At 44.7% G+C, this 71,831-nt stretch overlaps 2 protein-coding genes and 5 non-coding genes across 7 annotated transcripts; 6 read left to right on the forward strand and 1 right to left on the reverse strand.

Annotated features, from left to right (window-relative positions):
- The first annotated feature begins 658 nt into the window (after positions 1–658).
- On the forward strand, positions 659–740 carry trnas-gcu (transfer RNA serine (anticodon GCU)). Its single transcript has one exon. It is a non-coding gene; the product is annotated as a tRNA-Ser (tRNA).
- Positions 741–25,544: 24,804 nt separating this feature from the next.
- On the forward strand, positions 25,545–25,626 carry trnas-gcu (transfer RNA serine (anticodon GCU)). The gene has a single exon. It is a non-coding gene; the product is annotated as a tRNA-Ser (tRNA).
- A 558-nt stretch (positions 25,627–26,184) lies between these two features.
- Positions 26,185–26,256, forward strand: trnaw-cca (transfer RNA tryptophan (anticodon CCA)). Its single transcript has one exon. It is a non-coding gene; the product is annotated as a tRNA-Trp (tRNA).
- Positions 26,257–35,683: 9,427 nt separating this feature from the next.
- Positions 35,684–35,766, forward strand: trnal-uag (transfer RNA leucine (anticodon UAG)). Its single transcript has one exon. It is a non-coding gene; the product is annotated as a tRNA-Leu (tRNA).
- A 16,733-nt stretch (positions 35,767–52,499) lies between these two features.
- Positions 52,500–52,954, forward strand: LOC144670449 (histone H2B type 1-M-like). The gene has a single exon (XM_078532943.1). The coding sequence runs from the start codon at positions 52,500–52,502 to the stop codon at positions 52,875–52,877; it is 378 nt and encodes a 125-aa protein (XP_078389069.1). The 3' UTR covers positions 52,878–52,954.
- Positions 52,955–59,113: 6,159 nt separating this feature from the next.
- LOC144670396 (histone H1.5-like) lies at positions 59,114–59,782 on the reverse strand. Its single transcript, XM_078532880.1, has one exon. It carries the CDS (start codon positions 59,780–59,782, stop codon positions 59,114–59,116), a length of 669 nt encoding a protein of 222 aa, XP_078389006.1.
- A 5,567-nt stretch (positions 59,783–65,349) lies between these two features.
- Positions 65,350–65,421, forward strand: trnam-cau (transfer RNA methionine (anticodon CAU)). The gene has a single exon. It is a non-coding gene; the product is annotated as a tRNA-Met (tRNA).
- Positions 65,422–71,831: the final 6,410 nt, after the last annotated feature.

A 71,831-nucleotide genomic window follows, 5' to 3' on the forward strand; every position in this document is an offset into this window, starting at 1 on the left:
AAGGATATGTTGAATGCGTTTATTGTCGCAGCTGGCTCGTTGGTCTAGGGGTATGATTCTCGCTTTGGTAATTTGTGGTGAATTAATATGCTAGAGGTCCCGGGTTCAATTCCCGGACGAGCCCACCCGGCATTTTAATACATTAATTCGTGTGCTCGAGGCGGTGCCAGTTGGGGAAATCAGGATCAGGTTTGAACATCCGGGAAATCATTGCGGAGAATAAATCACAACCCAGAAAATGAACGCAAAGTTTCTCCTAATGCATCGAATACGGCAACTCTCTCCTTGTGGGTTCAGTTCAGTCGGAGGCTGATTGCAGCTAGTTACAGTCTTGAGCGAAAAACCACATTTCAGTTGTGTTCCGGTACTTGCAGTGAGCCGGAAGGAGTTTCTTTATTCTTCCAGAGGAATGTATGTTTCGGTCTTTCCGCGGTGGGTTTTCACACTGTCTAGAAACATGTTGGGTATCATGTTGAAGTGATTCACATTAGTCGATTTACAACAGTTCCTACCTGATGTGATGCAAATGTATTTTATTGACAAATTACATGAGACACCTGGATGGTTATTCAGGACCTGAAACAGGCAGGATCATTTAGTTCAACTGTTCATGAAAGCAAAACAGTACAGGCGGAGGTTTAACACGGAGACCGCATGTGACGAGGTGGCCGAGAGGTTAAGGCGATGGGCTGCTAATCCATTGAGCTTTGCACGCGCGGGTTCGAATCCCACCTTCGTCGTCAGTTTATTAACTGGTTCTTCGTGAATGCGGTCCTTTTTTCAGAAGACATGACTGAAATCACTGATGTAATCGTTCCGAGACTAGGTTTCCAGAGGTGGTGGCGTCGCGATAATGTCGCTAATCACTCCATGATTATCTGAATTTAAGGCTGATCACCCACTGTGCTTCCCACGCGTGAGTTTAAATCCTGTTTTTGTATGGGACTGCATTATGCAGAAAGGAAATCTGAAATTACCATCAGACCCAAGTTATGACGTTTCCTGTAATACCGTGAATATCAATGTTTCAGGGTCGAACTGGTTAAAAATTTTACGATGATTAAATAACATTCTAGCTTCGTTTTTTAGTCTAGCGGGCAGTGTGCAAACCATTTAGCCTGTACTGGGGTGTTAACAAGAAGCATTGGGAATCGAAATTCCTGCTACAATCTCTGTCCCTGCCGTGAGAAAAAGTCGGTCTCTTTCAACTGTGGGTGTTATCTCTCATTGTCTGTGACATTTCTTCAATTAACAATCTACTTCAGCCTCTCCTTGGAGTGAAATGTCTTCTGTCGTCTTTCCTTTGCTGTGAATGATGATTCAGTCAGTTGTTCTCTTGCTCTTGACAATCAGGAGGTTGTGAGTTCAAAACTCACTCCAGAATCCTGAGCACAAATTCAGACTGACTCTCCAGTGCAGTAATCAGTGAATGCTTCACTGTTAGTGGTGCCAGCTTTTAGATGATATGGTAAATTGAGGTGCTCTCTTCCTTCTCAGCTGCAGTATACCAAGCAAGATTTCGGAGAGGGGCGGGGGAGTTATCCCATGGTGTCGGAGCCCACATTCATCCCTCAATTAAAATCACTTTATAACAGATTTATTGTCTTTATATGTTGCTGCTCCTGGAAGCCGGCTGTGAGCATATTTTTAAACAAATTGTTCAAAAACATGGTGATTGAAACCCTGTCAGGAAAAATCAAATTCCTATTGAAAACTCTGCTGAGTGAACTTCATTGGACAGCAGAGAAATCAGGTGAGGAATTCGAGTAAATCGACACCAGAGGAAAAGTCAACGTCAAAACTGGATCAACTCTTGTGAAGATCAATGAGTAAAAGCTGAGAACTCCGCGCATCATCATTTCATTGACCAGAGACACTCACGGAAGTGTTTTGTAAAAAGTGTCTCTAATGCAAACCTGAAGGAACGAAACCTTCCCAGTTCATGGTGATATTGGGGATGGAATTCCATTTTTTAAATAAATGATTAAGAATGAACGATCATGTCTGTCAAAATAATGATTATCTGTGTCTTTGACGTGATGATGTCTCCGCTATGCTGATAATCTTGTCCTTCTCATGGTCCATATCTCAGGGAGGACGCTGCTGTCCAAATAAGCACCTGAATTACTGCAGGGTGTCCTGTAGATCCGACATAATGAAGCTAATATGTATAAACTTCACTATATCGGGTGCAGATAAGATATTGGTTTTCTTTTTAGTTACTCAGATAATCATAGAGTGATAGAGAGCAAGGGAAGGCCGTTCGGACCATGGCCTGAAATGGGCTGAGAGAAAGGGGAAATCCTCAGCTGGTTTATTTTTGCAGCACTTCTGCTGCGTCCGTGTGTGAAATAAAACGATTTGAGAGATTGGTTACAGATTGAAGTGTTTACTGGAAGCAAGAAGCTGATGTAAATTTACTATGAAGCAAATTCAGAGGTGATTTTGTATCGCAGACAAATGTTATTTTATAGTGTTAATGAGAATTTAAATAAACTGAGTATGGTTTCAATCCATCAATCACTGGGTTAGGAGGCCAGCACGCTTCTGCCCGCCAGTCTCCTCCGAAGCAACATTTTTCTACTGCCTATTACCGTTGTTTGGTAGCCAAACACCTATTCACTTCCTCATTACTTTTTAAACAGGAGCACAACTATTGGGAAGCTCACCCAAGCTCCGCAAATCCACTTACGCTACCACAAATGTACCAGACAGAGAAAGGCACACAGGAAAGTAAAAGAGACTATCAGGAGAAACACAATCACTGACACTAAAAGGTGCCGAGCAAACCAGCAAGATATTACGATGGAGAAACTGATCATTTATGGAAAGGTATTTCCTGCTGCATAAAGATAGGGCCTGTTTTAAATGTAATTCCTATTGTGTAACTGCGCTCTCTGCTGTACAACTCTTCCCTCTGTGGTGAAACTGCGATTCTGCCGTTGAAACATCCTCACTGTCGTTGTGTAAAATGCTTCCCTGTTGTGCAAATGTGCTCCCAGCTGCGTAAATATGATCCGTTGTGTGCAAACATTTTCTTTGTTCGATAAAGATATTTCCTCTAGTGTAACGATGTTCTCTGTTCTGTGAGGAGGTTTTCTGTGGGAAAATATGTTCTTCCTGGTGTCATGTTCTTCCTTGTCAAATGCTGCCTTGATATCAAGGGCAGTCAGTGTCACCTCGCCCGTTGAGTTCAGCAGTTTTGCCCATGTTTGGGCCAAGGCTGCAGTGCAGTCAGGAGCTGAATGGTCCCGGTGGATCCCAAATTAATCGTCAATGAACAGGTAATTGCTGAGTAACTGCTGCTGGATACCACTGTCGAAAACCACATCCGTCATTTCTTTATTTTTATAGGGAGAACAATAATGGGGCGGTACCTCGCCTGGATGCATTTGCCCTGCTTATTTTTTGTGGACATGACATACCTGTTGGCATTGCCAGCGACTCCCACATCTCATGGGGGGAAAAAAATGTTCCGCGTCTTATGCAAAGCTCTCGTTAAACCGGAATGGGATTACGGCCATCAAGCCTCGACTGTGGCTGTTAAACCTTGGGAGAACATGTGATCGTGGGATACATGAGGCATCTATCAAACTCTGCTACTATACCTGAATGAGATTTGTTCTGTATCTGTCAATCACAGGTAGTGCTTGCGAGTGCAAGATTTATTCTATATCTCAGTCTGTCGAACGGTTTGTGAGATGGGATTCGTTCTTTATCGGTCAATGTCTAGTACTGCATGTGAGGGTGGGGTTAATTCTGGCTTTCCCTTGTCTTCACCCTCCTCCCTACCATCCTCCACAATGAACGGATCATCGCTTGTCATTTCTTTACAAGGCAGCCAGTTGTTGTGACCTGAATATTCAGCCAGAAAATGTGGTGGAAGCAGATTCGATATAAACTACAAAAGCGAAACGAAAAATACATGATGGAAAAATATTTTAGGGCTATTGGAAAGGACAGGGGAGTGGGGTTGATTTGCTACAAAAGAGCTTGCTCAGAAACGATTAATACAAACGCATACTCTTGTTTTGCAATTTATTAGGAAATGGCGGACAGCCCTTCCCAGAATGCTCGGGGTGATTTATAACGGCCTATTTCTAACATATAGGCACTGCTCAGGTGCAATATGTCGTCCACCGGAAATCCTGCCGCGACGAGCATGCGCGCCACAGCTCCCGGAACGTGAGGGTGGCCAAGCGCTGTCTCAGTAACGCCGAGTCTCAGCGGCTCTCAAAGTCCGAATCAGAGCCACCGGGTCCGGCAGACGTGCGGAGAGGGACCCGGGGGACGGCACCATGAAGCCGATGGTGCAGCGCCTCCCCCATCCCAGCCGCCGCTTCCAGGTTTCTTCTCCCGTTTGCACCGAGTCTTTGATGCGATAACAGAGAGGGTTGGGGAGGGTGATGCTGTTCATGTGGTTTACATGGATTTCCAAAAGGCATTTGATAAAGTCTCACACAACAGACTTGTGAACAAAGTTACAGCTCATGGAATAAAAGGGACAGAGCAACATGGATATGGGATTGGTTGAGTGACAGGAAACAGAGGGTAGTGGTGAATGGTTGTTTTTCAGACTGGAGGAATGTTTATAATGGGAGGAATGTTGATAGTGGAGCTCCCCAGGGGTCGGTGTTAGGACCCCTGCTCTTCCTGATATATGCTAATGTTGGTGCACGGGGCACCATTTCAAAATTTGCGGATGACGTAAAAATTGGTGGTATTGTGTACTGTGAGGAGGAAAGTGTTAAAACTTCGAAAGGACAAAGGCAAGTTAGTGGGATTGGCTTACAAGTGGGAGTGGTAAAAGGTCTACCTCGGAATTTCACAGGACCAGCTCTGGGGAGCGTGCACACTCAATGTCTTGGGAAGTCAGTACATTGAATAGAGCGGTTTCTGAGATGCAGGGAATTGTGGGAAGTGCAACCACCATGAGCAGATGTTTGTAAGTGTTTTTTTCCAGGCTGACTGTCAGTGACCTGAAATGTGATCTCTGCTTCTCTCTCCACAGATGCTGCCTGACGTGCCATGTATTTTGAGCATTTTCTCTCCTCATTTCAGATTCCTAGTATCCACCTGATTTTGCACGTGAATTATTGCTGGTCTTGCTCACAAAACCGAGGCCAGAAACACAAACTGACAAATGCAGATCCCTTTTGCTTCAGGGTGGATGTTGGACGTGGAAATCGTTCCTCACTTTCTTTGAAGGGATGTTCTTGTTGGCTGACTTTGAATTGCGGAGCAGAGAGAGGAGACATTGATGGGTTTAACCACGAGCACTTTTAAGAACAGTAGGGCCCAACCATTTCTGATAAAAGGTCATTAACCGTTTCTTGTATAGTAACAGAGACTGACAGGAAGTGAATTTCACATTTACATACATGAACAAAGAGTGACAGAGTTAGTTCCACCCACACTGAATGTAAAAGAGATTGATAGAGAGTTAATTCATTGAATCATACATTGATTATGGCACGGTGGAAGGCCATTCAACACATTATGACTATGCTGGCCATCTGAAGGAGCAATTCACCTCATGTCACTTCACTGTCTGTTCCCCATAGACCTGCACTTTGTTCCTTTTTGGATAATAATCCAATTCTTTCTCGAATGCTTCGATTGAACCTGCCTCCCCCACATTCTCAGTCATATTCCCCAGCTACTCGCTGCATGACAAGGTTTTACCTCATGTTACCATTGCTTATTTTGCCAATTACCTTCAATCTGTGCCCTCTGGTCCAATTTCTTTCTAACAATGTGAGGAAAAAAGCCTTCCTGTCTACTCTGTCACACTCACAGTAACAGAAACTGACAGAAAATTAATTCCACATACATAGAGTAATGCAGCTTATTAGAGTTTTGATTCGAACTCATGTACGGTAATGGAGTCAGACAAAGAGTTAATTTCACATCACATCCAATACCAGACTTTGGCTGGAAGGTAGAATCATAGAACCATAGAAAAGTTACAGCACAGAAGGAGGCCATTCGTCCCATCTTGTCCATGCCAGCCCGAGGACACCCGGTGCCCTTTCTAATCCCACCTTCCTGCACCTGGCCCATAGCCCTGTAGCTTACAGCAATTTAGGTGCAGATCCAGGCACTTTTTAAAAGAGTTTAAAGTTTCTGCCTCTACCACCAACTTGAGCAGCGAATTCCAGGCACCCACTACCCTCTGCGTAAAAAAGTTTTTCCTCATGTCCCCCCTACACCTTCTGCCACTTATCTTGAATCTGCCTGCCCTTGTTCTAGAATTCTCCACCAAGGGAAACAATTTTATCCTGTCCACTCCATCTATTCCCCTCATAATGTTGTACACCTCAATCAAGTCACCTCTCAGCCTTCTTTGTTCGAAGGAAAATTACCCCAACCTATCCAATCTCTCCTCGTAGCTACACTTTTCTAACCCTGGCAACATTTTTCTAAACCTCCCCTGCATTCTCTCCAGAGTTATTACGTCCTTCCTGTAATGTGGTGACCAGAACTGCACACAATACTCCAGTTGTGGCCTCACCAGGTAATTCCACAATCACACATAGCGACCAAGTTTGACTGAAATTTAATTTCACACTCACTCACAGTAACTGAGACTGACACAGAGTGAAGAGCACACTCACTGCATGACTAAGACTGACAGGCATGGAATTAATTCCACATCTATGTACAGTAACAGAGCTTGACATGTAAGGTATGAATTCCACACCCATAGACAGTACCAGAGACTAAGCAAAAGAGAGTTAATTCCTCACTCACATACAGCAGAGACAGAGAGTTAATGCCACACTCATATACAGTAACACAGATTGACAGATGATTAATGTGGAATTAACTTTTTTGAAGTAACAGAGCCTGAAAGAGAATTACTTCCATAGGCCTATACAGTAACAGAGACTGACAGACGCAGAATTAATTCCACACTCCAATACAGTAACTGACAAACTTAATTTTATTCACCGAAAGTAACAGGTTATCATGCAAAGAGTTAATTTCACACTCTTGTACAGCAACCAAAATGGTCGGGATAGAAAGCTAAATCAGCACTTGCACACATAACAGAGATTCACACTCATATGCAATAAGAGAGATTTGCAGAGAATTAATTGCACACTCTAAGTAACAGAGGCTGACAAGTTGTTTGTTTATTCCTCACTCACATAGAGTAACATAGACTAATATGAGAGTGTGGAATAACTGTCTTAATTACTCTCAGCCTCTGTTATTGTAGGTTAATTCCTCACTAAAACATTAGTGGAAATTGACAGGTCCTTAATTCCACTCACAGATATCCTAACAAAGACCGTGAAAGAGAATTCCACACTTACAGTAACTAAGACTGACCGATAGAGAGTTAATTCCGCACTCACATACAGTAACCGAGACTGAGCCATGGAGACTTTGATCCACACTCACCTACAATAACAGAGACTGACTGATTGTAGTTAATTCCACACTCACATTCAGTAACAGAGACTGACCAATAGAGAGTTAATCCCGCATTCACATACAGTAACAGGGACTGATATAAAGATTTAATTCCACATTCTCATACAGTAACAGAGACTGACCGACAGAGAGTTAATCCCTCATTCACATACATTGACAGGGACTGATATAAAAATTTATTTCCACATTCTCACACTGTGACAGAGACTGACTGAGATTTAAATTTCACACTCACATTCAGTAAGTGATGGACAGAGAATGAATTCCACACTCACATGTAGATCAGACTGAGGTAGTTCCACACTGAAATAGAGCAAAAGAGATGAACAGACAGGTCAATCCCACAATGACAAATTAAAAATACAAGAAAGAGAAGCAGGAGAAGGCCATTCAGCCCATCGGGCCAGCTTCGTCATTCAATACAACCATGGTTGATCTGATTGTGGCCTCAACTCCACTTTCCCGTCCATCCTATAACCCTTGACTCTCCTCTAGATCAAAAATATGTCCACTCCACTTGAATATATTCAATGACCTGACCCACCCTCCACTGCGCTCTAGGGTTCTGAATTACAAAGAAAATAAATTCCTTCTCATCCCCACCTTCAATGGGAGATGTTCATTTTCAAACTGTGCCCTCTGGTTCTAGTTTCCCCATAAATGAAAACATTCCCCTCAACATCTACCCTCAGAATCTTATATATTTCAACGAGATCACCTCTCCTTCTTCGAAACTCCAATGGTGATTGGCGCAACCTGCTTAAACATTCCTCATAAGACAACTTCTTCATGTCAGGAATCAGTCTAGTCAAACTTTTCTGAACTGTCGTCAATGCAAGTATATCCCTCCTTAAATAAGGAGACCAAAACTTTACACAGCGCTCCACATGTCGTCTCACCAATGACCTGTTGTCATAGCAAGACTTCCCTACTTTTATCTTCCACCCCGCCTTGTAATAAAGGCCAACATTCCATTTACCTTCCTAATTACTTGCTGCAGCTGCACATTAACTTCTTGTGATTCATGTACAAAGACACCCAGATCCCTCTGTACTGCAACATTGTGTATTCTCTCTCCACGGTATCACAGTATTTTTACAGTGCAGAAGAAAACCATTCGGCTCCTCAAGTCTGCAGTGGGTCTCTGAAAGAGCATTCCATCTAGTCCCACTTTCCTGCCTTATCCCTGTATCCTTGCACATTTTTCTTTTCAGGCAGCAGTCCAATTCGCTTTAGAATACCGCGATAAAACCTGCCTCCACCACACTTTCAGGAAGTTTGTTCCAGTCTCCAACCACCCTCTGGGTGAAAAAAAAATCTTCTCATCACATTTTCTCCTTTTGCCAATTATTTGGAATCTGTGCCCTCTAGTTCCTGATGTTCTCTTGAGTGGTAACAATTTATCTCTATTTGCCCCATCCATACCCCTCAGGATCTTGAACACCTCTCAGCCTTCTTTTCTCCAGGGCAAAGAGTCCCAACCTCTCCAATCTGTCCTCATAGATACAGTTCTTTACCGCTCTAATCATTCTTGTGAATCGCCTCTGTACTCTCTCCAATACCTTCACATCCTTCCTCAAGTGTGGTGCCCAGAACTGGAGTCAGTGCTCCAGATGAGGCCTAACAAGTGTTTTATACAATTTCAACATAACCTCCTTACTCTTATACTCAATGACCCTGTAATTAAAGCCTATGATACTATATGCTTTATTAACTGCTCTTCAACATGCCCTGCCATGTTCAATGACCTATGTCCGTATGCACAGAAGTCTTTCTGTTCCTGCACCTCCTTTAGAGGTTCTCCCTTTGTTTTATACTATCTCAGCAGATTGTTCCTGCCAAAATGAATCACCTCACACTTTTCTGCATTGAAATTCATCTGCCACTTGTCTGCCCATTTCCCCAACATGTCTATGTCCTTTTTAAGTTCACAGTTGACAATATTTCTAATCTTTGTATCGTATGCAAATTTTGAAATCATACCCAGCACACCCACAGTCTCGGTCATTAATATATATCTTTTAAACAATGTTTTGTTTTTCTATTCTTCCCATCAAAGTGGAAAACTCACATTTTCCCCACATTGTATTCCAAATGTTTGCCACTCACTTAACCTATCTATATCCTCTTGCAGACTCTTTGTGTCCACCTCACCACTTGCTTTTCCACCTATCTGTGTGTTGTCTGAAAATTTGTTGATGGTCTGTTCCTTCATCTGAGTCATTAATATAGATTGTGAAAAGCTGAGAACCCAGCACTGATCCCTGTGGCACTCTACTAGTTGCAGTTTGCTTACCTGAAAGTGACCCACTTGCAAACAAGAACAGAGACTGACGGACAGAGTGTTAATTACACATTATTATAGATTGACAGAGAGTGAATTCCGCACTCATACAGTAACAGAGACTAACAGTGTGTTTTTGCCATACTGAAATACATTATTGGAGACTGCAGGGTATAAAGTTAATTCACACTCACAAATTAACGGAGACGATGGAGAGAGAATTAATTCTACTTTCAGTTACACCATAGAGAAGGAGAATGATTAATGCTGACATCATATGCAGTAACAAAGACTCAGTTGATTACACTCTCACATGCAATAACAGCGATGAACAAAGGATTAATGCCCCACTCACATACACTAACAGAGAACACCAGATACAGAATTAATCCCGCCCTCTCTCACACTAACGAAGATGGATTGAGATGTAATTCTGCACTGAAACACAGGAGCACAGATCGACTAACAAAGAGTTAGCTGTGCACTCAAACACAGTAACAGAGATTGAGGGAGAGTTAATTCCACACTCACATGCAGTAATAAAGGCTGGCAGATACAAAATTAATTCCATTCTCAAATAGACTAATGGAGACAGATAGGTAGAAAGTTACCATGATTCTGCCCTGAAACACAGTAACAGAGACTGCCAGATAGAGAGTTAATCATGCACTCACGTACAGATTGACAGATACCAGGGATTAGTTAATTCAACATCCCCATACAGTAACAGAGATGGACAGGGAGAGAGTACGTTCCACACTCTCGTACAATAACAGTGACCTGGTTCTCACTTGAATAATTCATCTGTCGTGTGTCACACGGCCTCTTTATTGTTTCATCATATTTTCTATCTTCCTCATCATCCAAGGAGCCCAGGCTTTGGTTTCCCTCCCTTCTCCCTTATTGGAATGTACCTAGTCTGTACCTGAAACATCTCCTCCTGAAAGATTACCCATTGCTCTGTTACAGTTTTTCCTTTCAGTCTCTGCTTCCATTTCACCCTGGCTAAATCCCCTCTCCTCCCATTGAAGTTAGCCCTCTACCAATCACTCTTAACCAAGGGTTCACCCACAGACACTTCGTTCACGTGGCCAACCTTGGCCCACCTCCTTCCCCAGCACCAGATCCAGCAATGCCTCCTTCCTAACTGGACTGAGAACATTCTGGTCCAGGAAGTGCCTCTGAACACATTTCAGAAATCCCCAGATATCATCACTCTATCGTTCTTATACATCTGTGATTTCTCTGCAGATTTGCTTCTCTATCCCTCTCACTACACCTCCCTTTTTTTCCTTACCTCTCTTTCCTGAACACTTTTTACACTGAATATGAACCCGACCCTCACCATTTTTAAACCATGTTTTAATCATTGCCACTACATCATTTTCCCACATGGCTATTTGTGCTTTGAGATCACCAACGTTATTCACCACGCATTATGCGATTACAAACATCCAATCTAAACAGTCCCTTGTATCCCTCTTAGATTCTTCTTCATCTACTCCTATCTTATATGCTTCGACTTCCTTCTCTAGTTATTCCTCTTTTCTACTTCTATATACTGATTCCCAGCCCCTGTGAGCTTAGTCCAAACTCTCCCCAACCACACGAGTGACCCTCCCCACATGGACTTTGGTCCCAGTCTTGTAAAGGTGCAAACTGTTCCTTTTAAATAGGTGCTTCCTCTTCCAGAATTGACCCCAATGTCCCACGAATCTGAACCCCTCCCACCTCCTGCACTGGCCTCAAGCCACATATTGACATTTACATTTACATATTTACATTTCTACTCCCACTAGCACATGCCACAGTAGTAGTAATCCAGAGATTACTGCCTTTTAGGTCCTACTTTTTAACAACCTCCCTAGCTGCTGAAATTCTGACTGAGGGACCTCAATACCTGTCCTCCCTGTGTCATTGATACTGACGTGTACCACATCCTCTGGCTCACTCCCTTCCCCCTGCAGAATATTCTGCACCTTCTCCGTGATGTCCTTTACCCTGGCACCAAGGAGACAGCACACCATGTGGGACTCACAATGACGGATACAGAAATGCCTGTCTGTCCCCCTGACTATGGGATCTGCTCTAACAACTGCATTTCTACTCTTCACTTTTCCCTCCTGTGCAGATTCTTGCCCATTGACTGCAGTTCTTCAGGGTGTCACCATTCCCAGCAGTCTCCCGTGCAGAATACCGGTTTGACAGTGGCACACACCCCGCAGACTCCTGCATTTCCAGCCTGTTCCTACTCTTCTAAATGGCCACCCATCTTCAATCCTGAACACCCTCTTTCACTTTGGGGTGTTCACCACCTGGAATGTACGATCCAGGAAACTCTCATCCTCCCTGATTCTCTGCAGTGACTTCAGCTGCCCCTCAAGCTCAGAAATCCTGAGCTCGAACTCAAGCAGCTGGAGACACTTGTATACAATTGGCCCCAAGACACATGAAGTGGCCTGAGGTTCCCACATGGGGCAGGAACTGCAAACAACAGGTCACAGCTGCCCATCCATGATCTAAAACAAACCTCTATTCCCTCTTTTAGAATCCAGTTTGTACCTTGTTTAAATTATTAATTTTATTTAATGCCTCTCGACCTGCTCTGCATTAATAGTCTTATTATGCTTATACTTACTGTTGTACTTACCCTGATTGAAACGTTTAATTTTCCAGCTCCTTGTTTAAATCAGTGCCCTAATTTAGAGAAATCGGCACAAACCAACCATTTCCCTTCTTTCCCCTGATATCATGCTTTGACTATTTATTATAAACATGGCCAGTTTGCTCCAATCCCTCCCTCACAGCTCTTTATCCCCCCCACCGCTCTCACTCTTCTCTCCTTCTCTCTCTCATTGCTGCTCTCGGGCTGCTCTGCCGCTGCTCTTTATCCACCCTCCAGCCTAACTCAACTTTCTCTCTCACTCACCCTCAGCTCCTCCACAGTCCCAAGTTTCTAACTATTTAGGAAATTCTCGGATCTTTGCTCCAAGATGGATGATCTCACACTTCCCCATGTTGAACATCTTCAGCCAGTTTTGTTCACTCACGGAATCTGTCAATGACCCTTTGAAACTTGCTGCTCCCACCTACACTACTAACCATGTCACCTAACCTAGTGTCATCAGCAATCTTGGATATAGGCACCTCCTCGGCACCATTTCCAGTACAATCACTTCCTTCCTATAGTGTGATAACCAGAACTGTACACAGGACTGCAATTGTTGCCTAACTAGCATTTTATACAGCTGCAACCTCCCTGCTCATATATTCTATGCCTCGGCTAATAAAGGCAAGTATCCTATATGCCTTCTTACCTACCGGTGCTGCTCCCTTCAGGGATCGATGGACATTTAAACCAAGGTCCCCCTGATCCTCTATGAAATTCGGTGATCAGCCCATAACAACCTGCCCCCATCATTCCACTTATTGCTTCTTTTATTTCTGCTAACCCTACTTCTTTATCACAAAGGGTTGCCTCTTCCCCTTTAACCCCTCTTCAATAAAAATGCTCACTTTCTCCACCGACAATTTGCAAATGTGTTCTTTTGCATATAACCCTTGTTAAAGAAGAGGTACCAGAAGGACTGCCTGTGCTTAATGTTGCTAAGGCTCTAGGACTTTATAAGATGTAGCTGAAGATTCTGCGGGATGTAATAGTGGAAATTGTGAAGGTACTGGCCAGAATCTTCTGAATTCTATTTCTTTCTGTAATGGACAGCTACAAACCACTTGTTTATTCCAGGACACTAAATGAATCAATGTGAATCGGAGCCGAGCAGATTCTAACGTCGCACGTCTCCAGTTTTGTTTTTTTACTCAGAAACCGGTGCTCCATGTAAGCTTTTTGCTCAAAGAATGAGACCCCCGCTTCCTGGGAACACAGCAGCGATACCTCCAAGATCTGATTTACAACCTTCAAACTCAGTGACAGGCTTTCACCCTCCCCTCGGGGCCTGACCGTCACTTCACAACCAACATTCGGCTGGGATGGGCAGACAAAACAACTTCCTTCCCCGCAGTCCCCCAGCACGGACTGGATAATCTCCCAAGCTCGTATTCCACGAATGTTACATTGCTCCACCGATTTGTGTTATTCCCACAAGCTCTGGCAATCTCAGCCCAAATCCCCAGGTCTTTTATTCTCTCTTTAACCTACATTTTGTCTCCTTATTAAGTCCATCCTGAGAAGAGGGGCTCGGCATTCCGAGTTCCTCTGCAGACATCCGGGTGCTGCTGATGGACCAAAAGAGGCCTAAAACCTGAAATAAACCCTCTGGCACAGCCCTCTGACCATATCTCCATTAGACCGTGCAGACAATACCTGGTTCATAGAGAGCAAAGGAGAGAAATATGATCAATTTCAGTGTCAGAATCCTGTGGAAATAGAGGATATAAGATAAAATAGAATTAAAAATACTGAACAGATCCTCTGGGATTCCTGCAGTGTATACGGGATGTTTTTCTGGACCAATACATTAAGGAACCAACTAGAGAACAGGCCATCCTAGACTGGATTTTATTTAATGAGAAAGGAATAATTGGCAATCTTGTTGTGCGAGGCCCCTTGGGGATGAGCAACCATAACATGATAGAATTCTTCATCAAGATGGAGAGTGACGCAGCTGATTCTGAGACTTGGGTCCTGAATCTTAATAAAGGAAACTACGATGGTATGAGGCGCGAGTTGGCTATGATGGATTGGGAAACATTACTTAAAGGGATGATGATGGGTAGGCGATGGCAATCATTCAAAGAGCACATGGCTGAACTGCAACAATTGTTTATTACTGTCTGGCGCAAAAGTAAAACAGGAAAGGTGGCCAAACCATGGCTTACAAGGGAAATTAGAGATAGTATTAGATACAAGGAAGGGGCATACAATTGGCCAGAAAAAACAACAGACCTGAGGATTGGGAGCAGTTTAGAATTCAGCAATAGAGGACCAAGGGATTGATTAAGAAGGGGAAAACAGAGTACGACTGTAAGCTTGCAGGGAACATAAAAACTGACTGTAAACGTTTCTATAGGTGTGTGAAGAGAAAAAGATTTGTGAAGACAAATGTGGGTCACTTACAGTCAGAAACAGGGGAATTTATAATAGGGAACAAAGAAATGTCTGACCAACTAAATAAATACTTTTGTTCTGTCTTCACCAAGGAGGACATTAATACCACACCAGAAATGTTGGGGAACACAGGGTTAGTGAAATCAGTATTAGTTGGGATATGGTGTTTTGGAAATTGATGGTATTGAAGGCCGATAAATCCCCACGGCCTGATCATCTACATCCCAGAGTACTTAAGGAAATGGACCTAGAAATAGTGGACGTATTGGTGGTCATCTTCCGAGATTCCAGAGACTCCAGAATAGTTCCTACAGATTAGATGGTAGCTAATGTAACCCCACTATTTCAAAAGAGAGGCAGAGAGAAAACAGGGAATTATAGACCAGTCAGCCTTATGTCGGTTGTGGGGAAAAGTCTAGAGTTCATTATAAACGATTTAATGGCTGAGCACGTGGAAAACAGTGGCAGAATTGGACAGAGTCAGCATGGATTTATGAAAGGGAAATCATGCTTGACAAATCTACTGGAATCTTTCGAGGATGTAACTTGTAGAGGTGATGAGAGGTAGCCAGTGGATGTGGTGTATTTGGACTTTCAGAAGGCATTCCACAAAGTCCCACGTAAGAGGTTGGCGTGTAAAATTAAAGCACATGGGATTGGGGGCAGTGTATTGAGATGGATAGAAAACAGTTTGGCAGACAGGAAGCAAAGAGTAGGAATAAATGGGTCTTTTTCCGAATGACAGGCAGTGACTTGTGGGATACCACAGGGATCATTGCTGGGATCCCAGTTATTCACAATATATATTAATGATTTAGATGAGGGAATTGAATGTAATATCTCCAAATTTTGCAGATGACACAAAGCTGGGTGGGAGGGTGAGCTGTGAGGAGGATGCAGAGGTGTTTCAGTGTGATTTGGACAAGCTGACTGATTGGGCAAATGTATGGCAGATGCAGTATAATGTTGATAAATGTGAGGTTATCCATTTTAGTAACAAAAACAGGAAGGCAGATTATTATCTGAATGGCTGTAAATTGAGAGAGGGGAATGTGTAGCGAGACCTGGGTGTCCTTGTACACCAGTCGCTGAAGGTAACCATGCAGGTGCAGCGGGTGGTAAAGAAGGCAAATGGTATGTTGGCCTTCATAGCCAGAGGATTCGAGTACAGGAACAGGGATGTCTTGCTGCAATTGTACAGGGCCTTGGTGAGGCCACATCTGGAATATTGTGTGCAGTTTTGGTTTCCTTATCTGAGGAAGGATTATTTTGCTATAGAGGGAATGCAACGAAGGTTTACCCGACTGATTCCTGCGATGGCGGGACTGACATATGAGGAGACTGAGATGAGGAGAAATTTCTTCACACAGAGAGTGGTGAGCCTGTGGAATTCGTTACCACAGAAAGTAGTTGAGACTAAAACATTGCATGCTTTCAAGAAGGAGTTTGATATAGCTCTTGGGGCGAGAGGGATCAAAGGATTTGGGGAGAAAGTGGGAGCAGGATTTTGAGTTGGATGGTCAGCCATGATCATAATGAATGGCGGAGCAGGCTCGAAAGGCCGAATGGCCTACTCCTGCTCCTAGTTTCTATGTTTCTATAACTCAAGTCAAAATCGAAAAACCCAGTGGATTTTTAGAGGAAAATTTAACCACTGGACAATGGCAGCTGAAATACAGACCAAAAAAGTTCCTGCACTTATTCCCTTTATTTCAAGTTGTTTACAATCAAATGAAAAAAATAAACTATTGGAGGGAATTTACATCATTTATGGAAACACCAACAACCGCCAGTTGCCAATCACTCAGCCCCATCGGACCCACTCACACTGACGGGAGCTTCCTGCATCCAGCACTGGCCCTGTCGCACTCACCAGCTGCTCACCCAGACCCCACTCTCACAAACACTGAACATTTTTACCCAGTCCCTTCAATTTATTGTTAAAATGAGAAAAAAAATATTCACATTTTATCGCAGTTTGGTTGAACGGAACAAATGTTCAACTTTTCACCGTCACTCGGTAACCACGCTCGACATTCCTTCAATCAGTTGTATAAATTATCGGCTGTAAGGATTTATTTCATTGGGTTAAACAATTTCCATGTGAGGAATGTTCCAGCGTGAGAATGGAGGGGGCCGGGCTGACTGAGCTGTGTCTTCACCGCTTCTGGGCACTGGGAATGTTTACCCTTCATTCTGCTCCCATTCACTTAATCTACAGATTCTCCAATCTGGGCCCTGGGATTTATTCTTTGGTTCCTTTTGATTTGTCCCTTTTCCCGACTGACAATATCTTCCAAAACTCGGGGTAAACATCCCACTTGCATCGTGCCTTAGTCCCGGCTGGAAGCGGCGGATAGTGACCCCGAACTGGTCACCTCCACACTGACAGATACAACACGGTCACACTCTGCTTCACTGAGATTAATGCCGAGAGCGGTTTCTAGGTCCAATGCAACAGCGAACACATTTCATTTGAAGGAATTGTGGGTGGTTAAGGTGTTTTGAAAGTCCTGATTTTTTGTAGTGCATCCATCCCAAATGCTTTGGGTTTTTCCTGGAGTGATACCTAATATCCCTCTTTGGGAAAGATTAAAGTTAATTGGAACGTGTTGACCAGGTTATGAGGATAACCCCTTGAAATTGTTACGCGCTGCCAGCTTAACAACACCTAAACACTTGATACTTTTGTTCACAAATGAATTATAAACCAAATTTCCGCCCCGATGTAAATGCAGAATATTCAGTATTTTAACCGGAGTGGGAAACAGGTTAGTCACAGATATTCAGTGAGTTGCCGGAAAACAGGATTTAGAAACTGTTTGTTCCAACGCTCATACAGTAATATGCTTTGATCTCTCTTCCTCTTATTTCCCAGGATGATGTTTGAATTCTGACCCAGTGATGTTCCCCTTGTCTTTTCAAAATCTCGATGTCCGTGTTCCGAGCATCAATTTTTAAATATAATATAGCCCAGCTCTTCCAGTAGCGGCACACTGGGGAGAGTTTCTCATTGTGTGTGGTAACTTCCACAAGGTCTCTTCTTCGACAGTCACAGAAAGGAAAACCTGTCATTGTTAAAGCCTTTGCAGATAGTCCACTGTAAAAGGAGAGACCATTTTAACCTTAAATTCCAGATTTGGCCCTGTTATAAAGCAAGCGCCCAACTGCCCAGATGAAGTCCAACGAAGTCAGGTTCTGCTGGGATTTGGACCCAGGATCTCCTGTTTACTCGGCAGGTGTTTTAACCAATTAAGCCACAGAACCTAACGATGCTCAATTACCCGCAAGGAATTGCTAGAAACCCTTCGCAGATCTGGTAGTATTTGTGAAGAGTGAAACAGTTTAAATTTCAGGGCGCGAACTTGCACCAATAAGACCTGAAACGTGAATCTGTTTCACTCTCCACAGATGCTGCCAGATGTGCTGAGCATTTGCAGCATTTTCTGGCCTTCTTTCAGATTTCCAGCATCCGCAGTATTTTGCTTTTGTACCAAAGGACAATGAGCTGCCTTTCCTGCACTGAGGGTTATTGCAGGACAAAACAAAATCCTTTAAAGATGCTGACCAGAGTCAGTCTGCTCAGCTTTCAGAAAGATTTCAAATGATGATGTGAATCTGCACCACTGAATATCAAGGCCACCAGGGTTCAGACAGCTGTAATGAACAGCTCCTGTTACAACTTTAGATCAGGCAGTGGAGGATTATCACAGGTGCTCTGTCAGACTGCATGTTCCTTCAGACAGGTTTCCAACTGGACACATGGAATGAGCGGCTGTGTGAACATCAGTGGTTGAGGTGGAGATTTCTCATTGGCTGAACTGGAGTTCCAGTTCCATTCCCAGACATCTCCCTTTCTCTTTCTGAATCCATCTCTGTCCTCTTGCTCATTTACACTTTGCATTGTTTCATCATTAGCGGCCACATCTTCAGCTGTCTGAGCCTTTAGCTCTGCAATTCATGCTAGAAACGTCCCCAATTCACCGACCACCACCGCCCCCCCCACCACCACCCCCCCCCCCCCCACCCCCCCGCCTTAACGCCCCCTTAAAATCTATCAGTTTCACGAAAGCTTTGTTCAGTTGTCCAAATATGTGACTCGATGTCGAATGTTGCTTGATAAAAGTCCTTTGAAACGCTTTGGGGAGTTTTATTAAATCACTGAAATCGATCAGTGAAATGAGCTGTGTTCCGGTGACCAGGAACTTTTGTTTTATTTTTTCACGGGATGTGGGCGTCGATGGCTCGGCCAGCATTTATTACCCAACCAAAATTGTCCTTGAGAAGCTGGCGATGAGCTGCCATCTTGAACCGCTACAGTCCATGTGGTGTAGGTACACCCACAGTGCTGTTAGGGAGGGGGTTCCACGGTTTTGCCACAGTGACAGTGAAGGGACGACGATCCAGTTCCAAGTCAGGATGGTTTGTCGCTCGGAGGGGAGTTGCTGCTGGTGGTGTTCTCATGCATCTGCTGCCCTTTTCCTTCCAAGTGTTGGAGGCCTCGGGTTTGGAAGTTGCTGAAGGAAAATTAGTGTCAGGAGTGTGATTCGAACCCACGCCTCCAGAGGAGACTGCGACCTGAACGCAGCGGCTTAGACCGCTCGGCCATCCTGAAGCTTCTATACCAGCTGCTCGGCCACTAAATCCATTGCATTCGGTACAAATGGTTCTGAGTTCCACATTCATCGTCACTGCTTTAAAACACTCGATGTGATTTTCCTTTTTTCAGCACCTGTCAGGTTCCTGTATCTGAGTCCCATCCTTCCCCAAGCCGCCGGGGGGTGAGGAGCTTCTCATTGCTGCATTGCTCTGTTTGCTCAAATCAACAAAGACCCAATTCCCGCCCGACCTGTTCCTCACACGAAGGTGTTGGGAGTGTGAGGTCTGAGCGACGTGAAGTGTACAATTGGAGAGTTACATCCTGGATAAGGAAGTTTGCGGATGACACAAAGATTGGCCGGATGGTTAACAGTGAGGTTGAGTGTCTTGGGCTACAGGAAGATATAGACGGGATGGCCAAATGGGTACATAATTGGCAGATGGGATTTAACCCTGAAAAGTGTGAGGTGATAAACTTTGGAAGGAGTAATTTGACAAGGAAGTATTCAATGCATGGCAAGACATTGTGAGGTTCTGAGGAACAAAGGGACATTGGCCTATGTTTCCAGTGATCTCTGAAGGCAGAGGGGCAGGTTAGTGGGGTGGTGAAAAAGGCATTTGGGACACTTGCCTTTATCAATCGAGGCATAGATTACAAAATAAGGGAGGTCATGTTTAAGTTGTATAGAACCTTATGGAGGCAACAGCTGGAGTACTGTGTGCAGTTCTGGTCGCCACATTATAGGAAGGATGTGGTTGCACTGGAGGGGGTGCAGAGGAGATTCACCAGGATGTTGCCTGGGATGAAACATTTAAGTAATGAAGAGAGGTTATATAGACTTGGGTTGTTTTCCAAGGAGCAGAGAAGACTAAGGGGCGACCTGATGGGCAGAGTGGATAGGGAGCAGCTGTTCCCCTTAGTTGAAGAGTTAGTCACAAGGGGGCATAATTTCAAGGTTAGGGGCAGGAGATTTAGGGGGGATGTGAAGAAAAACGTTTTTACCCAGAGGGTGGTGACGGTCTGGAATGCACTGCCTGGGAGGGTGGTGGAGGCGGGTTGCCTCGCATCCTTTAAAAAGTACCTAGATGAGCACTTGGCACGTTGCAACATTCAAGGCTATGGGGCCAAGTGCTGCTAAATGGGATGAGGTAGGTAGGTCAGGTGTTTCTCAAGTGTCGGTGCAGACGCGATGGGCCGAAGGGCCTGTCCTGCACTGTGATTCTGTGGGATTCTGTGACTGAGGAAAATCACCAGAAACTGCTGCACACAAAGAGCTTACTGGAAGGTCAAATTATATCGTTTCAGTGAGTCATTAAAGCCTCCTTCGAGCAGATTAAGCAGTATTTCCTGTGTTTCAGTGATACATTCTGATCTGAATTTAAAAGGAAAGGGTAAATATTTGTCATACTCAAAAGATCCGTCCGCCGCATGACTGAGGCGAGCTCACTTCTTGATCTCATCACTGACAGATACAAACACGAATAAAGCATAATAAACGAGAGGGAAGCGATAGATTACAATTCTGCTCCCCCCCAATTAATGTTAACCAAAGCATCAATGAAATGGATCATTCAGCGGATTTTTCAGGATTTACATTTCCAATGGTTGATCGAGGAATTAGCAGCTGGGACCATATAAGACCATAAGACCATAAGGAATAGGAGCAGAAATTAGGCCATTCAGCCCATCGAGTCTGCTCCAACATTCAATAATGGCTGATAAGTTTCTCAACCCCATTCTCCCGCCTTCTCCCCGTAATATTTGATCCCCTTACCAATCAAGAACCTATCTATATCGGTCTTAAATACACACAATGACCTGGCCTCCACAGCCGTCTGTGGCAATGAATTCCATAGATTCACCACTCTCTGGCTAAAGACGTTTCTCTTCATCTTTGTTTTAAAAGGTCTTCCCTTTACTCTGAGGCTGTGACCTTGGGTCCTAGTCTCTCCTACTAATGGAAACATCTTCACCACGTCCACTCTATCCAGGCCTTTCAGTATTCTGTAAGTTTCAATCAGATCCCCCCTCATCCTTATAAACTCCATCAAGTATAGACCCAGAGTTCTCAAACGTTCCTAATATGTTAAGCCTTTCATTCCTGGGATCGTTCTCGTGAACCTCCTCTGGACCCTCTCCAGGGCCAACACATCCTTCCTGAGATACGGGGCCCAAAATTGCTCACAATATTCTAAATGTGGTCTGACCAGAGCCTTATAGAGCCTCAGCAGCACATCCCTGCTTTTATAATCTAGTCCTTTCGAAATAAATGCCAACATTGCATTTGCCTTCCTAACTACCGACTCAACCTGAAAGTTAAGCTTAAGAGAATCCTGGACTACGATTCCCAAGTCCCTTTGCACTCCAGATTTCTGAATTCTCTCCCCATTTAGAAAATAGTCTATGCTTCTATTCTTCCTACCAAAGTGCATGACTCACACTTCCCCACATTGTATTCCATCTGCCACTTCTTTGCCCATTCTCCTAACCTGTCTAAATCGTTCTGCAGCTTCCCCACCTCCTCAATACTACCTGTCCCTCCACCTATCTTTGTATCATCTGCAAACTTAGCCAAAATATCCTCAGTTCCATCATCTAGATCATTAGCGTATAAAGTGTAAAGTTGTGGTCCCAACACTGACTCCTCCGGAACTCCACTAGTCACTGGCCGCCATCCTGAGAAGGACCCACTTATACCCGCTCTCTGCCTCCTGCCAGACAGCCAACCATCTATCCATGCTAGTGCCTTGCCTCTAACACCATGGGCTCTAACCTTACTGAGCAGCCTCCTGTGCGGCACCTTGTCAAAGGCCTTCTGGAATTCGACGTAGATAACATCCATTGGCTCTCCTTTGTCTAACCTACTCGTTACCTCCTCAAAGAATTCTAACAGATTTGTCAGGCATGACCTCCCCTTGATGAAACCATGCTAACTTTGTTCCATTTTACCATGTACTTCCAAGTATTCTGAACTCTCACACTTAATAACAGACTCTAAAATCTTACCAACAACCAAGGTCAGGCTCATCGGCCTGTAATTTCCAGTCTTTTGTCCCACTCCCTTCTCTAACAGGGGGGTTACGATAGCGATTTTCCAGTCCTCTGGGACCCTCCCTGACTCCAGTGATTCCTGAAAGATCACCACTAATGCCTCCACTTTCTCTTCAGCTATCTCCTTCAGAACTCTGGGGTGTAATCCATCTGGTCCAGGTTATTTATCTACTTACAGACCTTTCAGTTTTCCTAGCACCTTCTCCTTGGTAATGGCCACCATACTCACCTCTGCCCCACGACTCTCTTGAACTTTGGGGATGTTACTCGTGTCTTCCACCGTCAAGACTGACGCAAAGTACCTATTCAGTTCCTCCGCCATTTCTTTGTTCCCCACTACTACTTCTCTAGTGCCATTTTCCAGCAGCCCAATGTCCACTTTTGACCTCTCTCTTACCCTTTATATATCTAAAAACACCCGTGCAATCTTCTATTATATTACTGGCTAGTTTACCCTCATATTTAATCTTCTCCCTTCTTATTTCTTTTTTAGTTGTCCTCTGTTGGTCTTTGTAGGCTTCCCAATCCCCTGGCTTCCCACTGCCCTTCGCCGCATTGTATGCTTTCTCTTTAGCTTTTATCCTGTCCCTGACTTCTCTTGTCAGCCATGTTTGCCTCGTCCTTCCTTTCGTATGCTTCTTCTTCCTAGGGACTAATTTTTGCTGTGCCAATATAAAAAGCAGAGGATGGGTTCGATCTATCGACCTCTGCGCCACCTGAGAGTTGCAGGTTGGTTATGATAGTTTAATGGGGGATGAGTTGACAAGCGCTTTTTCATATCTTTTTAAAAGTTAAACCGATCTTTATTCCAGTAACGTGGACCAATGGGAACAGAGCTGGACACGGGCAAGCTGGGAGGGCAAGTACCCGCTGCCATCAGAAATGGGACTGCGTCTCCCCAAAAGAGACAGGCACCCTCACTCAGCAACCGGGAAACCCGAAACCGGAGATGCTTAGGCGAGTCGACTTGCAACTCTTTGCCAGAACACAGTATTGAACAAGTGACCTTTAGATCATGAGTTTAACGCTCTACCAACTGAGATATTTCAGCTGACGGAAGTGATGCTTCGAGCCAGAGTTTAAACAGCGACCAGGATACCAGTTTTACAGTCACCGACTGTCCTCCGCTTATATTAGAGAACATGATCCCATAATGACAAAGGACAGCCATCACCTCTTTTCAGTTCCCTCCAGGTTTCGATTTTTTTCTTGACACAGAGGGGGTCCAAAGCCCAACTAAGCATCAGTTCATTGCCATAAGCTCTCGGCCAATCGCTACACAGGGATTGTCCGACAAACAGCCTTCTTCATCCTTTGAGTGAATTGTTTGCTGACGTCACCGTTAAATGTCTTAACTCTAAGTTTAAGGTTATATACATTTGTTCTGTATTCCCCACCAGAGGAAATTGTTTCTCCACATTAAGACCTATTAATCATCTCAATTACCTCAACCAGAGAGCGCCTACACCTTCTCAACTCACGGGTATGTAAGCGTCACAGCGGGAGCACATCGAACTGCAGATAAGAAAACTGTGTGTGTATCGCACATGGTCATGGCTACTTTTGCAGCAAACCTGTTTCTGAATTAATGGGACCCGCTTGTGATAAACACTCTCACCTTTCACTGTTTAGCAGGTGAGTTTCATAGAGCCACGTATGTGATTCCCTCAGTTTTGCTTTTGCACAAAGTTGGGGAAATGCATCACAGATGTCAGTCTTCAGCCAGCTCCATTCACTCCAAGTGAAATCAAGAGATGGCTGAAGACACGGGTAACTGCAAAGGCTTTGGGTCGGGCCAACATTCCTGCATCAGTACTGAAAACCTGTGCTCCAGAAATAGCCTCGCTCCTCTCCAAGCTGTTCCATACTGGAATCTACCCGACAATGAGCAAAATTGCTCAGGTATGTCTTGTCCACAAAAAAACAGGTAAACCCAACCGGCGAAAACCGCCCGATCAGTCTCCGCTCGTTCATCAAAAAAGGGGGTGGAAATTTCTTCGACAACGCGATCAAGTGGCACTTACTCAGCAATCACCCGCTCACTGAAGCTCAGTTTGGTATCTGCCAGGGTTACTCAGCTCCTGACCTCATTGCAGCCTTGGACTAAACATGGAGAAAGCAGCTGAACTTAATACCTGAGGTGCAAGTGACTGCACTTGAGTCCAAAGAAGCTTTTGACCGAGTGTGGCATCAAGGAACACTCGCAAAACTGAAGTCAATAGAAATGAGGCGGGAAACTCTCCACTGGTTGGAGTCGTCCCCGGAGGTTCCAATACATTCTAAAAGATTTCCAGCATTAACAGGAATTCGCTTTTGATTGATACACTGTGGGTGGCAATGAAAGGATCCAATGAGAGCAGTTTATCGTGCAGGTGGCTGGTTGTTCTTGGGTTTCGATTCTCGCTTTGGGCTTTTCAATGAGTTCGTATGCAAGAGGTCCCGCTTTCATCTCCAGGACGAGCCCAGCAAGCATTTTAATGCAGTATTTTTTCGCGCTCGTGGTGGTGGCAGTTCCGGAAATCAGGACCAAGTTTGAACACCCGGGAAGTCATTGCAGAGAATGCATCACCTCAACACACGTGATGAAATGAACACAGGGTTTAAAGAACGTTTCTCCGTGTTATGGGACTCTGAAATTCTCCGAATACATCACAAAAGGGAACTGTCTACTTCTGGATTCAGCTGGGAGGCTGATTGAACTCAGTGAAAATCTTGACTGAAAGGCCAAGCAGAGCTGGGATCTCCAAAGATTTATTTTCATTTCCCACACTTTAGCTGTGATCGGCCACTGGCAGTGAGCTGGGAAGGGTTTCTTCTTGCTACCAAATGCTTGTATGTTCCGGTCTTTCCGCGGTGGGTTTTCACACTGTGTAGAAACATGTTGGATATCATGTTGAAGTGTTGAAACGATTCACATCAGCCCATTTACAACAGCATCTGATCTGATGTGGTGGAAATGCATTTTATTGACAGAAAATACATTTCCATCTTTAGACACCTGGCCGAATATTCAGGACCTGTACGAAAGAGGATCATTTAGTTCAACAGATCATGAATGTAAAAAGCATAGAAGGAGGTTTACTAAATCGAAGTTGCGTGACGAGGTGGCCGAGAGGTTAAGGCGATGGACTGCTAATCCATTGTGCTTTGCACGCGTGGGTTCGAATCCCACCTTCGTCGTCACTTTATTAACGTTTACGGCTGTGGGCCAAGTGCTGGTAAATGGGATTAGGTCGGTGGGTCACGTGTCGGTGCAGACACGATGGGCTGAAGGGTCTCTTCTGCACTGTGTGATGATGTGACTCCTTGAAATCCTGCTTCGTTATTTCTTACTCCCTGTCCGTTAACTTTCAGTTTTATAATTAGGGCCACTGCTCCTCCATAGTTTGCAACATCTCACCAATTAAAAACAAAACGAAGCGAAACTCGTGCATTCGTGGCCTCAATCAGATTATGGTTCATTGTGAATCCAACTGCCAAAGTATTTCTCACTCATTTAAACTATTTATGAAATTTGAAAATAAACTTCTCCCACGGCATATTGTTGTGCGTTTGTTCTCTCGTTCTTTGCTTTTCCTGTTACTCGTCCTTGTGATGTAAATCCACAGAAAGCAAAGGCCACGAGGAAGGGAGGGAAAATCATGTTCCCTTTCATGATCCCTGTTTGATTTTCAATGCACTATGATCAAGGTCTAAGGAAGTGAATCTAGGACAAGCAACAACAGGCTTCTTATAGCTGGGCTTGTGGCGCAACGGTAGCGCGTCTGACTCCAGATCAGAAGGTTGCGTGTTCAAATCACGTCAGGCTCATGGCTCTTCACTGTTCCTGAAGCTTTTGTCTGGACGCAGGTTTCCTTGTGTCTGGATTCTGCCGAAATGTTGAATTTCAGAACCATGGTGTAAGTCATCTCTTCCGGTTTTCCTGCTCAGTTTTCATTTTGCACAATTTTACATTAGAACAATGTTTCAGCGATGTGGGGTATCTACTGTTTTTGCAATTGCTCTGTTACCCAGCATGAGAAGGAAAACACAAAGTGTCCATCATGGGATTTAAACCCACAGCCGCTTCCGTCCATACAGCTGCTTAGTTCCGTTAGCTGGAGTTGGTTGTGTAAGCTATAATCACCCGACTTTATTTTATCTATAAATCAGGAGATTCAAACTCGTACTTTTAAATCAGAGCGGCAGTGAGTTCAGTTAAAACAAATGTTTAAAAACAGCAGCAATTTCTTTCTGCTTACGGCATCCAGTTATAGCGACCTGCATTAAACAGCAGGAGCGGAAACCGCAGGTCGACACCCGCCTCTTCACATTAACCGGCAGCCTGAGTTTCAGTTTTGGGATTTTAGAGAGAGCGGATGTTTTTGTGGAAACTGAAGCCACTTCTCCTGTGAATGGAGCCGGTTAAAGAGCCCGGGCCGGCCTGAGAGTCCCCGAGCCCGGGGTCAGTGGGAGCCTGGTGAGAGGACAGATCCCAGGGAAAGGGAATGAGATTAGAGAGAAGGAAGGTTATTGCGGGGTTGAGGGGACTGAAGGGTTGGCGACGGGAGAGATGCAAACGGGGGAGAAAAGGGGAGGGGTTGTGTGGGACAGCATCTGTCAGAACGAGGAAGAGAGCGCCGGAGGAAAAGAGGGAGGGAGCTGCGGGGAGGGCGGGAATCAGGGGGAACTTGCATTTCGTCAGCACATTTTGCAACCGCAGAAAGATCCAAAACCTCACAGCCAATGGGTGGGTATTTTGGGCAAGGGGGTTGATGGGGGGTCTTGGTAATTGAGATTCGTGCTTGAATGTGCACAGCAGGATCCCACAGGCAGTAACCTGATCAATATTTGGATAACCTGTTTCAGTGATTCTGGATGAGGGATTATTATTGATCCCAGGACTCAGGATAAAACTCCTCTTCTCTTGCTATAAATAGCCTGGTTGGATTGTTCACATCCCTCCGAGTGGGGAAGATGGGATCTCGGTTTTAAATGCGGTTTATTACAAGATAGTGTCATATATCCTTGTTACCCCTCTGTGGGTATTACAGTACATCGTGGTAAACAATTTACCTTTTCGAGAAGGTCAAGGAGTTGGAAACACTGAGAAACTGCTCGTTCTGGCATTACTAACTCATGTGGCCTTTGATAATAAAACATAACCTTTTCCAGTCGGTGGAGATGTGATGTAGACATACCTCAGAATAAAGCTCACACACCACAGCAGATGTTGCCCATTGTCTTCAAAGACAGTCGATTGAAGATTTTCCCTCCTTGTTTCGTTGAACTTCTCAATGTTGTAATGCTGTCTGCTCCATTCCTGGGACAAATGTGGGAATCAGAAACCATCACTTCCTCCCTATGTGGATCCGACTGATAAGGGTTTTTATCATTAATTTCTTCTCAGCCTCTGACGCCTTATCGCATCCAGTCTTTAAAACAAAGCTAACATTTTCTGATTTCGACACTCGAATCGACATTCCTGCAACCTCTCTCTCCCTGCCCTGCTAAAAAGTCCACCTCTTTCAACTGTGAGTGTTAATCTCTCATTCTCTGTAACACCTCTCCAAATAACAATCTAGTGCTGCTTCTGCTCTCAGAGTACAATGTCCCCTGTCTTTGCCCAGGTCTGTGAACTATGATTCAGTCAGTTGCTCTCAAGTTTTTACAGGCAGAGGGTTGTGAGTTCAAAATCTCTCCAGAATTCTGAGCAGAAAGTCCGGCTGACACTTCAGTGCCGCGCTGAGCCAAAGTTTCACTGTTACAGTTGCCAGTTTTGAGATGCTATGGCAAACTGACGTGCCATCTGCCTTCACATGTAAAATTACCATGGCACAATTTCGGACAGTGGCACCGGAGTTATTCCATCGTGTCGGAGCCAACATTTGCCCCTCAATTAACACCACTTCAAAACAGATTCTCCTGCCTTCATCACATTGCTGTTCCTGGAAGCTGGCTGTTGCAAACCCTTTAATAATATAGTTCAAAAAACATCGTGATTGAAACGCTGCGAGGAAAAGACAAGGAGTTAATGAGAATTCTGCTGAGAGAGCTACATTGGACAGAAAATCGGGCGAAGAATTCGAGGAATCGATACCAGAGAACCAATCAACATCAAAACTGAATCAACTCCTGTGAAATCAATGAGTAAAAGCTGAGAGCTCCGAGCACCATCAGCTCATCACCCAGAGACACTCACAGAAGCATTTAGCCTCCTGTCTTAGGCAGTGCCTCGTGACTGAGAATGACTTCCTTCCACTCCGGGGCTATGGGTTCTGAGGAGATTAAAAAGCCCAATGCTGCCTCCGCACACTCTGCCACAGCTTGGGGCAGGTAGTGTTTGAGGAGGCGGGTGTGTGAGATGCTCGGATTTTGCTCCGCTCCTTCTGCTGTTTGCGCTTGGCCTCCACCTGGGCCTGTCGGAGACGTTCCAAATGGTTGGCACCTTCGCGGATGCTTCTTCTCCAGTTTGGGCGCCTCGAGCAAGAGATTCCCACAAATCGGTGGGGATGTTGCATTTTATCAGGGAGGGTTTGAGGACGTCACTGAAACGTTTCCTCTGCCCTCCTGCTAACCGCTTGCCGTGACGAAGCTCGGAGTAGAGAGCTTGTTTTGGGGGTTTTGTGTCAGGAATGCGGATGATGTGTCCCGGCCAACGTGGCTGATTAACCATAACCAGTGCCTCGATACTGGGGATGTTGGCCTGAGAGGAGACACTGATATTGGAGCACCTCTCCTGCCATTGAATTTACAGGATTTTGTGGGGGCGCCGCTGGTGATATTTCTCCAGGGATTTAAGGTGTCTGCTGTACGTTGTCCATGTCTCTGAAGCATACAGGAGGCAGGTAGCACTGCAGCGCTGTAGACCAGGAACTGGGGGCCGGGTTTGAGGTCCTTGCCATCAAACGCTCTTTTAAACAGTCGGCCAAAGGCTGCGCTGGCAAACTGGAGGCGATGTTCAGTTTCATTGTCGAGATCTGCCTTCGCTGATCGGAGGCTAAGGCCCAATGGTTCCCCGTGGATCTTGATAGTACCGGGGGGGGGGGGGGCAGTGAGGGGGGTGGGGAGAGTGCGGGTGGCAGTGTGCACAGCGGGGGCAGTCTAGTAGAGGACCTTTACCTTCCACATGTTTAGCTTAAAGCCCTTCCTATCACACGGCTCCGTGAATGTGTCGATGATAGTTTGGAGCTCTGTCTCTGAGTTTGCACAGACACAAGTGTCGTCAGCGCGCTGCAGTTCGATGACAGAGGCTGGGGTGATCTCGGTTCTGGATTGGAGGTGACGTAGGTTGAGCCGTTTCCTGCTTGTCCTGTAGAGTAGCTCCACCCCGGCGGGGAGCTTCATGGAGATGGGGTGGGGTGTTGCAGCGAGGAAGGTGGAAAAGAGATTTGGTGTGATGACACAGACTTGCTTGACCCCAGTTTGCACTAGTGTGGGTCTGCAGCACATCCCTTGGTAAGGATCACGGTTTGCATGTCATCCTGCAGCAGGCGGAGGGGGGTGACTCGTTTCTGCGGGCAGAACAATTTGAGGAGGATGCTCCACAGTCCCTTCCAGTTGATAGAGTCGAAGGCCTTTATGGGGGCAAAGAAGGACATGAATAGAGGTTGCTGCTGCTCTCTGCATTTTCTTGGGCTTGTCTTCCTGTGAAGATCATTTCCACTATGCCACTTGGGGAAAGAATCCGCATTGTGACTCTGGTGGGAGCTCTTCAGCCATGGAGAGAAGGTAATTGAGGAGGACTCTTGTAACGACTTTCCCTGTGGTGGACAGCAGAGATACTCCTCTATAGTTACCGCAGTCAGTCTGATCTCCTTTTTGAAGATGTTCACATTTAGGCATCTCAGAGATGCCCTGGCATTGCCCTTCTTCCAGATGAGGGAGATGAGGTCATGCATTTGCTTTAAGAGAACTTCTCCACACTATTTTAGCATTTCGGCGGGAATTTCTCCTGCGCCTGCGGCCTTGATGGTTCATAGCTGTCGGATGGCCTTTTCAACCTCATGTCGGGCTGGGATTGTGCTGAGCTGGTGGTGGGTAGCATGCTGTGGAATGTGGTCGAGGGCACTCATGTCGAGGACTGAGTCTCGGTTGAGGAAATCAGAGAAGGGCTTCTCCCAATGAGCCGGACTGCATCTCTGTCCTTGATAGGCGCCACTCCATTCTTAGCACTCAGTGGAGTAGGTCCTTGGGTGCTTGGGCTGTAAATGGTCCTGACTGCACTGAAGAACCCACACATTCCGAAGCTGCCCGCCAGTTGCTGTATTTCCTGCGCTCCTTGCTCCAAACATCTGCTCTTTAGTTCACGGGTTTTTTTTTCTATCAAGAGGTTGTTTTTCTTTGCTTTCTGCTGTTCAGATACTGATGCAACGAGAGAAGTCCATTCGGACAATGGCCTGAAATAAAGGAGAAATCCGCGGCTGGTGTAAGGATGTCTGAGAGAAAAGAGAAAGATGTATTTTTGGAACATTTATTGCTTGCGTCCGTGTGCGAATGTAAGCAATTTGAGTGGTTGGTTACAGATTGAAGCGTTTATTGGAAGTAAGAAGCTGATACAAAGTTACTGCAAAAAAAGTAACCAGATTTTGGATCGCAGCCCAATCCTTCTTTCCCGTCTGTGTGATGGACCCAGCGCGCTTCCGCTGCGCCACTCACAAGCAGCCGCTCCCGACTGCCTATTAATGCTGTCTGGTGGCGAGGCAACTGTTCACATGTTCATTTTTTTTTAAAAGGACATCGGTTGGGAAGCTCAGCCTGGCTACACAACCCCACTTCACACCACCGCGAACAGAGCACAGAGCGAAAGACACACAGAGAAGCAGTAAGACACGACCAGGACACACAGAGTGAAAGGCAGAAAAAATAGTGCCTGTCAAACCAGGAAGATGCTGAGATGGAGAAACTGATCATTTATGAAAAAAGGTGTTTGCTGTTGCATAAAGATCGGCCCTTTTTATAAATGATTTCCTGTTGTGTAACTGTGCTCTCTGCTGTACAACCGTTCTCCCTGTCGGGGAAAGGTGACAGACCTTCACTGTGGCTGTAGAAAAAGCTTCCCTCTTGTGCAAATATGTTCCCGGCTGTGTAAAAGTGTTTTATGTTTTGTAGAAGTGTTTGCTATGGTGTAAAGATGATCTCTGCTGGTTTGTGAAGATGAATTCTGTGGAAAATGTTTTCTTCCTGGTCTCATAGAACCATTGAAAGTTTACGGCACAGAAGGCGGCCATTCAGCCCATTGTGTCTGCGGCGGCTGAAAAAGAAATACATAAAATCTAGCCGCCCATTCCAATCCCACCTTCCAGCACACAGCTTTGCAGGTTGCAGCTCTCTAGGTGTAGATACAGCGGCCTTTGAAATGAGCTGAGGGTTTCTGCCCCCACCAACAAACCAGGCAGCGAATTCCAAACATCCACCGCCCTCTGTGTGAAGAACTGGAACCTGATGTCCCCTCTCATCCTTCTCCCAATCACCTTAAATCTGTGTCCCCTGGTAACTGATCTCTCTGCTACGGCAAACAGGTCTTTCCTGGCTACTCTATCTGGTCCTCATAATCTTGTAAACTCAATTATGTCACGCCCTCCGCCTCTAGAGTTCCAAGGGAAGGAACCTAAGCCTATCCAATCTTTCCTCGTAGCTGCAACTTTAAAGCCCTGGGAACATTCTTGTAAATCTCCTCTGCCCTCTCTCCAGAGCAATTGTGTCCTTCCTGTAACGTGACAAACACAACTGTACACAAAATTCCAGCTGCAGCCTTACGAGCGTTTAATACAGTTCCAGCATTACACCCTTGCTTTTGTATTCAATACCTTTCCAATAAAATAATGCATTCCATAAACTTTCTCGACCATCGTATCCACATGTCCTACCAACTTCAGGGACCCGTGGACAAGCGCTCCAAGGTCTCTCATTTCCTCTACCCTCTCCATATCCTCTCGTTTATTGTGTATTCTCTAGATTTGTTTACCCTCCTCAAGTACATTACCTCACACTTTTCTGGATTCAATTCCACTTGCCATTTTGCCACCCACTCAACCAAACTATTGATATCATTCTGGAGACAACAGCTTTCCTCTACACTATTAATCACACGGCCAAGTTTTCTGTCATCTGCAAATTTTCCAATCATGCCTCCCACATTTCATTCACTATTGCACGGTTAAAATCCTGGAACTCCCTACCGAACAGTAATGTGGATGTACCGACACCACATGGACTGCAGCTGTTCAAGAAGGCAGCTCACCACAGCCTTCTTGAGGGAAATTAGGGATGTGCAATAAATGTTGGGCTAGAGAGCGACACCCCCATTCTGTAATTGAATAACGCAATAAAAACATACGACAGGCGGCAAGGGACCCAAAACTGAGCCCCGTGGAACGCCACTGGGAACCGCCTTCCATTCAAAATCACCATCGACCATTACACTTTGTTTCCTGTCGCTGAGCCAATTTTGGATCCAACTCGCCACATTCCCCTTTTCAGCGATGCCCTTTACCTTTCTGATCAGTCTGTCATGTGAGGCCTTTTTAAATGCCTCACTAAATTCTCCGTAGACAGCATCTGCTACACTACCCTAATCAATCCTCCTTACTTATTCCTCAAAAAAATCGATTAAATTAGTAAGACAACTTTCCCCGAAGGAAACCATGCTAACTATCCCCCTCCTTCTACATGGTCATCTGTTACTTGTTCTCATATTTGCCTTCGGAGAGCGCTGACCCTTGTTCTGCTGTTAACACGTTCTGTAATCTTACCTTTCTGCCCCATATTAGCATTTACTATAGTCTTTAACACTACCTTTAACACTCCCTTGTCTTGTGACCATGATATCCTTGTCAAGTCTCTGCTGAGGTCCCCACTATCCCTGACCTTCTGTTTTGCTCCACCTGCTCCACCCGCTGTCTTCCACAGTATAAAATCCATCACATTTCTACCTCTCTTCAGCTCTGGAGAAGAGTCAAGCGGAGCCGAAACGTTTCTGTCTCCACAGATGCTGCCTGGCCTGCGGAGCATTTGCAGAAGTTTTTATTTCAAGTTTCCAGCACCTGCAGCATTTTGCTTTCATTTTAATGCACGATTCCTGGATTCCCAGCCATCGGAAATAGTTTCGCGCCCTGATGGTATCGCCTTAACATGACGGAAAATTCGATCAAATTACTCGTTAAATGGAAAGAAGGACTTTCTTCAAGGAGTGGTTTAAATGCTACGTGGACTAATTTATCGAATTTATGGAATAAATACAACCACATATTTATTCACATGGGACCAGTATCGGTAGGCCGTGTAATGACCACGTGGTCTAATGGATAAGGCGTCTGACTTCAGTGTGTGTAATGTTGCTTTCAGAAAATTGCAGCTTCTAGTCCTCCCACGGTCACTTTATAAAGAAGGAACCTCATCTACTGTTAAGGCAATTTACAGCCATCTAAGACATAACATTGAGTTCTTGCCAGTAGATGAGATGCTGTTCCTTCCATTTGCGTTGGGCTTCACTGGAGCATTGCAGCAGGCCACAGCGGAAATGTGAGCCTGAGAGCAAGTTGGTGATTTGAAATGGCAAGTGACCGGAAGGTGGGGTCATGCTTGCGGACTGAGCAAAAATGTTTCGTAAAATGGTCACCCAGTCTGCGATTAGTCTCCACAATGCCGCTGACCCAAATGTCATCTAAATATAGTACATGCAATATTTCCATTTACTCACGGCAAAGAAATCCAACAAACTGGTTAAAAATGATTCCCCTTTTCCCAAAACCATGTTTACCATGCTGATTGTCTTGAATTCATCTAAGTGCCCTGTTATAACTTCTTTAATAATAGCTTCTAAAAAATTTCCCTACGATGGATGTTAAGCTAACTGGCATATTGTTTCCTGCTTTCTGCTTCCCGGCCTTTTTGAATACAGGTGTTAAATTAGCAATTTTACAACTTAATGCAGCCTTCCCCGAATCTAGAGAATTGTGGAAAATTAAAACCAACTCTTCAACTACATCACTAACCACTTGTTGAAAATGTTGTTTCTGTCGGTAAATTACATTTTCATCACATCAGGTCACGGGTTTTTATGAATGGGCTGATGTGAAACACTGCAAGACCATGTGCAACATGTTTCATCACATTGTAAATAAAACATCACTGAATAACCGGAAGATCCAATCATTGGATCGCATCAACATGGCCATCACACAGACGCCTTAAACATTAAGCCATTGTCGAAGTAATGACTATTCTAATATGTTTTGAAATGCCAAGTGACAATTCGAATTGATTTAATTCTACATGATTGGCGAGGAACAGCCTCAAACCGACGAGGCGGATGGTGCTGCTGATATTCACCAGAACAGACAGTTAGACGGAACATTGACCATCAACCAGGCCTTGAGAGAATTCAACAAACTGTTCATCATGGGGTTTAAACCCGCAACCGCCGCCGTTTATACATCCGCTTCATTCAGTTACTGGGTGAGAGCGCGGTGTTAATATTTTATTATGTAAGCTACATTCACGCATTATTATTTTTCCAATATATCAAGAGATTCAAATTCGTCCTGTTAAAGCAGAATGACAGTGAGTTCAGTAAGAAATGTTTACAAACAACAGCAATTTCTTTCTGCTCACTGTACACACACATAGCGATTTATTTCAAACAGCAGGAGCGGAAACCGCAGTCCGCAATCTTCACTTTCACGTTCACGTTGACCTGAATTTCAGTTTTGGGGGTAAGGAGAGCTCGGATCTTATTGTGGAAACTGAAGTCACTTTTCCTGTGAATGAAGCCGGTTAAAGAGCCCTGGCCGGCCTGAGAGTCCCCGAGATCGGTGTCAGCGGCAGCCTGGGGAGAAGACAGGTCCCAGGGGAAGGGAATAAGATTTGACAGAGAGAGGGATGGGGTGCGGGCGGGGCGATGTGCGGCGGGAATTTGGGGGGAGGGGAAAAGCGATCCAAGGAGGGAGAGAGGAAGGGAAACAGCTCAGGAGAAGGCGGGGGGAGAGATGGTGGATGGTGCTGGTGATGTTGGGAGGGGGGCGCGGAGAATGAAAGCCATGACGCAGAGTGACTAGTCTGCGAACAGCCGACTTTAAAGTTCACAGAAAAGGTGTCTGGAGCTGCCCTAGAGACAAGTTTTGGGTTGTCAGTAAAAAGGAACTCCTGTAATGAATGTACACAATCAGAAACAGTAAATGCTGGGAACATTTAGCAGGTCCAAAGCAGCTGTGGGGACAGCGCAATGGATTAGTGGCCCATCTGTGACTTTGAAGCAGTCAGGATGGCCGAGCGGTCTAAGGCGCTGCGTTTAGGTCGCAGTCTCCTCTGGAGGCGTGGGTTCGAATCCCACTCCTGACAACATTTTTTCCCTCAGCACCTTCCAAACCCGAGACCTCCACCACCGGGAAGGAAAAGGGCAGCAGATGCATGAGAACACCACCAGCAGCAAGCTCCCCTCCGAGCCACAAACCATCCTGACTTGGAACTGGATCGCTGTCCCTTCACTGCCGTTTGGGCAAAATCCTGGAAATCCCTCCCTAACAGCACTGTGTGTGTACCTACACCACATGGACTGCAGCGGCTCAAGAAGGCAGCTCACAGTCAGCTTCTCAAGGGCAATGTCGGCTGGGGCAATAAATGCTGGCCGAGCCATCGACGCCCAAATCCCGTGAAAGAATAAAACAAAAAGTCTTGGCCACCGGAACACAGCTCAGAAAGTTCACTGATACCAGAGCAAAATAGTGCGAATGCTGAAAATCAGAAATAATAACAAACAGAAAATGCTGGAAATACACAACAATTAAACAGCATCTGTGGAGAGAAAAACAGAACTAGCAATTCAGGTCTGTGATATGATTATTTCCTCCTCTTTTAATCATTTGGCTGATAAATAGCAAGAAAGCCAATCACCAGTCAATATCCCCTCCCCTTTCTACGGCACCTTTCTATGCAAGTGCACGAGACACAACACTCGCCTTTGTACCTCAACATCCAAGGCTTCAAGTTCTCTTTCCAAGTGAGATAGTGATACACTTGTTCATCTTTCAGTTTAATGTACAGTATTTGCTGCCGCAATATGTTGTCATCTGTTTCAGGGGGGTGAGGGCTTTGAGGAATCTCCGTTCAATTCGCAAGCCTGACTCTGAGCTTCCTGTCACTTGTCATTTCAATTCTCCACCTTACTCCCACTCTGACCTTTCTGTCCTTGGTCTGCTGCAGTGTTCCAGTGAAGAATAGCATGAGCTCGAGGAAGAACACCTCACCCTACACATTTCCGGCCTCACCATCGAGTTCAGTGATTTTAGATTGTAAACTCAGTCTCCCTCTTGTTTCATTTGTTTCTTTCAGGTGTTTTTTTTTATTTTTAGTTCCTTATTTAACACCTTAATTCCGGCGAGTTGATATCGTAATGGAATTGCCGTTGGACTGATAATCCGGAGTAATGCTGGGTTCAAATCCCAGCACGGCATGCGATGGGATTTGAATTCAGTAATTTTTAGAAATTAGAAGTATAATGATGAGCATGAAATGAATGTCGATTGTTGTTCACTAATTCCCTTTAGGGAAGGAAATCTATCGACCTGACCTGGTCTGGCTACATGTGACCCCAGACCCCCAGCAATGTGGTTGATTCTTCAAACGCCTTCTCTACCAAGTCACTCAGCTGTAACAAGCCCTTGCTAGGAGAGAAGAAAGAAATGAAACCTACCATCTATCTCAGCACCGACAATGACTGCCCCCTGTCGGCCCTGCGAAGTCCTCCTTACTAACATCGAGGGAGCTGTGTGACAGACAATTCTAGCAACAGCGTGTCTGACATCCTCACGGAGACTCATAACTTACAGATAATGTCCCTGGCTCCACCATAACCATCATCATCCTTGGGTATGTCCTGTCCCACCGACGGAACAGACAGATCAGAGGTGGTGGCACATTGGCATACATGTGGGAGGGCTACAAGAGCAGGTCAGAGGCTAGGAATCGCGACTGCCCATGCCCGTCCGCCATCTACAAGGCAGGAGTATGATGGAATACTTCGCACTTGCCTGGATGAGTGCAGCTCCTACAACACTCAAGAAGCTGGACACTCTCCAGGACAAAGCAGTCCGTTTGATTGGCACCACATCCACCAAACATTCACTCCCTCCACCATTGGAGCATAGTGGCAGCAGTGTGTACCATCTACAAGATGCACTGCAGGAATTCAACAAAGCACCTGCCACACCCACGATCACTACCACCTAGAAGGACAAGGCCAGCAGATAGGTGGGAACACCACCACTTGGAAGCTTCCCTCCAATCATTCACCATCTTGACTTGGAAATATATAGCCATTCCGATTCTGTCGCTGGGTCAAAATCCTGGGACTCCCTTCCTAACAGCACTGTGGATGCACCTACACTACATGGACTGCAGCGGCTCCAGAAGGCAGCTCACCACCAGCTTCTCGAGAACAACTAGGGAGGGGGAAGAAATGCTGGCCCAGCCAGAGAAACCCACATCCCGTGATTGAATACAAATAAATAAATTGCAATTGGGTGGCTGCTCTCTAGCCATTTTCACGACATCTGGACCCACCTTTTGTTTCTTTGCCTGTTCCAGTAAATCTCCCTTTGACTTTTGCGCCGTGAAACCTTTTGTAATTTACTCATTCCCGGTTCCCACACCATTACAGACCTGCGCTTTTGTTCAGCCTATTCCCAAAACCCGGACTCGTTCACTTGCTCAAAACCTTTTATATTTCTATTTTTCCTCAGTTCAGATGAAATGTCACCAACCTTAAACATTAATTCGTTTGCACTCCACAGATGCTGCTGAGTAATTCCAGCATTTTCCGTTTTTATATTATTGTCTGCTCCTTGACTGATAACACATCCCTTTTAAGGAAAGTGCGAATTATCTGGGACTGGTTAAAAGCCACTTTTAAACAGACAGAGTCATATTTACACAGCACCGATTCCCTGACAAAAAACAATATTTTACCGATTCCATTCTGTGCTCACGGGATTAATTCCCATGCCGGCTTCTCACACCCTTCCTGCTCTACAGGATGTAGGACTGATTCCAATCCATGAATTATAGTATGATAGAGCACAGAAAGAGCTCATCCCGCCTGTGGTGGGTATTTGGTTGAGCGATTTAATTACTCCTAGATCCGTGCCCTGTCCCCATTGTCCTCTGTTTCCTTCCTTCAAGTATTTTTTTTTCTCCAATCCTCCTTTGAAAGTTAATATTGAATCTGCTTCGAGGAAGCTTTTATTTCACAACAACCCACTCTGTAAAATACATTCTCCTCATCCCGCTCCTGGTTCTTTTCCCAATCAGCTTCAAACTGTGTCCTCTGGTTAGCGACCCTCCTGTCAGTGGAAACAGTTTCTCCTTATTTACTCTACCAAACTGGTCATCATTTTGAACACCTCATGGCAGATGTTTTTTCGATTTAAAGCAAGTGGAGAAAATACAGTTGAATATTTACGAAGATTGAAGCCGAAAGCGAATTTATCCAAATTCGAGCGGTTTCAACAACAGCTCCTTGATTTAATAAAACTTCCCAAAGTGCTTCAATGGAGTTTCATCCAGCAACATTCGACACCGAATCACATATTTGGCCAACTGAACGAAACCTTCTTAAAATTGATAGACTTTAAGAGGGTGTTTATGGGGAGAGTGAACTGGAGGTGTTTCTAGAAGGAATTGCAGAGCTAATGGCTCAGACAGCGGAAGACGTGGCCGCCAATGATGAAACAATGCAAAGTGTGAATGAGCAAGAGGACTGAGGTGTATTCAGAAAGAGAAAGGGAGATGCCTGGAAATGGAACTGGAACTCCAGTCCGGCCAGTGAGAAATCTGTCCCTGAACCACTGATATCCACACAGCCGCTCATTCCATGTGTCCAGGAACCTGTTTGAAGGAACATGCAGTCTGTGATTATCTGTGATAATCTTCCACTGTCTGATCTAAAGCTGCAACAGGAGTTATTCATTACAGCTGTGATAACCGTGTTGGTCTTGATATTCAGTGGTGCAGACTTACATTATCCTTGTCTGTCAGAAACAGTCTGGAAAGGTGACTGAGCAGCTACCGAGGTGGCTGTATATTTGCAGTTTGAAGTCTGTCTGAGGGCTGAGCAGACTGACTCTGATCAGCATCTTTCAAAGATTTGTGTTTTGTCCTGAGATGTTGAGTTTTCGTCTGCTGAGTGGTTCAGATGGGAAAGTGGGAGTGACCTGTATAGAAGGAAGTTTGGGACGGCAGTTTCCCTTTTCTGAGAACATTGATAAGCCTCTTGCTGACTTTCTTCAATTCTTATCTAAAGCATCCGGACCCACAACCTTTATATGTCTCTGTTTAGACCGATTGCAAATCCAACGCGCTATCAGTTGTATCACAGATCTACACCAATGATACGTGTTTCCCATTCCCAATATGGGAATTCCTGACATCGTCGAACACGTGGTTCAAAACTTCAGCAATTTGAACAGTGACTACATTTCAAAAGTTCTCATGGTCTGTAAAATGTTTTTGGACTCCCTGTGGTTGCGAAAAGAGGTACAGAAGTTCAGTAGAACTTCAAATCGACATGGGCAGGCTGGTGGAATGGGCGGAAAGTGACAAATAGAACCATCGACAAGTTACTGCACAGAAAGAGGCCGTTAAGCACATCTTGTTTGTGCTGGCCAGAAAATAACGATGAAACCAGCACCCGATCCATAGCCTTTCAAGTTACAGCGCGTCAGATGTGGATCCAAGTAACTTTTAAAAGAGTTGAGCGCTTCCGCCCCAACCATCGATTCAGGCAGTGAAATCCAGACACCCACCATCCTCTGCGTGAAAAAGGTTTTCTTCGTGTCCCCTCTAATCCTTCTACCAATCACGTGAAATCTATCCTCCCTGGCAACTGACCCCTCTGCCAGGGGTAACAAGCCTTTACTGTCTACAGTATCTAGGCCACTCATCATTTTGTACACCCCAAATAGGTCACCCCTCAACCTCCTCTGTTCTAAGGAAAGCAACCCTAGCCTATCCAATCTTCCCTCGTAGCTGCAATTTTCAAGCTTTGGCAGCTTTCTAGTAAATCTCCTCTGTACTCTCTACAGGCCAATCATGTCCTTCCTGTAATGTGGCGACCAGAACTGTACACAAAATTCCAGCTGTGGACGAACCAGCGTTTTATGCAGTTGATTCCACACCACCACCCCCACCGCCCCTAACCACCCCCCCTCCCCCCCACCACCACCCCCCCACCCCACCCCCCCTCCCCCAACCCCCAGAGAAGTCTAAAAAGTTTAATTGTTGTCGGAAGAAAGCAAAGAGGCAATATAACATTAACGGTACATTTTCAAAGGGCGTGCAAGATCAGCGGGAAATTGTGGACATGAGCGTTAATGACTGAAGGTGGCAGAGAAACTTTTATTCATTCACGGGATGTGCACTTTTCAGGCTGGGCCAGAATTTATTGCCCATCCCTAGTTGCCCTTGAGAAGATGATGGTCAGCTGCCTTCTTTAGCCGCTGCAGTCCATGTTGTGTAGGTACACCCACAGTGCTGTTAGGAAGAGGGTCCCTGGATTTTGACCCAGCGACAATGAAGGAAAGGCGATAAATTTTGAAGTCAAGATGACGTGTACTTGGAGGGGAACACCCAGGTGGTGGTGTTCCCGTGTAGCTGCTGCCTTTGTCCTTCTCGACGGTAGTGGTCGTGGGTTTGGAAAGTGTTGTTTAAGGAGGCTTGGTGAATTCCTGCATGCATCTTGGAGATAGTACACACTGCTCTACTGGGCGTCGGTGGTGGAGGGAGTGAATGTTTGTGGATGTAGTGCCAATCAAGCTTTATCCTAGATGCTGCTAAGCGTCTTGTGTGTTGTGGGAGCTGCACTAGTCCAAGCAACTGGGGAGTATTCCACCACACTCCTGACTTGTGCATTGTAGATGCTGGGCAGGCTTTGGGGAGCCAGGAGCTGAGTTACTGGTCGCACGATTCCTCTTCTCTGGCCTGCTCCTGTAGCTACAGTATTTATATGGCTCGCCCAGTTTAATTTTTGGTCAACAGTAGCCACATGGATGTTGATAGTGTTAGGAGAAAATTAAAAATGCTAAAAGAGAACACTGTAAGAATTTACTGAAGAGCACTTAAAATCTCCAAGCAGCCATGGATGTTAGACCTAATGACAGCTGAAGTTAAGCAAATGGACATTGCACACAAAGGAGCTTTGAGTTTGTGTGATTTACACAGTTTCAAGAGCTGAGCTAATGTCCAGCCACAGGCAGAACCATTCAAGTGGTGCAACGATGCGATGAAGACTTGAGAGCTGGACTGGAGATAAAACATAACATAAAGTTAGTTTAGGTTTACTCCTCTCTCAGATAAGGGCAGGGCAGATGCTTTTAGCTTAGACATGGGAAAACATACAGTGGACAGAGGGGTCTTTGATGAAACAATAGCAGCCTTGAGTTGTGAGAACCAAGGTCCTGCGTACGTGTTTTAATATTGATTGGATAATATAATAATGTACACACCCTTTAGAATAATTGTTTAGCAAAATCATATGTTTATGTATTCAATAGGATAGTTTTAAAATGGTACCTATGTGTAGGTCACCGATTGGATATATTCAGATCTACTCAAATGTATTGTGATAAGAAAAAGTACAAAAGTAGTGAAATGTAATCAATCTGGGAGCTGGGTCTTCATTCTTAGGAATGATTGCGGCTCTCTTGCATATGCTTGAATAAAACTGGTAAAGGAAGCCTGAATCTCTCTGGTCGCTATGTGGTCGGGGATTGTAGTTTCTCCTCTTCAAATGGCCTATGTGATAGTTGCAGGATTAGAGGGAATGCTCTCTTCAATGGTGTGCGAATCAGTGATGGGAGTGCCATTAAACATCAAGGGACGGTGGTTAGATTCTCTCTTGTTGGAGATGGTCATTGCCTGGCACTTATGTGGTGCGAATGTTACTTGTCACTTGTCACCATAAGCCTGGATATTGTCCAGGTCCTACTGCATTTGGACATGGTTTGCTTCAATATCTGAGGAGTCACGAATGGTGCTGAGCATTGTACAATTATCAGCGAACATCTCCACTTCTGACCTTATCATGGAAGGAAGGTCATTGATGAAGCAACTGAAGATGGTTTTGCCGAGGACACTACCCTGAGGAACTCCTCCAGTGACCTCCTGGAGCTGATATGACTGACTGCTAACAACCACAACCATCTTCTTTTGCATTAGGTATGACTCCAACCAGTGGAGTTTTCTCCCTGATTTCCATTGACTCCAGTATTCCTAGAACTCTTTGATGCCACACTCGGTTAAATGCCTCCTTGCTGTCAAGGGCAGTCACTCTCACCTCACCTCGTGAGTTCAGCTCTTTTGCCTATGTTTGAACCAAGGCTGTAACGAGGCCAGGAACCCAAACTGTGCGTCACTGAGTAGGTTTTTGCTAAGCAGGTGCCGTTTGATAGCAGTAATGATGACCCCTTCCATTACTTAACTGATGACCGAGACTAGACTGATGGGGAGGTATTTTTGTGCATAGGAAATACCTGGGTAGTTTTCCACATAGCGGGGTATATGCCAGTGTTGTAGCTGTACTGGAACAGCTTGACTAGGGGCGCGGCAATGCACTGATGTGCTGGGTTCCTCCAATATTGAGGATGAGTATATTTGTGGATTCTCCTCCTCCAATGATTTGTTTAATTGTCCACCACCATTCCGGACTGGATGTGGCAGGACTGCAGAGCTTAGATCTGATCGGTTTGATCGCTTAGCTCGCTCTGTCACATGCTGCTTATGCTGTTTGTCACACAAGTAGTCTTGTGTTATAGCTTCGCCAGGTTGACACCTCCGTTTTAGGTATGCCTGGTGCAGCTCCTGGCATGCTCTCATCGCTCTTCATTGAACCAGGGTTGAACACCCGGCTTGTTGGTAATGATAGAGTGGGGAATATGCCAGCCCATGAGTTTACAGATTATGTTCTAGTACAATTCTCCTGCTGGTGATGGCTCACAGGGCCTCATGGATGACCAGTCTTGAGTTGCTAAACCTGTTCGAAACCTCTCCTATTAGCACGGTGGTAGTGCTACAGAGCACGATGGAGACTATCCTCAATGTGAAGGCTGGACTTCGCTTCTATAATGTCTGTGCGGTGGTCACTCCTGCCGAAACTGGACCTCATGGATGAGCAGTTTTGAGGCCCTAGATCTGTTCAAAATTGATCTCAATTAGCACGGCGACAGTGCCACATTACACAATGTGAAGATGGGACCTTCTCTCCACAAGTACTGTGCGATGCTCAGTCCTACCGTCAATGCCATCGACCCGGTCATCAAATACACTTTTCAAATTTATCAGGAAGAGTCAGCATGGCTTTGTGAAAGAAAAATCATATTTGCCCAATTTGTTAGAGTCCTCTGAAGGAGTAACATGTGTTTGTGGATGAATGGGAGTTTGTAGACCTGCTGAACTTGTCATTCCAGAAGGCATTTGACAAGGTGCCGCATCAAATGCTATTGTGTGTTTGTCTGTGTGTCTGTGTGTGTGTGTGAGTGTGTGCGCACGGTGGGGAGCTCATGGTGTTGGGGGTAACATGTTACCATGGATATAAGATTGGCTGGCTGGCAGAAAACAGGGAGTTTGCATAAACGAGTCCTTGGCTGATTGGCTGGATTTTTTTTATTCATTCACGGAATGTGGTCGTCGCAGGTGAGGCCAGCAGTTCTTGCCCATCGCTCAATGCCCTTGAGAACGTGGTGGTGAGCTGCCTTCTTAAACCACAGTCCATGTGGTGTTTCAACACCCATAGAGCTATCAGAGGGTAGATAAGAGTTAACCACCTTGCTGTGGGTCTAGAGTCACACGTAGGCCCGGTAAGGATGGCAGCTTTCCTACCCTAAAGGACATCATTGAACCAGATGTTTTTTTGTGACAATCGATGATGGTTTCATGGCCACTATCACTGAGATAATCTTAATAACTCAGATTAACTGGATTCAAATTCTCCCAGCAGCTGTGGTGGGATTTGGACCCATATTCTCAGTGCATGAGCCTGGGATCGCTGGATTACTAGCCCAGTGACATTAACTCATTTCTGAATCCCTGCACATCCCTCCATATTCCTTCACCTTATTCAGTCTGCAGCTTGTTTCTGATTCTCATTGAGGGTTGGGTCACTTGTTGAGTCTGTCAGTGGAACTGTATGTGTACAATTGATTCGTTCAGACAATCAGCTTCCGGTACTGTAAATGAGTGTGGCAGTTATTCTGTGCTTTTTATTCGACGGTATTGTCATCGAGTTTCTCCTCATTCTGAATCTCCCAATGGCTCTGTGTATGCGTTTCTGTGTGTGTGTGTATTTGTGATTAACTCATTATCACTCAGTGCTACTGTAAGTGAGTGTGGATTAAAGCCTCATATTCTCTAACAGACTCTGTGATCCGCTTGCCTTTGCGGATTCCTCAGAAACGCTTAGACTGCCTGAGACGTCAGTGGGCGGCGGGTTTGAAATCCATGGCGCAGGATGATAATTGTGAAAACAGCCGACTTTAAAACATGTGAGTTGGAAAGTGAAACGCGAACCTGTGTGTGAGAAGATCACAGAAATGCTGGAGCTGCCCCGAGAGACAAGTTTTGGGTTGTCAGTGAAAGGAGCTCCTGTAATGAAGGCACAAAATCAGAAACAGGAAATGTGCAGAATATTCAGCAGGCCCGAAAGCAGCTGTGGAGAGAGATTCCTGTCGCCCGCTCCAATTGGACACTTCACGCCGCTCAGATCTTACACTCTCAACACCTTCGTGTGAGGAACAGGTCGGGCGGGAATTGGGTCTTTGTTGATTTGAGCAAACAGAGCAATGCAGCAATGAGAAGCTCCTCACCCCCCGGCGGCTTGGGGAAGGATGGGATTCAGATACAGGAACCTGACAGGTGCTGAAAAAAGGAAAATCACATCGAGTTTTAAATGCAATGAAGACGAAATTAGAATTCAAAACCGTTTGTGTAAAAAGCAACAGACTAGTGTCCCATTACAGCGCTCAAGTGAATTAGGAGGCCCACGCGGTTTGAGGCATCTTTAAGTCCCTGATTCCTCAAGAGTCACAGGTTCAAATCTGGCTCCCAACGTTAATTTTCCTTCCACAACTCAGTCCAAACCCGCGACTCCTGCCGGCGAGAAGGACAAGGGCAGCAGACGCATGGGAACAGCATCACCTGCAAACACACTACATTAAACTGAAAATTACAACAAGTGCATCACTGCTTCACTTGGAAGAGGTATTTGGATTTTGAGGAGGTAAAAAGCTGATGTTGTGTTCCCTGCATTTGCATAGAAAGGCGAGGTGAAAAGGGGAGGGGATATTGGCGGGGGAGCAGCGGTCGCGGAGGCGATTGTCCCTTCAGTGTGGAGAATGGGGAGGGGGGGGGGAAGGATGTATTTAATTGTAGCATATCGGCCCTACGATATAGCTCCCACGCTATTGGCTCCACGCCCACAACTACCCAACGCCCCCTGACCAACCACGCCCAATCCAGGTTCGGAAACTTATTTCTTCGATGGGGTTGAAATGGGAAAAACTACCATTAATTTTTGGCCGCCGGATTGTTTCGGAGATCTGCGCATGCGCGCGGTATAGCCCACAAGTCGTCATAAGGCGAAGAGCGCATGCGCACCCCTCCCCCAACCCAGTCCCTGAGCGTCATTCATTAAGTGAGTGGAAGATGGTTTCATTCAGCAGCGACCGGAGACATCGCGGCTCCGCGGGTAAGTGAACAAACAGCATCTGCTTCCAGCAGCACATCGGTTTGGGACCTCGTCCGCAGAGATGCTCAGAGATTGGGATTGACTGCCGGGCACGTTCGGGGGAGTCGGGGTCTGTTTGCAATCGGCCCAGTGGGACAGGATCAGGTCCCGGAACATGGAGTAAGCGGGGGGAAGGGAGAGGCAATTCTCAGCCAGTGTCTGAACAGGGCCAGGGAGACAGAATGGCAAGAACTCGCTATTGAAGATCATTGCTGTTCTCTCTCCCCAAACCGCAGTCAAGGTTCCTCGTTTAGTTCCCGTCTCCCACTGTTTGTTGTTATTGAACAATGAACAGTGAAAAAAAATAACTGCACAAAAATGATGAGAAAAGTTGTACAAACAAAATCTATTGCAGGTATCAGGTGAGACGTGTGAAGGACACATTTAAAACAGGGGCTGCTTGTTTGCGGTTGGATACTTAGTTCAAAGGGGAGCGGGAATTAGAAACCTGACCAGAGCAAAAGCTCCATCGGACAACTCAACTCAGGGAACAGTGCATGGATTGGGTTGTTTCTGAATGTCACAAAATTGTTGTAAAATCGCTCAAAACACCCGGTCAGCAGAAGCAGATTGGTGTCTTACTGCAGTGGGGTCAGACATTGGTTGTGCTAAAAAGTTTAATTTTCCGATGGTTCCGAATGATTTTTATTTGAAAGGTTACATTGATAACTTTTGTATCTTTTATTTCATCTATTCTTCGGTTAAATGAGTTATTTTTCTTTTTGCAGGCAAATATTTGGAGGAACCAGATTATTCCTCGACATAAGGGAAATGTCACCAAGCCAGTTCCAACACGAAGCAGGAACAGCATCACTCACAATGCACAAGCTACTGACAGCTCATTAGATCCACTCTCACAAAGAAAATGAGTGTTCAGTCCCACACTGTTCCCAAGGTAAGAGACAACTTTTCAATCCCAGATTCAACAGAGCAGACAAAGCTGATTTTCTTTTCATTCACATCCAATCCAGCTAACATCAACCACAGGATTAAAAAAAATACACGCCCAGCGGCAGATGTAAATACACTGAGTCACATTGGTCACAAATTAAATAAAAAAGCCTTAGCTGGAAAAGACAACAACTAACTGATTGTAACATAATGAATATTTTGCAATTAATTGCCTCATAATTTAGACAGGGCTACATATTGGATACCAACCCAAAAAGTCTCACCATGATTAAGATGATTCAACAGCAATTCCTTCGCTAGAAACTGCAGGAATTACATACCAGGCTATGTATCCAATTGAAGTGGATGTCACCATTCACAATTGTTTTCACAGAGCTACAAATTGAATACCATTTGACAACTCCCACACAGCATCTGAATATAACCTATGGCTATAAAATATATCAATTCCATATAATAAATTAAATGTCAAGGTAAGCATACATTGATACATTAAGAGGGTGTTAAACAAATAGTTTCCAACATGATACCTGAGGCGCATCTCAGGCACAGAATTATCACACACTTACAACACCAGAGGCACATAGAAACAGAATGAATCCTACACTCACTCTGATAACCCGAGAATCACAGAGATTAAACTACTCCCACAAAAAACTACACCCAATTGATTTATGAAAATAAAGGAATTGCAAAACATGTCAGAGAATGTCAAATACAGAATTATTCTTACATCCACATGCTGTACCAGAGGCTGAATGATCCAGAATGGAGCCCAGAGTCATAGAAATACCCAGCATTGAAAACCATATAATAAATAGCACAGTCATTTACACTACCTGAAACTGAATGATAGAAAAATAATCTCATGAACATGGTCTAGTGGAGATTAGAATATACAGAAAGAATCCCACAATCACATGAAATACCAGATACTGACTGGTACAAGTTAACCTTGAACTCATGCACTGCACCAGGCACTGAAAAACATAAAGAGAGTAGTACATTCACATACAATAGTAGAGACAGAGAGAGCTTGAATAAATCACATACTCACTGTCAGTAAGGTTCTAATGAAAATCCACACTCAAATTGGAAGAATGTCCATGCTAACATAATGTTCCAGAAACTGAAAAGTACTGAATTAAACCTACTTCATACAGGGTACCAGCAATTGAAATGTAGAGCTCAAACCACAGGGATACACAAAAACATATGAAAAAAGCCTGAAAAACAGAGAGTCAATCCAACAGTCACAAAATATTGCCGCAGGTTGGCACTGAGAAAAACTCACTCAAAATGTTTGACAGGATCAGTATCAACTTCAAGCTCACATTTAGTTCCAGATGTTGACAGATTCAGAAGGGATCTCAATCTCACAGATAGTACCAGGTAGAATCTTTTGCACTCCTGCAAGCAGTAACAGAGATGGAGTGACACAAAGGGAAAAAACACACATTCACAGACCATACAAGATGCAGCAATATGGAATTAAAGCAACACGATCACAGTACACAGGATAGTGAAAGCACAGAGGGAAACACACTGTCTCAATTAATAAGAGAAATGATGATACACAATCTATTCCACACACACGGAGTATCAGAATATGTCATTAATAGAATTAATCCTGCAGTCCTCCACAGCACCACAGGCTGACAGGTGCAAAAGAAAAACAACATACAGAGGCAGCACTAGAGACTGATATGTACAGTATGAATCAGACACTCAAAGACTGATGATTGCAGAACCAAGGTCAAACTCACATTCACTTCCAGACACTGGCAGGGGCAGATTTGGCCCCATATTAACATACAGTAGTGGAGACTGACATAGTCCATGAATCACAAAATCATGTTCTATTCTGACAGGTGCACAATTCATCTCACACATCCACAATGACCATAGACAGCCAAATAAACAATTCAAATTTATTTCATATAAAGCACCCAAGACTGAGACACACACCATTAATCTCATTCTGCACAATGGATTGAGAGTTACAGCCTGAGTCCTTGCACTGTACTTGACCAAGTTGTTGCACTGTGTCTCATAGATGGTACACACTGTTCACCAGTGGTTGAGGGAGTAAACCCTTAAGCTGGTGAATGGTGTGAAAGTCAAATCCACAGCTTTATGGATGTTTTCAAGATTCTGTCGTGTTGTTAGAGGTGCACTTATCCAAGCCAGTGCAGAATATTCCATCTCTGATCTGACTTGTGGTTTTTAGGTTGTGGAAAGGCTTTGGGGGACTAGGAGGCCAATCACTAGCTGCAGACAGGCTCTGATCTGTTTTTGAAGCCACAGTAATATTGTAACTGGTTATAAAATGTACCTTGTACACATTTATCATAAACTAACTATCACTGAATGATAATCAGACTAACAGAAAAAAGAGCAAACTTACTTGTCATAGATTAAAGATAATGTATAATTACCCTTACTCACAAACCAATAACTGTGAGGTACATGGTAAGATCCACATTCAAATGTGAGGAACAGGCAGGGAAAATTAAAAAAACACACTTTCACAAATCAAGTACCAAGTAATATTTACATTTACATCCACAACCTAGAGACAGGGAAATAGGGATTAAAACCCACAATCTATTATTATTAATGGGGCCAAAAAAAGGTACAGAATAATACATATTTGTATTGTAAAACTGACAGGTACAGAATTAAGTCAGAAACAGGCAGGTACAGAGTGAAACCAAAAATAAACTGATAGATACAGAATGACGCTAAATAAACTTTCCAGAATATAAAACGTGTAGAAGTATGATCTTTCTTCCAGACTATAAACTGACATGTGCAGAGTGAAACGTATACTTAAATAGCTGTACCAGACAGGTACTCAGCAGAATCCAGATCCACCTATTACAGACTAACATGTAAAGTGCAAATACAAAATAATTTATCAGTCTCTGACAGGTTAACAGTGATCCCAAATCCACATGCCAGAAATTAACTGATGCAGAGTTAAGCCCCTTCTTCCATGTCAGAAATTGCCAAGTACAAAGGAAAACCCACATTCACATATCAGCAATTGAAAGATCAAAAGCAAAACCTCCATTTAGTGCAGCAGTAAGTGACAGGGACAGAAGAAAAGAAGCACTCACCTAATAGAAATTGGCAAAAAGTAAATAGTCAATGTGCCTATAACAAACTAAGTGGTACAGATTATCATTCACAATCATTCATCTGAAAGTGACATGTGCAATTAAACCCAGGTTCTCATAACAGTGTTGAGCAGGCACAGAGTGAAAACCAAGGACACATGACACACCAGAAATGGGCAGGTACAGATCCGAACTCACACTCATTTATCAGAAACTCCCTGTTACAAATTAAAGCCAACACAAACGTGACTTAAACTGAGAGAGCCAGGGAAAAACACATATTGACATACCAGTGACAGTCAGTACAGTATTATCCAGCTCTCACATACCAGATACTGACAGGTCCAGAGCAAAATAAAACTCAATGAGCCGGAAAGTGGCGAGGACAGATACGATTATAATTTCAGTTATCAGAAACTGCTCAAAACAAAACAAAATAATGCAGCTGCATACAGTAGCTTGACAGGAGTGGATGAAAACACACTGCCACACTTCATAAATTCTGACAGGTACAGAGTACAACCAAGATCTTTCACACACTGACATATACAGAGCAAAAACAACACTTGCATTGCAGTAAGTAATATATCCAGTGTAAAGCCACACAGACATACCACAGGCTGAGAGCTACAGAGTTTTTAAAACATCCTTGATGCCAGGAACAGAGGGTTAGGGAATAATACCATCATATTAAACAAGAAAATGTCTTGTATAGATTAAAATCCAAACTAAAATATCGAGAACTGACAGATAGTCCATTGATCACTAGTGGAGCTTTTCAGGTATTGAGTACAGACCATACACTGGCATTTGATTTTCAGTCACATTAGGAAGTTAAGTGGGAAGGACATCGTTTCTGTATCACTGTGTATTAATTACTGACTAAGTGACATTTAATCAATGTTGATTTCAGTCTGTTAAAGTACAGGTCTTAAATTGTGAAACCCTATTGTGTGATCCTTTGAGATGTTCACTGGGAACTCAAATATACTTCAAAGTTTATCAGTCTCGATAGGGGTCAGACCAAAACAACTAACTGAGGCCTTGAGAAACAGTTGTAGACACACACTCCAAATAATAAAATGACAGGGATGGGAAAATGCCATACACTTATACCAACGATTGGCATTGACAGATTAAAAACCCACTCACATGACAGACATTAACATGTGCAGAGAAATAACACACAGGCATACCAAAGACTAGAGAAGTACAGAGAGAAAAATAATTATAAAAATAATTTTAAATAAAAACAGCGTGTGCTGAATGAAATGGGGAACAATATCCCGGGACTGACAGGCACATTGAAAATGCAACACTCACTTGAAAACCGGATAATATAGAGGAAAATAGACAAACATTTTTAAGAGATTACAAGTTATGAATTAAATCTCAATATCACTGACCATAGACCCAGAGATAGGGATTATAATCCTCACTGAAAAAGCACATAATGATAGTCACAGAATGAATCCCACAATCGCGTAGCCTACAGAGAAGTTATTTTTAACAGAATGTTTGGATTCTGTTGTGGACTAGCTCTTGCTTTGTTACCTAAATATAACCAAATAGATTCTGTGTTTGATCCCCCTCAGTGACATCATCCCTCTCCAGCATTATAATAGTTTATTTAATCAATGCAATCCCCTCTTCACCCTCCGTGCTGTTTTTTTTTTTGGTGACTGGGCTTTCCTGAATAGTTTTTAGCCAGAAATATTGAATGCTGTTATTGCCGCGATATCAATGTCACATGTGGGACTTGTGGCTGCTGCTTATCAAACTTATTTTCCCCTCACATGCACAGCAAAGGCCGCATGAACCCATGTCTGACCCCTAATATTCGGGATTGCTCTGTCCTGCTGATGGGCGGAAGTAAAGAAGAGCAGTTGGTCCTGGTGAGGAAGGGAAAATGTATGAACAGCATCAGCAGGATTATAGAGTGATGTGGTCTTCCCAGCATAGAGAATGTGCTGGTGCGGTAGAGGGAACGAGGAAGTCTGGGATTAGGGCGGATGGGGCCGGCAACGGGAAAGGAAGGTTTGACTGCTGAGAGAGTTTGTGGATTGAAGGACCAATAAATGTGATTGTGTTTTTAAACTCACTAATCAGAAACATGCAAAACATCACGAATTGACCTCATTGTGAAATAGCCAATCGGGAACATGACATTCACCCATCCTTCATTAGCATAAGTCTCGGGTTTTGTCTATAAAATGCGAGTTTCCACCGCACTTTGAGTTATTCTGTGTCTGAAGCTGATTGTGATCATGGTTGATGAGAAGAAAGCGCAGGTTTCCAAGAAGGGCGCCAAGAAAGCGCAGAAAAAGTTGCCCGCGAAGGGCGGCAAGAAGAGGAAAAGATCCAGGAAAGAAAGTTACTCCATCTACATCTACAAAGTGATGAAGCAGGTTCACCCCGACACCGGCATCTCCTCCAAGGCCATGAGCATCATGAACTCGTTCGTGAACGATATTTTCGAGCGAATCGCGGGTGAGGCTTCCCGCCTGGCCCATTACAACAAGCGCAGCACCATCAGCTCCCGGGAGATCCAGACCGCCGTGCGCCTGCTGCTGCCCGGGGAACTGGCCAAGCACGCCGTGTCGGAAGGGACAAAGGCGGTGACCAAGTACACCAGCTCCAAGTAAAACCCCACAATGGACTGAAAAACACTCGAAACACAACGGCTCTTTTAAGAGCCACCCACAATCTCTCCGAAAAAGCTATATCATCTCTATTTTTTAATTTGTTATGTATCGATTATGATAAGTTTCGAACTGTTATTTTAATCAGCCTTTAGTACAGATATTCTAGGTAATGTAGATTTATCGCCTGGTCGGTCATTGGGTCTTGTTTATAATTCTCCATTAATTAATGACTGCCCGCTGACCCTCTGCGCTTTGTTCTCAGACGCGTTCATATTCGGCCCCTTTCCCTGGCTTTGGAGAGAGAGAGAATAGAGCGCAAATGCATCAGTTTCCAGTTCTGGTCAAGTTTGGTCTCAATAATCGATCAGTTCATTTCCTATCAGCCTCAGATGTGTAGGAACCTTCAGTCTCAACGCTGGCAAATTTACACAAACAATGTTCCCTTTTGGCTCACGCACATCTACAATATACCGTCCGTTTGTAGAACGATGTGGAGAGGCTTTAAGGCCGCTAGTTAGCGGATTTCAAATAGGACCGAAATTAACCGCAAATGGACCCTTGGATTTTAAAGCGAATCTGGAACTTGGGATAAAATGTGAAATATTCCCATCAGGGACGGATATTTTAAAAACTTTGTCCTCAGACCGAGTTAGCTGCTAAAGATTGTTTTTCTCTTTATGAAATAGATTTCTTGTTTTATAAATATATCGGCGGAGTTTTCGATGTCGAATAAAAACTATTGCTTGGATTCTATAATCTTGGCGCCGTTATTTTCAACTTGTTTTAGATACAGATAAACTCAGACTGATAATGACAAACTAGACTAGGGAAAGAGACAGCGATACTCTCCTTTGTTCGTTGCATTACATTTTGGCGGGCTTTAGGCATTTGAAAAAAAGAACAGTTGGAATTTGATCATTTGGCGCCGGTATTTTCCGCCCTCACTCCGTGGATCTAATAACACAAAGGCTCTTTTCAGAGCCACTTACAGGTTCAGTGAAAGGGTGACCTATCATCTGTCCGCTGCATTCCGAATTTGTAAGTGATTGTGCACCACTATATAATGGCGAAGCAGGAACTCTCATTGCGTTTGAGAAGTATTTAGATAAGCACTCGAAACACCAGAGCATACAGGACTACGGGCCAAGTGCCGGAGAAAAGGATTAGATGGCCGGCAGGGATAGGATGGGCAGACGGGCCTGTTTCTGTGCTGTATAATGTTATGACCTCTCTAGTGCAATAGCATCCTATTAGGGCAGATGAGATGGATCCCAGGCTGCTGCGGGAGGCAAGGGAGGAGATTGCAAGGACCCTGATATTAATTTTCAAATCTTCTCTGATCACAGGAGAGGTGAAAGGACTGGAGGACAGTAAATGGGCACCATTATTCAAGAAGGGTGGCAGGGAAAAACCAGAGAACTATAGGCCAGTGAATCTAACATCAGTGGTAGGGAATCTTTTGAAAAAGTTTCTGAAGGACAGAATTAATTTCCACTTGGAGAGGCAAGGATTAATTAAGGATTGTCAGTCCGGCACGAACACGAGCGATCTGTTTCTTTGCTGTATAACGTGACTAATGACAACCATCAACTATATCCGAGCACTGGAGGGTTACTCTCGGACACTCGCTTCATGTACATAGCGTTGCCTTATAATGACAATGGGTATTAACTTCCAAATCGCACCTCACCCTGCACAAGGGATTTATTTATGCAGCACTTTAAATGCCGCAATTCAATGAAAAAGAATCCCAGATCCATTCAGAAGTTCTAATCTGCGCTACAATTGACAACGGCATCGTCAGTAATCTCGCAATTCTACAAGAGCGATGTCCACAAAACAAAGGAACTGGTGTAAGAGAGAATCAATTATGATCGAGCGGGGTAAGAGCTGGTGTTTAACAGGAGTTCGCAGCTCTTTCATGTATTGATTTAGTGGCTCTTAAAAGAGCCATTGTTATACTTGGTGCTGAAGCCGGGTTTTAGGCGCGTTCCCCGCGGATGCGGCGGGCCAGCTGGATGTCTTTGGGCATGATGGTGACTCGCTTAGCGTGGATGGCGCACAGGTTGGTGTCCTCAAAGAGCCCCACCAGGTAAGCCTCGCTGGCCTCCTGCAAGGCCATGACGGCCGAGCTCTGGAAGCGCAGGTCTGTCTTGAAATCCTGAGCGATCTCTCGCACCAGGCGCTGGAAGGGCAGTTTGCGGATGAGCAGTTCGGTGGATTTCTGGTAGCGACGGATCTCCCTCAGAGCCACTGTGCCGGGTCTGTAGCGATGAGGCTTCTTCACTCCGCCCGTGGCTGGAGCGCTCTTCCGGGCCGCTTTGGTAGCCAGCTGTTTGCGGGGAGCTTTCCCTCCTGTCGATTTGCGCGCTGTCTGCTTGGTCCTGGCCATTTTCTGAACAGATTCACCACAATCTGAGATGCAAGATCTATTAATACAGTCTGCTCTACAATCCGCCTTTTTAAACTCTGTGAGGAACCGCCCCGAACAGTAATTGGCTGGAGCCTTACGCCCAGGGACTTTTATCCAAAATCTAACCAATGAACTAATCCCTGGTAACTCAGGTCCCCATTGGTCGAGTAGTTTTTAATTGCCCGTTTCAAAAATTCCGCCTTTTTTGCAGCCGTTTCCCGTTTCGACAATAGACTTCGTTCTTCCCTTTTTGTAAAATTAAAAATACGATTTTTCACTCTCACTATTTCCTAATCCCAATGAAATTCCAGTTCACTCAACCTGACCCGGCAATTTTTAAACCCGGCATCATCCAGGTGAATCTGCTCATTATTGGACAGAAACACCAGTCTGTTGTTTGAACTGTGTAAAATCAGTGCTGAATGTCCATTGCTCCCTACAGCACAACCAACCATAAAAACCTCCGCTCGCTCCTAGGGCTGGAATGGGTAATGAAATAGAAACGGTGCTGGGGGCATCAGACCCCTTCCCATTGTCCTCATTTTGTGCTGTTCATGCCGATAAAGAGCGGGGAAAGGGAGCGGCTGGAATCTCCCCCTATTCCCGGTCTGAGTCTTGACGAACATCCGTGCGAATATTGGGGTAAAGAGCAGGAGGAGGCCACTCAGCCCATCGAGCCGGCTCCGCCATTCAGTGAGATCATGGCTGATCTGATTGTAACCTCAACTCCACTGGTGGATTGAACGGCTGATGTCAGAGGAACCGACGGATTACTAATACTCTATTATTAGTAATAATAGAGTCTTTACTATCCGACTCTTAATTCATCCAGAACAAAACCTTTCGTAAACATGAATCAGTGGAGAGACTTTTCAGTGTCAGTGCAGAATGTGACATCCGGGTAAATAAACAACGAGCAAACTGAGATTCTCAGTACATTCCCCGTCAGAACAAATCAGACACTAACATTCCCGATCACAGCCCATCCCAGCTCCCGTTCCCAGGTCTCTGCTCTCTCTGTGAGGCGGTGGGTGGCTCTGAAAAGAGCCTTTGTTGTGTGTTAAGAAAGAATCGAAATTAACCCCGAATGGATCCCGGATTCGAAAATCGAATCTGGAACTCGGGATAAAATGTGAAATATTCCCATCAGGGACGGGATATTTTTAAAACTTTGCCGTCAGACCGAGTCAAATATTAATGTGCCTTTCAATATGAAATCTATTTCTTGTTTTATAAATATATCGGCGGTCTTTTCGATGTTGAATGAAAGAACAGTTTGGATTCTGTAAATTTGGCGCGGTTATTTCCGGCTTGTTTTCAGATACAGATAAACACAGACCGAAAATCAGAAACGGACAGATAAAGATAAACTGTACATTTGGGAAAGAGAGATTCTTGCATTTCTGCACTTTAAAAATGAAGTAATCATTGCCTATTAGTACAATTTTCAATTTTATTTCGTTGCCTTCCGTTTGGCGGGCTTTAAAATTTGAAAAAAAACGGTTGGAATCTGATAATTTGGCGCCGGTATTTTCCGCCCTCACTCCGTGGGGTCTCCGGATTGGTGAGTTCAGTAGATATCTGATTGGTGATATGAACAACATCATAAGACGCAGCACAAAGTGACCAATCAGCAATGCCCGCAGCACCATTCCTCCCGAAGCTATAAGAGAAGCGAATGTGAGAGGATTTCCTCATTCTGTGTGAAAGTGTTTGTGAGATTGTGAAATGTCTGGAAGAGGAAAGACCGGCGGTAAAGCTCGATCCAAGGCCAAGTCTCGCTCCTCCCGGTCTGGACTGCAGTTCCCGGTGGGCCGTGTTCACAGGCTCCTGAGAAAGGGCAACTATGCTGAGCGTGTGGGTGCCGGAGCCCCGGTCTATCTGGCTGCTGTGCTCGAGTATCTGACGGCTGAAATCCTCGAGCTGGCAGGTAACGCGGCCCGGGACAACAAGAAGACCCGCATCATCCCCAGACACCTGCAGCTGGCCGTTCGCAACGACGAGGAGCTCAACAAGCTGCTGGGAGGGGTGACCATCGCTCAGGGCGGGGTGCTGCCTAATATCCAGGCCGTGCTGCTGCCCAAGAAAACCAGCGCCGCTGCGGGCTCGAAGACCAAGTGAAGCGGCCATTCTTTAATCTAATAACCCAAAGGCTCTTTTCAGAGCCACTCACAGAGTCTGTGAAAGGGCTGCTCACTGTGTGAACTCATTTCATTCTGGCTCTTGAGAAGCGTCATGCCGAAGCGGAACGGTAACTCTGTCCCCACACAGATACTGCCGGACCTGCTGAGTTTTTCCAGCATTTTCGTTAAAAATACTAGCTTCGCTTCACAAGACACTCGTATGAAATCGTCCGACATGCCTTACAACCCGCATTCAATTCGGATTCTTTACCTGCTCTGTTTATAACAGGCGGTTAGAAAGCCATTGACGGGCGGAATCACCGTGAATGTCGACAGTTCAGGATCTCACACAGAAGCACCGTTCCATTCCCCACTTCAGACATCAACAACCTTAATAAATGAACTAGAGACAGAAAGAGAATTAAATGATGCTAAAGCTCTTTGATTCACCTTTAGATTTCTCGCTCCCGTTCCCAGGTCAGTGCTCTTAATGTGACGTTTTGGGTGGCTCTTAAAAGAGCCTTTGTTGTGTGTTTGGTAGAAAAGGTCGAGTTGTTCAGCCGCCAAAACCATAGAGAGTGCGGCCCTGGCGTTTCAGAGCGTACACCACATCCATGGCAGTGACCGTCTTGCGCTTGGCGTGTTCAGTGTAGGTGACCGCATCCCTGATCACATTCTCCAGGAAAACCTTCAGCACCCCGCGAGTCTCCTCATAGATCAAACCCGAGATCCGCTTGACACCGCCACGGCGAGCCAGGCGGCGGATTGCTGGTTTGGTGATGCCCTGGATATTATCACGAAGCACTTTGCGGTGCCGCTTTGCTCCGCCTTTACCCAGTCCTTTGCCTCCTTTCCCTCTGCCAGACATGATGATTCTTCACTCAGATCTCTGCAGTATGAAACAAGCTGCTTCACGTTCCTCTTTTATACAGCCCGCCCCGACCTGACTGAGAAAGAGCAGAGAGTGAGAGGCGGGACAGGGAGGAGACTGAGTGACAGACAAAACAGAGGAATGTCTTTGATAAACCAGCTCCGCCTCCTGCCTGCTCGAACCGACATTTATTTTTAGATTGTCGACAATGGAAGTTAAAACAGCGCTCGGCACAAAACTTATATTTGGGAGCTTCATGTTCAACGGATCTAGAGACCCGCAGCTTTTAAATACAGAGCTTTACAATGAAAATTCAGTAATATCCCCGCCCAAGTACATACACTATACACCGTCAAATCCGCCTGTTTCCACTTCACTCCCAGCTTCTGTTCTATCCCCACACACCTCCCCTCCAGGCGGGTTGAGCAGTTTATCGACACCTCACTCCAGCTGAATTAGACAAACTCATGTGTTGGGCTTTGAGTTGTAACGCGGGGTTTCTCCACCCGGGTAACTGTCTTACACACGCTCACCCTGAATCTGTGAAAAGGAAACGAGCAGAAACTGATAGAGCAGCTGAACAAATCCCCAGTTACAATGGGGCACGGACACCGCTCTGTTTTAATGCAGAGTGGGGGAGAGGCTGGGTATAGAGCATGTCAGTGAGATACGGGGAATTTTCAATTTAATATAAATCATTTCAGTGTGAAACCAGCTCCCAGCGCCGGGACAGGGACATTTAATTCGGGGATCAGCTCTTTCCTGAGAGACGGGGGCGGCTCTGAGAAGAGCCTTTGTGTTCAGAGGTTTACAATTTGCTCGGCTGGTTTCATTTCTTTCCTGGCGCTGCTTTCTTGGCCTTTGCTGCTTTCACTTTGGGCTTGGCCTTCGATTTATCCACTTTTTTTAAAGCCTTTCCGCCCGTGACCTTCTTGGCGGGAGATTTTTTCTTCAGTGCAGCTTTCTTCACCGCCTTTTTTGGAGTTGCCGCCTTCTTGCTGCTTGTTTTCTTGACTGTTGCTTTCTTCGCTGGGGATTTCTTGGCTGCTACTTTCCTGGCTGGAGATTTCTTAGCTGCTGGTTTCTTTGTTTTCACCTTCTTGGCCGCTGGTTTCTTCACTAAAGATTTCTTGGCTGTTGGTTTCTTCTCCTTCTTTCCCACTTTCCCCTGGGATTCCTTCTTAGGGATTTTGAAGGAGCCGGAGGCGCCCTGTCCCTTTACCTGCACCAGGGAGCCGCTCTCCACCTTCCTCCTGATACTGAGCCTGATCTGGGAGCCGAGCTTCCCCACATCGACACCGCTGCCAGACAAAGCTTTCTTTATCGCGGCCAGGGACATCCCCTTGCGATCGCTGCAACCCGCCACAATCTTGAGGATCTGTTCGCCTAACTTGGGACCGGCTGCCTTCGATCGGGAAGCCGCCTTCTTCTTCTTGGGAGGTTTGACTTGAGCGGCAGCGGCTGGAGGAGCCGTTTCGGCGGCTGCAGTATCAGTCATATCCGAGACTGTGTGGAAAATCTCTCTGACAGTCAGAACCGGATCAGAAATGAAACCAGTGGTGGCGGCTCAGAGCAACTTAAACACAGAGAGCGGACGGGGCAGAGACAACCTGCTGTCAGCTCCCGGCTCCTCCAGCCTCTCTGTGTTTCTCTCTCCTCATAAACTCCCCAATTCCACTTCAAATTGGACATTTCAGATTCCCACACTCGCTTCCTTCTGTTAACAAAATCCGAATGTTTGTTGTCGAGAAAGTTCCATCCGAATTAAATGCAGCAATTTCGATGTAAACCCGTTTCTTTGCTGCTTTGATCGCGCCCTCTCAGCCGAGCGCTGACTTCTTCTCTGTGTTTCCACTGAAATCTTGAAATTAACGAAATATTTCCCTTAAATTCTCTCTTCAGGGCTGAGCAGGGGAGCATCGCGATCCTATGACAGGGAAATCTTGTGATTTTACACAAGAGGGACTCGGAAACCTGGCGCTGAGGCCTGACACACAAACACAGTGACATTAGTCTAACCCGCCCGCCTCTTTAACACACTCTCGCTGATACAATGTTCACATCTACACATTGACAGGACAAACTGTGTCTCAGATTTACAGCTCCCAGGACAGGCTTTCCTCTCCTCTCGGCCTGTGCTGTAGATTCTCGGGGATTAGTTGTAGTTTCCCAGCTCAGTAACTGTTAAACCCTCTGAGACCGGAGCTGCACACAGTGTCTGTTCCCCAGATTCAGGAGGCTGCAGCCAATCACAGCTGTGCCTGGGTTAACCCGTAACTGGTTTAAATTATTGTCTTGTTCACAAGCAGATTTATTTTTTGTTCATTTGAAGACACAGATTGTGTGCACTCAGCCACTAAACAACACTATCCCGCCTTCATGTGGAGTTCAAAAGAGAGGGGGTGGAGGGATTGATAGAGACAGAGCGAGTGAGGGCGGTGAGACACAGACAATGCATCAGTTGCAGAAATCCTTGTAAGCTCTGGTTTTACCCAGAAAGATTCTCATGTAGAGGCAGAAGCTGCAGTCTCAGATCTTAATGATATTGTAACAGAGACATGTTATTAATCCCACACTCAGGAAAAATGCTGTATTTTAACAGAAGAGAGGCAGTATAAACTATATGGTCCAGTTCTAAAAATTGTGCAAAGGTCAGAGGGACCTTTTGATCTTTGAAGGTGAGAGGAGATTTTGAGGGAGTGGTTAGGAAAGCAGACGGGGTCTTTGGTTTCATCAACAGAGGTACTGAGCATAGAAGCAGGAACGTTATGTTTAACATTTATAAAACTCTGGTTAGGCTGCAACTAGAATATTGCGTCCATTTCTGGTCACCACACTTTTGGAAGGATGTGAGAGTCTCTGAGAGCGTGCAAAGGAGATTTACTAGAATAGCTCCAGGCATGAGGGGTTATAGCTGCAAAATTTGTTTGCGGAATCCGGAGCTGCTCTCCTTGAAGCAGCCGAGATTGAGGGGAGGTCTGAGAGAGGTGTACAAGGTTGTTTAGATCAGGTAGACAAAGGAAGGCAGTTCCCATTAGCTGAGAGTAGAAGGATTAGGAGACACAGATTTAAAATTTAAGACAAAATGTGCAGGGGGGATGTGTGCAAGAACTTTGTTATATTCTGGCTAATGAGCTGGATCTTGATCCCTCTGGGCATTGTGGAAACGGAGATGGTGAATGATTTCAAATGGAAATTGGGTGGGTGCCTGTTGGTAATAAAGTTGCAGGGATAGAGCAGGAGAATGGGACTGACTGGATTATTCTACAGACAGTCAGTATGGACTGGATGGGCCGAATGGCCTCCTTCTGAGCAGCAATTTCTCCAAGACTCTATGACTGTATGTCTCCATGACAGTCTCAGTGAGTGTGAAATAATGGCCCATGTTTAAACCTAAGTTCCCTGTTGTACACCCTGCAGCTCAGGGCCGTTAGGTTTCACTCTCAGTGAGTGAGTGTTTCACTCAGATTGAATTAATCTGGAGAGTTCCTGTCTGATATTAACTCCTGCCCGGTCCCAGCAAACACCCCGACTCCCGGGTTCCTCCTGATTCTGTAGGATTGCTTTGTGAAGACAGGTCCCTGAACATCAAACAAGTTGAACAGAAAGATCCCAGGTTGAGTTTCTTAAGGGGGCGAGTCCCAGTTTTCACCGTCCCCTTTCCCATGAGCTCCAGATCATTTACTGATCTCGGATAAAAGTGAATTAGAAAACGTTTCACTGCAAAATTGTTTCATGTAATATTGTAGAATTCTGCACATGCGTCATTCCGACCCAACAGAGCTCAATGGGTGGGAGCGGAAGAGCGCATGTGCCCGGCTCCCCCCCAAGCTCTACCTGGGACAGGAAGAGCCGCCAATGGAGAGACCCCGGTCCTGGGGGAATGGAACAAACAGCAGCCTCCTGGGAGGAGGGGGACAGAATGGCAAGAAGCTGTTATTGAAAATCGTTGCTGCTTTCTCTCCACAAAGCAGCAGTGAATATTCCTTGTTGAGTTCCAATTCCCCCGGTGTTTTGATACTGGACAGTGAGGAGTGCGAACAGAGCTGGACAGTCAGAGTGTGGGGAGTCAGACAAAGAGCAGCTATTGTAGGCACAAGCTGTGAAGACAGGCACGTTTTAAACAGCGGCTGTTTGGTTTCGGTGGCAGTTTTACTAGTGGAGCTGGCGTCGTTACAGGAATCTAGAGTTCCAGGTTAATGAACATAAGAACAGAAGGAATAAAGAGCAGGAATAGGCCACTCGGCCCCTCGAGTTTGCTCCACCATTCAGTAAGGTCATGGTTGATCTGATTGTAACCTCAACTCCACATTCCTGCCTCCCCTCGGTAACCTCTCCCCCACTTGCTTTCAAGAGTCTACCCCTGCTTTAAAAGTATTCAGAGACTCGGCTTCCACCTTCTTTTGAGGAAGGGAGTTCCAAATACTCAAGACCCTCAGCGAGAATAAAAAGTCTCCTCATCTCTGTCTTAAATGGACGACCCGTTATTTTTAAACTGTGACCGTGAGTTCTAGATTCTCCTCCAAGAGGAAACATCCTGTCCACATTTGCCGTGTCAAGACACATCAGGACCCCCTTAGTATAATGTTATGGAGGCACGGGATCAAATCCCACCACTGCTGCCGATGATATATAATTTTAAAAAATCTTGAAAGTCACGTTGATAAAAGCCCATCTGGTTCACGCACTCTCCTGCTCCGTTTGAATGAATAGACATTCCGGAGACTTGGGCTCACTGCCAGTCTACCATAGTGCTAACAAAAACAGAAAATGCTGGAATAACTCAGGAGGTCTAACAGCATCTGTGGAGAGAAAGACAGAGTTTACGTTTCATGTCTATATGACTCTTAAACATTAACTCTGTCTTTCTCTCCATAGATGCGGTTAGACCTGCTGAGTTTTTCCAGCATTTTCTATTTTTCTTTCAGATTTCCAGCATCTGCACTATTTTGCTCTTATCTTACTGTGCTGTTGGTGCTTGTGGAACTGATGTCTCTGCTCTCTGTGAGTGATACTGTACTTACTGTGTGAGAAGGAGTTGGCTGCACTTCTACTTTTGTCACGGAATCACTACTTTGATTCTGCTGCTGTCAAATATTTGCCTGTAGGAAGAAAAAGGTATTTATAATAATCCAAAGAGAGAGGAGGTAGCAAATACAAAATAGACCAAAGCATTTGTTTCAATTAATAGTCATTGCAAAAAAAACAGAAAATTAAAAGCAGCGACACAAGCAGGGTCTGGTCTGAAGGGCAATTAGGGATAGGCAACAGATTCTGGCCTTGTCAGCGACTCCTACATCCCGTGAACAAATAAAAATATAAATGGATCCTGAGAGTGGGAAGTAGTAATTTGACCTGTGCAGAACTACATGCTCTGTCACTCAGTCCCATTCATGGAGCAGTGGATTGTTTATGGATGGCAGGAAATTGTTGTAAAATAATCCAAATCCTTGCTCTGCAGTAGCCGGGTGCAGCAGGACTGTCGTGGAATCAAACACTGACTCTGTTCAGAGTGGAAGATAGAGAGAGAGAGAGAGTGGAAGCAAATCATCCTCTATCCAGAAGGTCTGAATATTAACAAGAATAATGGAGACATTCAGATACAGAATTAACCCCACTTCCCCTGGCAGTAATGGGGTCCGATAGACACAGAATGATTCCAACATTGACATTCAGTAACACTGCCTGATACAGAATTAATCTCACCCTCACATATAGTACCAGGCATTGACCCATAAGAAGAAATCCTACTCTCACAAACTGTTCCAGGGACAGAGATGCAGAATGAATCCTACACTCACAAACACTATATGTGATGGACATTTACAGAACAAATCTTGCTCACGTCTAATAACAGAGTTCTCAGGATGTATCGCACAATCACATTCACTCCTAGAAGGTAACAGATACAGTCAAGAATTGATTACTTTTTTCCAGTTGTGGCTAAACCAGATTTTCACACAAGAAGAGGGAACATCTGAACACAACATGGAACACGTTAACATGACAGGGAACATCAAGGCCCCAGGATAAAAATATTTTCCCAACAGAAAACATCTTCACTGAGCAACAGAGAACATATTTACAGAATAGGAGCATCTTGAGACAATAGAGAACATTTTTACACAGCTGGCAACACGTTTGCACGACAGGGAGGCACGTTACACAACAGTGAAGATCTCTCAACAGCAGAGTGCACAGTTACACAACAGGGAGCACACTTTATGCAGCAGGGGCACAGTCACACAACGGAGAACACAGTTAAAAGACAGAGGACACAGTTACACAATAGAGGGCGGAGTTACACAACAGAGAGCACAGCTCCACAACAGAGGGCACAGCCAAACGACAGAGGGCACAGTAACACAGCAGACAGCACAGTTACACAACAGATAACACAATTACACAACAGAGAGCACAGATAAACAACAGTGGACACAGTTTCACAATTGAGGGCGGAGTTACAGAACAGAGAGCACAGTTACACAAGAGAGCACAGTTGCACAACAGAGGGCAGACTTACACAGCAGAGGACACAGTAACACAGCAGAGAGCACAGTTGCACAACAGAGAACACAGTCTCGCCAACAAAGAGCAAAGTTATTCAACAGAGAGCAGTTATACAACAGGGTGCACATACACAAAACAGAATGCACAGTTACACATAAAAGGGCACAGGTCCACAACAGAGATCACCGTTACAAAACAGGGTGCACAGTTACACAACAGGGTGCACAGTTACACAACAGGGTGCACAGTTACACAGCAGGACTCATTATTGCAAACAGTGGACACCTCTGACAAACGGAATAGTTTAGACAAATGATCAGTTTCTCCACCTCAGTGTCTTGCTAATTTGCTCGGCATCTTTCTCTGTGATCTTGTGTATCCTGGCAGCCTCTTGCTGCCTTTTTTTCTGTGTTTTTTTTTGTCTGTTTCTGGTGTTGCAAAGTGGAATTGTGCAGCCAAGGTGATCCTCCCAACACATCGCTCAGAAGGCCGAAGCAAGTGACTATTTATCTCCCTAATACACAAAGTAACATTCATTCACAGTTGATAATGTGCAGCAGAGTGGCGCAGCGGAAGCGTGCTGGGCCCATAACCCAGAGGTCGATGGATCGAAACCATCCTCTGCTATTTATATTCCCACAAATTTATCTGATTTTTCTTTACAGTTTGCAGATCTTAACATTGGAATCTCGCTTCCTGTAAACACTTCAGTTTGCAACAAGTATCCCAAATTGTTTTTATTTACACGAGGACACTAGCTGCAATTGCTGCAAACACACACCAGCCGAGACCAGTCCATTTCTCGCAACGAGCTGGCACAGTCTGAATATTCTTCTCTCGTTCACTATCACTCCATCATTACCTGAATAAGAAATTTCTAAGATGGAAAAATATCGTGAAGTTGATATTTATTAGGTGCAGTATGTCCGATCTAAATGACACCCTGCAGTAATTCATCATTTTAATTTGGACAACAGCTTCCTTCACTGCGACATGTACCATCGAGGACGAGAGAATCATCATAGTGAAGACAGCATCATGTCAAAGGCAGTTAATCAATATTTGGGCATATATCACAGTTCCTGCTTAATTACTGGTTTAAAACGTGGAATTCAGTTCCAAATTCACCATGAAGTGAAAAAGTGAAGTTTCCTTCCTTGGGTCTTGCGTCAGACACCTATTATACTGAAAACACCTTTGAGTGCCTCTGATTGTTTCCTTTAGCCTTTTAGTAGCTGTTCACATTTTAATCTGTTCAGCTTCCTGCTCATTCTACCCTTACCGACCTTACTGAAGGTGAAAATTGTTACATTTCTGTGACCTTTCCCTGCCTCTAACATATTGTGGTCACTCATTGATAGGTGCTCATTTAATTTCAGAATATTAACTCTTTCTCGTTAGTTATTAATAAATCTAATATAAAATTTTTCTCTTGTGGTTTCCAAATATGGGTGGACGGCAGGAGAGGTTAAATGACAAAAGAGTTAATGGTGCAAGGTTAAGGTAAATGTTCAAGTAACAAAACTAAAGATGTGTCGAAAGGAGGTGTGAATGATGGGATGATGAACAGCTGCCATCCAAAAGCATAAACAAGATAAAAATGTGAATATCCAATGGAAAAGATACATAATGGGGATTGAGTTTACATTCTCAACTTGTTGTACTCAGTGTTGAGACTGGAAGCTTTTAACGTGCTCAATTTAAAGATGAGACACGGTTCCTCAAGTTTACACTGAGATTCATTAGAACACTGCAGGATACCAAGGACAGAAAGGTCAGTGTAAGAACAAGATGTAAAATTAAAATCACAGGAGATAGGAAACTCAGTGTCGTATTTGCTGACCGAGCAGATGTTCATCAAAGCAATCACTGAAACTGTCTAACATCGATCAGACCACCATTGTGAACAGCGAATACGGGGTGCCAAATTGAAGAAAGTACACATAAATCACTCTTTCAGCTGGAATGAGTGTTTTGGTGAGGACAGGTAATATTCCATACCAACACTGCTAATTTACCTTCCTTTTTTCTCAACTGGTTATCTCTCCTATCTGTGATTGACAGGGCCCTCAAGCATTTCTGTTCCATTTCGCGAGCTCTGCTCTCACCAATTTGCTCTCTCCCAGAATGCTTTTAGTCTTCCCTTGTCCTCACCCTCCTCCCCAACATCTTTCACATTGAATGGATCATCCCTTGTCACTTCTTTGTAAGGCAGCGAGTTGTTGTGGTCTTGAATGCTCTGCCGAAAATGGTGGTGCATGCCGATTAAAAATAAACTTTCAAGAGCAAACACAGGAGGGGCAATGTTTTAAGGCTATTGTAAAGGAGAATGGGAGTGGGGCTGATTTGCTTCTAAAGAGCTTGCACAGAAACTATTAACACAAAAGCTTTTTCCCGTGTTAGAGTTAATAATGAAATGGCCGATAACGATTCCCAGAATGCTCTGGGTGATAAAAAAACGGCCTATCTCTCCCAGAAGGGCCGCAGTGCGCAGGCGCAGCCATGTCTTCCACCGGAAATCCTGTCTACGCCGCGCATGCGCCGTAGAACTCGAGCCTGTTTGAGGCTAGCGTCACTAACGCCGAGTCTCAGCGGCTCTCAGATGCCGAATCAGAGCCGCTGGGTCCCCTGCTCTTCCTGATATATATTGTTGACCTGCTCCTTGGTGTATGGGGCACCATTGCAAAATTTGCGGATGACATGAAACTTGGAGGTATTGTGAACTGTGAGGAGGATAGTGTTAAACTTCAAAAGGACATAAGCATGTTGGTGAAATGGGCCGATAAGTTCGACCTCAGAATGACCCGGGGCCGGCCCTGGGGAGCATGCGCACTCTCAATGCCGGGGAAGTCAGTGCATTTGATAGAGCCGTTTCTGGGATGCAGGGAATTGTGGGAACTGCAGTCACCATGGGCAGATGTTAGTAAGTGTTTTATTGCAGGTTGCTTGTCAGTGACCCGAAATGTGAACTCCTTTCCTTTCTCCACAGATGCTGTCTGACGTGCGGTGTATTTCCAGCATTTTCTCTCTTTATTTCAGGTTGCCACTATCCCCATGATGTTTTCAGTGAGTTATTGCAGATGTTGCTCACAAAACCAAGGTCTGAAACTCAAACTGACAAATGAAGAACACTTTTGAAGCGGAATGAATGTTGCACGTGGAAGCCGTTCCTCGCTTACTTTGAAGGTATGTTCTTGTTGGCTGACTTAGAACTGGAGAGTAGAGAGAGGAGAAGGTGATGGGTTTAACCGCGAGCACATTTGAGAACAGTAGGGCCCAAGCATTTCTGATATAAGGTCATTAGCTGTTTCCTGTACAGTAACAGAGACTGACAGGAAGTAAATTTCACATTCACATGTAATAGCAGAGAGTCACAGACAGTGTTAATTCCACCCACACTCATATTGTAAGAGAGATTGACGGAGAGTTAATTCATTGAATCATAGAATGATTACAGCACAGAAGGAGGCCATTCTGCCCATTATGTCTATGCTGGCCTTCTGAAGGAGCAAATTACCTCATGCCACTTCACCGCCTTTTCTACATAGCCCTGCACATTTTTCCTTTTTGGATAATAATCCAATTCTCTGTTGAATTCCTTGATTGAACCGGCCTCTACTACATTCTCAGGCACTTCTCTGATCCACATACTGCATGACAAGATTTTTCCTCATGCTGCCATTGCTTATTTTGCCAATTAGCTTAAATCTGCGTCCATTGGTCCTCTACTTTTCCATCAATGAGAATAGAAGTCTCCCTATCTGCTCTGCCACACTCGTAACAGCAAAGAATGACAGAAAATTAATTCCACATACATACAGTAATGCATATTATTGACTTTTTATTCAAACTCACTTACAGTGATAGACTCTAACAGAGAGTTAATTTCAAACTCAGATCCAGTAGCAGACATTGACAGGAAGGCAATTCCACAATCACACACAGCACCCAAGACTGTTAGAAATTAATTTCACACTCACAGTAACTGAGACTGGCAGAGAGTGAATACCACACTCACAGCATAATTGAGGCTGACAGGTACAGAATTAATTCCGCATTCACGTACAGCAACATGGTTGACATATAAGGTACGAATTCCACACCCACAGACAGTACCAGAGACAAAATGATAGAGATTCAATTCTTCACTCACATGACAGAGTTAATATCGCACTCATATACAGTAACATAGATTGACAGATGATGAGTGTGGAATTAACTTTCTTGAAGTAGCAGAGCTTGAAAAGGAGTTATTTCCATGCTCTGATACAGTAACCGAGACTGACAGATACATAATTAATTCCACGCTCAGATACAGTGACAGAAGCTGACAGAGTTAATTCTATATTCACCTACAATAACAGATTATCATACAAAGAGTGAATTTCACACTTATGTACAGTAACTGACATGATTGGGTAGAAAGCTGAATCTGCACTTGCACACATGACAGAGATTGAAAGTTAAGGTTAACACAATGGGAAGGATCTGAATGCATTGGAGAGAGTGCAGAAGAAGTTTACGAGAATGGTTACCGGGATAATAGTTCAGTTATGAGGAAAGATTGGAGAAGTTTGGACTGCATTCCTTGGAGAGGAGAAGGCTAAGAGGAGCCTTGATAGAAGCTTTCAAAGTCATGAGATGTGTGGACAGAGTAGATAGAGAGAAACTGTTCCCATGTAAATGGATCAAGAATCAGAGGGCATGGTTTTAAAGTGTTTTGCAAAAGAAGCAGCGCGTCGTTAGGTTTTGGAATGCACTGCCTGGAAGTGTGGTGGAAGCAGGTTCAACTGAGTCATTCAAGAGGCCATTGGATGATTATTTGAATAGAAACAATGTGCAGGGTTATGGGGAAAAGGCAGGAGATTGGCACTAAGTTTAAAATGCTCAGAGAGCCGGTGCAGACACGATGGGCCCAATGGCCTCCTTCTATAGCATAACAATTCTGTGATTCTGTGAATTCACACCCACAAAAACAGAGACTGACTGATAGAGAGTTAATTCCACACACTCAGTAACAGAGGCTGACAGATTGTTTGTTTATTCCTCAATCACACACATTAACACAGACAGACTAATATGAGAGTGTGGAACTAACTCTCTTAATTTCTCTCAGCCTCTGTTGTTGTAAGTTAATCCCACACTGAAATATTAATGGAAATTGGCCGGTTCTTAACTGGACTCCCAGATGTCATAACAAAGACTGGAAAAGAGAATTCCACACTCACAGGAACTGAGATTGACCGATAGAGAGGTAATTCCACATTCACATACAGTAACAGAGACTGACGTGTTAATTCCATATTCTCAGACAGCTAGAGGCTGACGAAGATTGAATTCCACACTCATATACAGTTTCATAGGCTGTTCGAGAGTTAGTTCCACTCTCTTAACCGTAAAAGAGACTGACAGAGATTTAAATTACACACTCACATTCAGTGAATGATGGACAGAGAATCAATTCTACACTCACACGCAGATCAGACTGAATTAATTCCACACTGAAATACAGCAACAGAGACTGACAGACAGAGGGTTAATTCCACACTGACAAATTAAAAATATAAGAAAGAGAAACGGGAGGAGGCCATTCAGCCCATCAGGCCAGCTTTACCATTCAATAAGACCATGGCTGATCTGATCTGATTGTGGCCTCAAACCCACTCTCCCACCTGCCCTATAACCCTTGACTCTCCTGCCAATGAAAAATCTGTCTAACTCAGCGTGAATATATGCAATGACCCAGCCTCCACTACTCTCTGAGGTGGAGAATTACAAAGATTAAGGACTCTCTGAGAGAAGAAATTCCTTCTCATCTTTGTCTTAAATGGGAGATGTTTATTTTTAAACTGTACCCTTTGGTTCGAGTTTCCCCACAAATGGAAACATTCCTCTCAACATCTACCCTGTCAAACCCCCTCAGAATCTTATATGTTTCAATGAGATCACCTCTCATTCTTCGAATCTCCTATGTGGTTCAGCCCAACCTGCTTAAACATTCCTCATAAGACAACTCCTTCATCTCAGGAGTCAGTTTAGTCAAACTTCTCTGAACTGCCCCCTATGCAGTTATATCCCTCTTTAAATAAAGAGACTACAACATAACACAGTACTCTCGGTGTAGTCTCACCAATGCTGTGTAGCTGTAGCAAGACTTCCCCACTTTGATACCTACCCCCCCTCCCCCCCCCCGGGAATAAAGGCCAACATTCCATTTCCCTTCCTAATTACTCGCTGCAGCTGCACATTAACTTCTTGTGATTCATGTACAAGGAGATCTTGATCCCTCTGCACTGCAACATTCTGCAGTCTCTTTCCACAGTATCGAAGGAGGCCATTCGGCCTATCGAGTCAGCACTGGCTCTCTGAAAGAGCTTTCTACCCAGTCCCACTCTCCTCCCTTGTCCCCGTAACCTTGCACATTCTTTCCTTTCAGGTAGCAATTCAATTCCCTTTTGAATATCTCAAGCAAACCTGCCTCCACCACCCTTTGAGGAAGTTTGTTCCAGACTCCAGCCACCCTCTAGGTGAAAAAAGTTTACATTTTAAATTAAACGTCATGAGTCTATCTCACATCACATTTACTCCTTTTGCCAATTATTTTGAGTCTGTGCCTTCAGGTTCTTAATGTTCTATTGAGTGGGAACAATTTCTCGTCAATAACTCTGTCCATACCCCTCAGGATCTTGAATACATCTATTAAATCTCCTTTCAGCCTTCTTTTCTCCAGGGAAAACAGTCCCGACCTCTCCAATCTATCCATGTAGCTACAGTTCTTTATCTTGGAATCATTCTTGTGAATCTCCTCTGTACTCTCTCCAATGCCTTCACATCCTTCTTTCAGTATGCCACCCAGAACTGGACCCAGTACTCCAAATGAAGCCTAAAAAGCGACCTATACAGGTTCAACATGACCTCCTTACTCTTCACAGTGATGGAATCTTGTACTCAGTGCCACAATTAATAAAGCCTAAGTTACTATATGATTTCTTACCTGCTCCCTCAACATGCTCCACCATCTTCAATGACCGATGTAC

The sequence above is a fragment of the Cetorhinus maximus genome, chromosome 31 (genome assembly GCF_964194155.1).
Source record: "Cetorhinus maximus chromosome 31, sCetMax3.hap1.1, whole genome shotgun sequence".
In the NCBI taxonomy this organism is placed as follows: Eukaryota; Metazoa; Chordata; class Chondrichthyes; order Lamniformes; family Cetorhinidae; genus Cetorhinus; species Cetorhinus maximus.

Coding starts and splice junctions, on each gene's coding strand:
- LOC144670449 (XM_078532943.1), top strand. CDS start 52,500: ATGGTTGATGAGAAGAAAGCGCAGGTTTCCAAGAAGGGCGCCAAGAAA.
- LOC144670396 (XM_078532880.1), bottom strand. CDS start 59,782: ATGACTGATACTGCAGCCGCCGAAACGGCTCCTCCAGCCGCTGCCGCT.